The following is a 72,089-nucleotide window of genomic DNA, read 5'->3' as shown; positions in this document are numbered from 1 at the left end:
GAGACTATGATTCCCCCACAAGTCGGGATGAGACTCCGGACGAAAAATAAAAAAGAAAATAAATAAAAGAGGCCATAAAAAAAGAGAAAAAGGACCAAATAAAAAAAATGAGAGAAAAAGAGAGAAGGGGCAATGCTACTATCCTTTTACCACACTTGTGCTTCAAAGTAGCACCATGATCTTCATGATAGAGAGTCTCTTATGTTGTCACTTTCATATACTAGTGGGAATTTTTCATTATAGAACTTGGCTTGTATATTCCAATGATGGGCTTCCTCAAAATGCCCTAGGTCTTCGTGAGCAAGCGAGTTGGATGCACACCCACTTAGTTTCTTTTGTTGAGCTTTCATATACTTATAGCTCTAGTGCATCCGTTGCATGGCAATCCCTACTCATTCACATTGATATCTATTGATGGGCATCTCCATAGCCCGTTGATACACCTAGTTGATGTGAGATTATCTTCTCCTTTTTGTCATCTCCACAACCACCATTCTATTCCACATATAGTGCTATGTCCATGGCTCACGCTCATGTATTGCATGAAGATTGAAAAAGTTTGAGAACGTCAAAAGTATGAAACAATCGTTTGGCTTGTCATCGAGGTTGTGCATGATTTAAATATTTTGTGTGGTGAAGATAGAGCATAGCCAGACTATATGATTTTGTAGGGATGACTTTCTTTGGCCATGTTATTTTGAGAGGACATAATTGCTTAGTTAGTATGCTTGAAGTATTATTATTTTTATGTCAATATGAACTTTTATATTGAATCTTATGGATCTGAATATTCATGCCACAATTAAGAAGAATTACATTGAAATTATGCCAAGTAGCATTCCACATCAAAAATTCTATTTTTATCATTTACCTACTCGAGGACGAGCAGGAATTAAGCTTGGGGATGCTGATACGTCTCCAACGTAACTATAATTTTTGATTGTTCCATGCTATTATATTATCCATCTTGGATGTTTTATGGGCTTTACTATGCACTTTTATATTATTTTTGGGACTAACCTATTGACCCAGAGCCCAGTGTCAGTTCCTGTTTTTTCCCTTGTTTTAGTTCGAATAAAAGGAATATCAAACGGAGTCGAAACGGAATGAAACCTTCTGGAGAAGTTATTTTTGGAAGGAAAGCAACCCGGGGGACTTGGAGTCCACGTCAAGGAAGCAACAAGGAAGGCACGAGGCAGGGGGGCGCGCCCACCCCCCTGGGCGCGCCCTCCACCCTCGTGGGCCCCTCGTGGCTCCCCTGACATACTTCTTCCGCATATATATATATATATATATATCCATATACCCTAAAACGATCGAGGAACAGGATAGATCGGGAGTTTCGCCGCCGCAAGCCTCTGTAGCCACAAAAAACCAATCGGGACCGTGTTTCGGCACCCTGCCGGAGGGGGGAACCCTCACCGGTGGCAATCTTCATCATCCCGGTGCTCTCCATGACGAGGAGGGAGTAGTTCACCCTCGGGGCTGAGGGTATGTACCAGTAGCTATGTGTTTGATCTCTCTCTCTCTCTCGTGTTCTTGATTTGGCACGATCTTGATGTATCGTGAGCTTTGCTATTATAGTTGGATCTTATGTTGCCTCTCCCCCTCTACTCTCTTGTAATGGATTGAGTTTTCCCTTTGAAGTAATCTTATCGGATTGAGTCTTTAATGATCTGAGAACACTTGATGTATGTCTTGCCGTGCGTATCTGTGGTGACAATGGGATATCACGTGACTCACTTGATGTATGTTTTGGTGATCAACTTGCGGGTTCCGCCCATGAACCTATGCATAGGGGTTGGCACACGTTTTTGTCGTGATTCTCCGGTAGAAACTTTGGGGCACTCTTTGAGGTTCTATGTGTTGGTTGAATAGATGAATTTGAGATTGTGTGATGCATATCGTATAATCATACCCACGTATACTTGAGGTGACATTGGAGTATCTAGGTGACATTAGGGTTTTGGTTGATTTGTGTCTTAAGGTGTTATTCTAGTACGAACTCTAGGGCTGTTTGTGACACTTATAGGAATAGCCCAATGGATTGATTGGAAAGAATAACTTTGAGGTGGTTTCGTACCCTACCATAATCTCTTCGTTTGTTCTCCGCTATTAGTGACTTTGGAGTGACTCTTTTTTGCATGTTGAGGGATAGTTATATGATCCAATTATGTTATTATTGTTGAGAGAACTTTCACTAATGAAAGTGTGAACCCTAGGCCTTGTTTCCTAGCATTGCAATACCGTTTGTGCTCACTTTTATCATTAGTTACCTTGCTGTTTTTATATTTTCAGATTACAAAAACCTATATCTACCATCCATATTGCACTTGTATCACCATCTCTTCGCCGAACTAGTGCACCTATACAATTTATCATTGTATTGGGTGTGTTGGAGACACAAGAGACTCTTTGTTATTTGGTTGCAGGGTTGCTTGAGAGAGACCATCTTCATCCTACGCCTCCCACGGATTGATAAACCTTAGGTCATCCACTTGAGGGAAACTTGCTACTGTCCTACAAACCTCTGCACTTGGAGGCCCAACAACGTCTACAAGGAGAAGGTTGCATAGTAGACATCAACGCACAACAAAATGGCAAGATCGTTCGCGCTCGTCCGCCAGCAAGAGGCAAATTGTTACGCCAAGCGCTGCGAGGCGGAGGAGGCGGAGTACTGCCTCCACACTGGGAAGACGCCGCGCACCAGGGAGCTGCTGGCGTGGGGCTGCCGGAATACTGGCCCCAGGAGGGATTATTAGTTTTAGTATTGTTCGTTTTCAATTTTATGCATTGTACCTAGTAGTTAAGTATCATCACGTATATGTGATGATATTATATATATATATTCTTTGATGAACTAATGAACAATTAATATATATATATATTATGAATTTCATTTTCTATATGTTTTTGTACACTAATTTGAATCTAGCTGTTATCATCCACATATACAGAATGGAAAGCGTATACACACACATTGAAACAGAACATATAAGAGCAATAAACAGAGCAATACTATGATTGCTGTGAATACATAGCTATCCACGTCGAAACGACTCAACAAAATAAAATGCGTCCATAAGACCATGACCAGCAGCCCTTGCCTATGGTAGCTCTTGGCTCTGCCTGAACTCGTGTAGGCGTTGTCCAAGCGGTCGACACGCTCGCGGTACATCTGGAGCGCGATCTCGAGCTCCAAGTTGGCTATTTCATCGGAGATCACCAGCTCGAGGATGCGTCGGCCATGTTCCTCTATTGTGCCCAGGTGGACACCTAGGCCAAGGAGGCGGTCGAGCCTATCGACCAGCGCGTTGACATCGAGCGGGCCGCGGACAAGGCAAACGGCGTGACCCATGCGAACGGCACGGCGGGCGTCCGGTGCAAGTACGGCGCGACCTGGCTCTTGTGCAAGTACGCCGCAGAGGGCCTCTGCCCACTCTTGGCGAGGAATGGGGCTACTGACGGGGCGTGTCCCAGCTCCGACCGTGTCGACAGCAGGCAAGCGCCGATGGATCCGCTCTTGCTGTGTGGCGCGCCGCGCCTCTCGCTCTGCGGTGCTCCAATGGTCTTGCTGTGCAGTGAGCCGCACCCTATCGGCGCGGACGCGCCTAGCTTGCTCTGCGGCGCGCCATTGATCATGTTGTGCGGCGAGCTGCAGCCTCTCGGTGCTGACATGCCTATCTTGATCCCGGCGCTCAAGCGCCATGCGCCAAGGGTCTGCTCAACCCTGGTGATGACATGCATCACGGCGTCGTTCATCGCGTTGTCAGGGAGCGCCTCGGCCTCGACGGGCTGTGGCGCCTACTCGTTTTCCTCGTCGACGAGGTTGATGGCAGAGGCGGCGCTTTGGTGGGTTGGCATGCTTGGAAAAGGTGGATGTGTTACAGGCTGCACTTGTCGCCTCCGTGCGTCACGCGCCACCTAGGTTTATGCGCAATATCGCTGGGTGGCGGGAAACAGGTCAGGAAATGGCGGGAAACAGTGGCGTGTTCATAAAACACCATCAATTAATGGAAACCTAGCATATAAGAAACATCGAGCTAGCACAAGAAGTAGATGATGATGAGATGAACACTGACCACACTAGGGAAACCATCGGTGATGAATTCATCAATCACAAAACGGTTGTACACTAGCAAGCGTTTGTCCACAACACACACGGCTTATTCCATCACAAACAAGTCCGATGGATCAACTGTATGCCATGTATCGCACATTGTCAAAAAGTAATGCGGTAGACCTTCTTTAACATGTGTTAAAAATAAAAAAAATAAAAAATAAGGACCTCGAGGTTAAATTAACTCATCGGATGGGTCATATCAGCCATTTAATTTGACAGATATGACCCATCCTATCAGTTAATTTAACATCAATACAACTTCCCATCCAGTCACCCATCTGATGGCTGCTCCAGCCTGAGCACACTTAACTTGAGAGTTCTCTTACATGAGCCACTGGTGGAACAGCTAGTCCTTGCTGATATAGGATGCCTCTTCGCATCCTTATGGCGTATCTGGATGACCGCCCGTGCCCCAATGGCCAATAGATGTTGTGTAGACAGAGCATATCACATACATCTTATTAGAAGCAATCGTTTGTGTTATTATCGGTCTTCGCACACATTTCTGATTACAGACCTGTTTGCCGCGTGTCACACACATCTTGTTATATTGAACCGTTTCTGTTCTCTTGTCTCAACGCAAACAGTTCATCCAAGTGAACCGCATGCCGTATATCGCACACACCTTGATTTGGCTGACCGTTTCTTTTGTGTTGCCTAATCACAAACAGTTCATCCGAGTGAAGCGTATGCTACATATCGCACACACCTTCATCTAGCAGCCCATTTCTTTTGTTCCTCCTCATCGCAAACAGTTAATTTAACTGAACCATATGCCCTGAATCGCACACGCAACCAAAATCTGAACCGTGTTTGATGCATCCGTCATCACAAACGTTTTGCACCTTTTTTACGGGTTTTTTACACCACCGTTTGCAATTATTGCATTGCACACAGTTTCGTCGAAGGGTCTCTCATCGTAGTGTTGCGTTAGCAGCATCCTGCAGTAGTGATCTATGCCAACCCAACAAACACCTTAGGAGATACCTGTAGATCATCTTTATGATCACTCAGTTACGTTGTGACGTTTGATAGCACACAAGGTATTCCTCCGCTATCCGGGAGTTGCATAATCTCATAGTCAAAGGAATATGTATTTGACATGAAGAAAGCAATAGCAATAAAACTGAACGATCAATATGCTAAGCTAACGGGTGGGTCTTGTCCATCACATCATTCTCCTAATGATGTGATCCTGTTCATCAAATGACAACACATGTCTACGGTTAGGAAACTTAACCATCTTTGATGAACGAGCTAGTCCAGTAGAGGCTTACTAGGACATGGTGTTTTTTCTATGTATCCACACATGTATCAAGTTTCTGGTTAATACAATTCTAGCATGAATAATAAACATTTATCATGATATAAGGAAATATATATTAACAACTTTAGTATTGCCTCTAGGGCATATTTCCTTCACTCTCCCACTTGCACTAGAGTCAATAATCTAGTTCACATCGTCATGTGATTTAACATGAATAGTTCACATCACCATGTGATTATCACCCATAGTTCACATCGCCATGTGACCAACACCCAAAGGGTTTACTAGAGTCAATAATCTAGTTCACACCGCCATGTGATTAACACCCAAAGAGTAATAAGGTGTGATCATGTTTTAATTGTGAGAGAAGTTTAGTCAACGGGTCTGCCACATTCAGATCTGTATGTATTTTGCAAATTTCTATGTCTACAATGCTCTCCATGGAGCTACTCTAGCTAATTGCTCCCACGTTCAATATGTATCTAGATTGAGACTTAGAGTCATTTATATCACTGTCAAAGCTTGCATCGAGGTAACTCTTTACGACGAACTCTTTATCACCTCCATAACTGAGAAACATTTCCTTAGTGCTCTTTAGGTACCTAAGGATAATTCTGACCGTTGTCCAGTGATCTACTCCTGGATCACTATTATACCCTCTTGCCAAACTCATGGCAAGGTACACAATAGGTCTGGTATACAGAATGGCATACTTTATTGAACCTATGGCCGAGGCATAGTGAATGACTTTCATTCTCTCTCTATCTTCTACCGTGGTCGGGTTTTGAGCCTTACTCAACTTCATACCTTACAAGTCAGGCAAGAACTCCTTCTTTGACTGATCCATTTTGAACTCCTTCAAAATCTTATCAAGGTATGTACTCATTAAAAGTCTTATCAAGCGTCATGATCTATCTCTATAGATCTTGATGCCCAATATGTAAGCAGCTTCACCGAGGTCTTTCTTTGAAAAACTCCTTTCAAACACTCCTTTATGCTTTCCAAAAAATTCTACACCATTTTCGATCAACAAGATGTCATTCACATATACTTATCAGAAATGTTGTAGCACTCCCACTCACTTTCTTGTAAATACAGGCTTCACCGCAAGTCTGTATAAAATTACATGCTTTGATCAACTCATCAAAGCGTATATTCCAACTCCGAGATGCTTGCACCAGTCCATAGATGGATCGCTGGAGCTTGCACACTTTGTTAGCACCTTTAGGATTGACAAAACCTTCTGGTTGCATCATATACAACTCTTCTTTAATAAATCTATTAAGGAATGGAGTTTTGACATCCATTTGCCAGATTTCATAAAATGCGGCAATTGCTAACATGATTCGGATAGACTTTAAGCATCGATACGAGTGAGAAAATCTCATCATAGTCAACACCTTGAACTTGTCAAAAACCTTTTTCAACAAGTCGAGCTTTGTAGATAGTGACACTACTATCAGCGTCCGTCTTCCTCTTGAAGATCCATTTATTCTCAATGGCTCGCCGATCATCGGGCAAGTCCACCAAAGTCCACACTTTGTTCTCATACATGGATCCTATCTCAGATTTCATGGCCTCAAGCCATCTGTCGGAATCTGGGCTCATCATAGCTTCTTCATAGTTCGTAGGTTCGTCATGGTCTAGTAACATGACCTCCAGAATAGGATTACCGTACCACTCTGGTGTCGAACATGCTCCGGTTGACCTACGAGGTTTGGTAGTAACTTGATCTGAAGTTTCATGATCATCATCATTAGCTTCCTCTCTAGTTCATGTAGGCATCATGGGAATGGACTTCACTGATGTGCCACTTTCCAATTCGAGAGAAGGTACAATTACCTCATCAAGTTCTACTTTCCTCCCACTCACTTCTTTCGAGAGAAACTCCTTCTCTAGAAAGGATCCATTCTTAGCAACAAAGATCTTGCCTTCGGATCTGTGATAGAAGGTGTACCCAACAGTTTCTTTTGGGTATCCTATGAAGACATACTTCTCCGATTTGGGTTAGAGCTTATCAGGCTGAAGCTTTTTCACATAAGCATCGCAACCCCGAACTTTAAGAAACAATAGCTTAGGTTTCTTGCTAAACCACACTTCTTATGGTGTCGTCTCAACGGATTTGGACGATGCCCTATTTAACGTGAATGCAGCTGTCTCTAATGCATAACCCAAAAATGATAGTGGTAGATCGGTAAGAGACCTCATAGATCGCACCATATCTAATAAAGTATGGTTACGACATTCGGACACACCATTACGCTGTGGTGTTCCAGATGGCGTGAGTTGTGAAACTATTCCACATTGTTTTAAATGAAGGCCAAACTCGTAACTCAAATATTCGCCTCTGCGATCAGATCGTAGAAACTTTATTTTCTTGTAATGATGATTATCCACTTCACTCTAAAATTCTTTGAACTTTTCAAATGTTTCAGACTTGTGTTTCATTAAGTAGATATACCCATATCTGCTCAAATCGTCTGTGAAGGTCAGAAAATAATGATACCCGCCGCGTGCCTCAACACTCATTGGACCGCATACATCGGTATGTATTATTTCCAGTAAGTCATTAGCTCGCTCCATTGTTTCGGAGAATGGAGTCTTAGTCATCTTGCCCATGAGGCATGGTTCGCAAGCATCAAATGATTCATTATCAAGTGATTCCAAAAGTCTATCCGCATGGAGTTTCTTCATGCGCTTTACACCAATATGACCTAAACGGCAGTGCCACAAATATGTTGCACTATCATTATCAACTTTGCATCTTTTGGCATCAATATTATGAATATGTGCATCACCACGATCGAGATTCAACAAACCATTCACGTGTATGACAATAGAAGGTTTTATTCATATAAACAGAACAAATATTATTCTCTGACTTTAAATGAATAACCATATTGCAATAAACATGATCTAATCATATTAATGCTCTATGCAAACACCAAATAAATTTTATTTAGGTTTAATTCTAATCCCAAAGGTAGAGGGAGTGTGCAATGGTGATCGTATCAACCTTGGAATTACTTCCAACACACATCGTCACCTCGTCCTTAACTAGTCTCTGTTTATTTTGCAGCTCCTGTTTCTAGTTACTACTCTTAGCAACTGAACCAGTATCAAATACCGAGGGGTTCCTATAAACACTAGTAAAGTACACATCAATAACATGTATATCAAATATAACTTTGTTCACTTTGCCATCCTTCTTATCCACCAAGTATCCAGGGCAGTTCCACTTCTAGTGACCATTTCCTTTGCAGTAGAAGCACTCAGTTTCAGGCTTGGGTCTAGCTTTGGGCTTCTTCATGGGAGTGGAAACTTTCTTGCCATTCCTTTTGAAGTTTCCCTTTCTTTCCCTTGCCCTTTTACTTGAAACTAGTGGTCTTGTTTAACTATCAACACTTGATGCTATTTCTTGATTTCTACCTTCGCTGATTTCAGCATCGCGAAGAGCTTGGGAATCGTTTTCGTCATCCCTTGCATATTATAGTTCATCACGAAGTTCTAGTAACTTGGTGATAGTGACTAGAGGACTATGTCAATCACTATCTTATATGGAAGATTAACTCCCACTTGATTCAAGCGATTGTAGTACCCAGACATTCTGAGCACATGCTCACTAGCTGAGCTATTCTCCTCCATCTTGTAGGCAAAGTACTTGTCAGAGGTCTCGTACATCTTAACATAGGCATGAGTTTGAAATATCATTTTCAGCTTCTTGGAACATCTCATATGCTCCATGGCGTTCAAAACATTTTTGAAGTCCCGGTTCTAAGCCGTAAAGCATGGCGCACTAAACTATCAAATAGTCATCATATCGAGCTTGCCAAACGTTCATAATGTCTGCATCTGCTCCTGCAATAGGTCTGTCACCTAGCGGTGCATCAAGGACATAATTCTTCTGTGCAACAATGAGGATAATCCTCAGATCATGGACCCAGTCCACATCATTGCTACTATCATCTTTCAACTTAGTTTTCTCTAGGAACATATCAAAAGTAAAACAGGGGAGCTATACGCGAGCTATTGATCTACAACATAGATATGCAAATACTATCAGGACTAAGTTCATGATAAATAAGTTCAATTAATCATATTACTTTAGAACTCCCACATAGATAGACATCCCTCGAGTCATCTAAATGATCATGTGATCCAAATCAACTAAACCATGTCCGATCATCACGTGAGATGGAGTAGTCTTCAATGGTGAACATCTCTATGTTGATCAAATCTACTATATGATTCACGTTCGACCTTTCAGTCTCCAGTGTTCCGAGGCCATGTCTGTACATGCTAGGCTCGTCAAGTTTAACCTGAGTATTCCGCATGTGCAAAACTGTCTTGCACCCGTTGTATGTGAACGTACAACCTATCACACCCGATCATCACGTGGTGTATCAGCACGATGAACTGTCGCAATGGTGCATACTCAGGGAGAACACTCATACCTTGAAATTTTAGTAAGGGATCATCTTATAATGCTACCGCCGTACTAAGCAAAATAAGATGCATAAAAGATAAACATCACATGCAATCAAAATATGCGACATGATATGGCCATCATCATCTTGTGCCTTTGATCTGCATCTCCAAAGCACCGTCATGATCTCCATCGTCACTGGCTTGACACCTTGATCTCCATCGTAGCGTCGTGGTCGTCTCGCCAACTATTGCTTCTACAACTATCGCTAATGCATAATGATAAAGTAAAGCAATACATGGTGTTTACATTTCACACAATAAAGAGACAACAATAAGGCTCCTGCCAGTTGCCGATAAATTTTACAAAACATGATCATCTCATACAACAACGTATATCACATCATGTCTTGACCATATCACATCACAACATGCCCTGCAAAAACAAGTTAGACGTCCTCTACTTTGTTGTTGCAAGTTTTACGTGGCTGCTACGGGCTTCTAGTAAGAACCGTTCTTACCTACGCATCAAAACCACAACGGTGTTTCGTCAAGTTTGCTATTTTAACCTTCAATAAGGACCGGCCATAGTCAAATTCGATTCTACTAAAGATGGAGAAACAGGCACCCGCTAGCCACCTTTATGCAAAACAAGTTGCATGTCTGTCGATGGAACCGGTCTCATGAACGTGGTCATGTAAGGTTGGTCCGGGCCGCTTCATCCAACAATGCCGCCGAATCAAAATAAGACGTTGGTGGTAAGCAGTATGACTATCATCGCCCACAACTCTTCGTGTTCTACTCGTGCATATCATCTACGCGTAGACCTGGCTCGGATGCCACTGCTGGGGAACGTAGCATGCAATTTCAAAAAAATCCTACGATCACACAAGATCTATCTAGGAGATGCATAGCAATGAGAGGGGGAGAGTGTGTCCATGTACCCTCATAGACCGAAAGTGGAACCGTTAGTTTAACGCGGTTGATGTAGTCGAACATCTTCGCGATTCAACCTATCAAGTACCGAACATACGGCACCTCCGAGTTCAGCACATGTTCATCTCGATGACGTCCCTCGAACTCTTGATCAAGAAAAGTGTCGAGGGAGAGTTCCGTCAGCACGACGACATGGTGACGGTGATGGTGAAGTGATCCGCGCAGGGCTTCGCCTAAGCACTACGATAATATGACCGGAGGAGTAAACTGTGGAGGGGGGCGCTGCACACGGCTTGGAACAATTGGTGTGTCTTAGAGGCGCCCCCCGCCCCCTTATATAAAGGAGGGAGAGAGGAGGAGGCCGGCCTAGGGGCGCCCCAAGTGGGAGGAGTTCCACTTGGGCTCCTAGTCCAATTCGCCCCCTTCCTTTTATCGGAGAGGGAAAGGGGGAAGGAGAGGGAGAAGGAGAAGGAAAGGGGGGGGCGCCGACCCCTCCCCTAGTCCAATTCGGACTCCTCCCTTAGGAGGGCGCGCGCCACCCCCTGTGGGCTGCCTTGACTCCCTCCTATGGCCCATATCTTCCCCCGGGGGGTTCCGGTAACCCCCCGGTACTCCGATACGTACCCGATACATTCCGAAACACTTCCGGTGTCCGAATACTATCATCCAATATATCAATCTTTACCTCTCGACCATTTTGAGACTCCTCGTAATGTCTGTGATATCATCCGGGACTCCGAACAACATCCGGTCACCAAAACACATAACTCATAATACAAATCGTCATCGAACGTTAAGCGTGCGGACCCTGCGGGTTCGAGAACTATGTGGACATGACCAAGACACATCTCCAGTCAATAACCAACAATGGAACCTATATGCTCATATTGGTTCCTACATATTCTACAAAGATCTTTATCGATCAAACCGTAATGACAACATACGTCATTCCCTTTGTCATCGGTATGTTACTTGCCCGAGATTCGATCGTCGGTATCTTCATACCTAGTTTAATCTTGTTACCATCAAGTCTCTTTACTCGTTCTGTAATACATCATCCTGCAACTAACTCATTAGTCACATTGCTTGCAAGGCTTATCATGATGTGTATTACCGAGAGGGCCCAGAGATACCTCTCCGATACTGGGAGTGACAAATCCTAATCTCGATCTATGCCAACCCAACAAGCACCTTCGGAGATACCTGTAGAGCATCTTTATGATCACCTAGTTAAGTTGTGACGTTTGATAGCACACGGGTATTCCTCCGGTATCTGGGGGTTGCATAATCTCATAGTCAAAGGAATATGTATTTGACATGAAGAAAGCAATAGCAATGAAACTGAACGATCAATATGCTAAGCTAACGGGTGGGTCTTGTCCATCACATCATTCCCCTAATGATATGATCCCGTTCATCAAATGACAACACATGTCTATGGTTAGGAAACTTAACCATCTTTAATAAACGAGCTAGTCTAGTAGAGGCTTACTAGGGACACGGTGTTTTGTCTATGTATCCACACATGTATCAAGTTTCCGGTTAATACAATTCTAGCATGAATAATACACATTTATCATGATACAAGGAAATATATATTAACAACGTTAGTATTGCCTCTAGGGCATATTTCCTTCACTCTCCCACTTGCACTAGAGTCAATAATCTAGTTCACATCGTCATGTGATTTAACATGAATAGTTCACATCACCATGTGATTATCACCCATAGTTCACATCGCCATGTGACCAACACCCAAAGGGTTTACTAGAGTCAATAATCTAGTTCACACCGCCATGTGATTAACACCCAAAGAGTAATAAGGTGTGATCATGTTTTAATTGTGAGAGAAGTTTAGTCAACGGGTCTGCCACATTCAGATCTGTACGTATTTTGCAAATTTCTATGTCTACAATGCTCTCCATGGAGCTACTCTAGCTAATTGCTCCCATGTTCAATATGTATCTAGATTGAGACTTAGAGTCATTTATATCACTGTCAAAGCTTGCATCGAGGTAACTCTTTACGACGAACTCTTTATCACCTCCATAACTAAGAAACATTTCCTTAGTGCTCTTTAGGTACCTAAGGATAATTCTGACCGTTGTTCAGTGATCTACTCCTGGATCACTATTGTACCCTCTTGCCAAACTCATGGCAAGGTACACAATAGGTCTGGTATACAGAATGGCATACTTTATTGAACCTATGGCTGAGGCATAGTGAATGACTTTCATGCTCTCTCTATCTTCTGCCGTGGTCGGGTTTTGAGCCTTACTCAACTTCAATGATAGTCATTCTATGGGAGGCTTTTAAGAAAATATTAGGACAATCCAATGGCCATACCATGCACTTTGACTTAAATGACTTGTATGAGCACAGAGTGGATCCTCAACTATTTAAAGATCTTGAGAAACCTTTTTTAGGAGGAAATTGATGAGGTGGTTAAGAACTTACCCACAGAAAAATCACCAGGTCCTGATGGATTTAATAATGAGTTTCTTAAAGCCTATTGGGATATTATCAAAGAGGACATTTCTGATCTTATTATGGCCTTTCATGCTGGTAATGTAAACCTTGAGAGTATAAACACTTCATTTATCACTCTGATACCAAAAAGGAAGTGCCAGTATCTCCTAATGATTTTAGACCAATCTCACTTCTAAATGGAGTGCTCAAAATCATTACAAAGCTGCTGGCTAATAGACTGCAAAAAGTGATTCTCAAGATGGTGCACATTAATCAATATGGATTTCTAAAGAGCAGAGTGATTCAAGATTGTGTTGGTTGGGCTTATGAATATATTCATCAGTGTCACAAATCAAAGGAAGAAATGCTAGTAATCAAACTAGATTTTGAAAAGGCATTTGACACTATATATTGAGCACCAAGCTATTATTGACATTCTCAGAGCAAAGGGATTTGGAGAGAAGTGGATTTCATGGATGCAATTAATTTTCACATCTGCTTCATCATCTATGATGTTAAATGGAGTTCCTGGGAAAAAAATCTACTGCAGGAGAGGAGTCAGACAGGGTGACTGTTGGGGATATAACTACTGGGTATGAACCGCCCAAGAGGGGCCGGGTCATACCACTGGAGACTTAACGATGAAGATGGCGGGTCATAGCAAGCCTATTAACGGCCCGAGACCCAGAGGTGACTTGAGGCCCAAGAGGATGAACCGCCATATGTATGACTTGTATTGTAAGGCAAGCTTAGTTAGTCACTGAGCCGGACACGTTGTGTATGAGCCAGCTGGGACTCTGTAAGCCGCCGGGCATCAACCTGTGTATATAAAGGGGTGACCCGGCGACGAGTTAAGGACAAGAAACAAGAGATCGAGAACTAGGCCAAGCGTATTCGCTCCCTGGTAATCAAAACCCAAGCAATGCAACCCCAAACTGGAGTAGGCCTTTACCTCCACCGCGAGGGGCCGAACCAGTATAAACTCTCTGTGTCCTTTGTCCCGGTTAACCCCTTTAAGCTAACCTAGTTGCGATGGCTCCACGACTAAGTCCTTCCGCTAGGACATCTGCCGTGTTAAGTCCACGACAGTTGGCACCCACCATGGGGCTAGCGCACGGTGGTTTCGAGTTCTTGAAGGGCAGCTTTGAAGGGATGAAGGGATATGTTGTGGGCCGGATGACCAAGAGTCATCGCAGCAAGCTCTACATCGACGACGCAGGCTGGGGCCCCGAGGCCGGCTCAATCGAGTACGGGTACCGGGCCCCCTTCGGCGGAATCCACGTCTTCATCGGCAAGATTGGCGAACCAGGCCCTGAGCCGGACACCTGCACCATCATCATCGAGACGGCTCAGTGTGCACGACCCACTAAGTAGACATATTGACTCGCTAGCAGTTTCAAGCAGTGAGCAGCACCATAACCAGCCTCGTAGGCATGACCCGGCGCGCGGTGGTATCGATGCTCAGACTTTGGTGGATCAGGGCAGGGCGCCTCGGGAGGCTGAGATGGCGGCTCAACAGCAATCTCTGGTTTATCCATTAGCATCGGTGGAGGTGGGAGTGACGTATAGGACCTTGGGTGTGCCATGTTTAGTACCGGCCCTATGTAACGAGCATTTGCCTAAGGATTTCAAGGGTCCTTGTAAGGTGCCTAATTACACGGCGGATCAGCCCCCGAGGCTTGGATTGAGAGCTATGAGATGGCTATGGAGATGTTGGATGTTAGTGATGCTGCATGTGCTAAGTATTTCACCATGATGTTGGATGGCCCGGCTCGTACTTGGTTGAAAGGGCTGCATGCTAACTCCCTTAGATCATGGGCAGAGTTGAAAGCTCGGTTTATCCAAAATTTAAAAGACACATGCAAGTAGCCTATGTCGATCCTGGATTTGGATTCTTGTGTCCAAGGTGAGGGCCAGTTAACAACCAATTGGGTGCGCCGAATTTCAGCTGTTATACACTCATCGAATAGTATCAATGCCGGTTTAGCAGTCCTGATGTTGGAGAAGAATTGTCGTTTTCTCCCCCTTAAGCAGAAGTTGGGTGGCTTAAACGCCACTGCAATGACATGGGGGAGCTCATTGCGGGTCTCGTCAAATATGCCGACTCTGATAGTACCAAAGACCCCGACTATGATGAGGAGAAGGCGGGTAAGGGGAAGAAGAGTGGTAGTGCGAAGGGACAACAACATAACACGGCGGGTCACGATGGCAACGGTAAGCGCAAAGCTGAGGGTGGTTTAGACTTTGTGGCCAACACCAATACGCAAAACAATAATCAACGTAAGAAGGGAAAGCCGCCCTGGCTTGGTGGGCCAAAGTTCAACCTGGAGGGGATGATGAATCAGCTTTGCCCAAAGCATGGTACGCATGAGAAGCCGACCAATCATCTATGGAAGGATTGCTTCATCATGAGGGAGTACAGAAATTCCAATTTTTTCCAGAACAATCATGGCCCGAATGGCGGCTCAGGATCCGGCTCTCACGGGCCTGGCTTTGGTGGCGGCGGCTCAAATTCTGGTTTCCAGGGCCAAGGCAATCAAGGTGGTTTCAATCAACAGTCTGGTCAAGGGAATCAACAGCAGCAATCTGGTTATCAGAGTAATCTGAAGCAGTTAAATAGTGGACAGTATCATGTATTCACTACGAGTTTGTGTAAACATGACTAGAAGATTCATAAAAGGGCGGTGAACGCAGTTGAGCCGGCGATTCCCCGTTACTTGCGATGGTCTGAACATCCTATCATCTGGAGCCGTGAGGATTACCCACCCTGGGTTGATAACCCGGGTCATTTAGCTTTGGTGGTTGCGCCTCAGGTTGGGGGTTACAGGTTCACTAAGGTGCTCATGGATGGAGGCAACAACATCAATATCCTTTACTACGAAACTTTTCGTCGTATGAGTTTGACTGACAAGGATCTTAAGCCGTCTAACACTGTTTTTCATGGTGTGGTGCCTGGTAAGTCGGCGTACCCAGTGGGCAAGATAGCTTTGGAAGTGGCCTTTGGTGATGATCACGATTCCAGAGTTGAGACTTTGACCTTTGAGGTGGTTAAGATTAAGAGCCCTTATCACTCTTTGTTTGGGTGGCTGGCTTATGCTAAGTTCATGGCAAGGCCTTGTTATGTTTATCTACAGCTTAAGATGCCAAGTTATAAGGGTACTATCACTATACATGGGAACAAAAAGATAGCCTTGGAGTGTGAAGAGGGCGATGCTGCTTATGCTGAGTCTGTTTGTGCAACTGAGGAGTTGAAGTTTTATAAAGATAATGTTGACCCAGCAGATATGACACCTTTGAAGAAGCCAGCCACAGAGCATGACCCCTTGTTGAAGTTTAAGTCGGCAGATGACACTAAGCTGGTTGATTTTGTTCCTGGCGATTTATCCAAGCAGTTCAGTATCAGTTCTAATCTGGATCCAAAATAGGAAAGCGTGCTCATCGAGTTCATCCGTGAGAACCGGGACATTTTTGCATGGAAGCCTTGAGACATGCCAGGTGTACCAAGGGAACTCGCTGAGCACACTCTTAATATTGATCCAAAGTTTAAGCCGGTCAAGCAATTCCTTCGTCGCTTCAATGAAGAAAGACGTAAGGCCATTGGTGAAGAAGTGGCCCGGCTCTTGGCCGCAGGGTTTATTGTTGAATTTTTTCATCCTGAATGGTTGGCTAACCCGGTGCTAGTACTTAAGAAGAATGGCACTTAGCGCATGTGTGTGGATTATACAGACCTTAATAAGGCCTGCCCGACTGATCCTTTTGCTCTCCCTCATATTGATCAGATTATTGACGCTACGGCGGGTTGTGAGCGTTTGAGTTTTTTGGATGCTTATCCTGGGTATCATCAGATCAAGATGGCAGTTAAGGACCAGTAGAAGACAACCTTTATCACTCCTTTTGGAGCCTTCTGTTATGTGTCTATGCCTTTTGGGCTCAAGAGTGCCCAGGCGACTTATGAGCGGTGTGTGCAAAATTGCCTTCATGATCAGATTGGGCGCAATGTTCATGCTTATGTGGATGATATTGTGGTGAAATCAAGGAAGAAAGAGACCTTGATAGATGATTTGAAAGATACCTTTGACAATCTACGGGTCTACAAGATGATGCTTAACCCGGCCAAATGTGTCTTTGGTGTACCCGCAGGCAAGCTCTTGGGTTTTTTGGTTTCTGAAAGAGGCATTGAGGCTAACCCGGAAAAGATCAAGGCTATTACTTCCTTGGCTAAACCAGCGTGTATCAATGATGTTCAGCGTCTGGCGGGTCGTATTGCGGCCTTAAGCCAGTTCGTAAGCCGGTTGGGAGAAAAAGCTATCCCTCTATACCAGATGATGAAGAAAAGAGATCACTTTGTTTGGAGTGATGCTGCTGATCAGGCGTTTGAAGCCTTGAAGAAACAGTTAGCTGAGCTGCCGATCCTTGCTGCTCCCATTGAGAAAGAGCCCTTGTTGTTGTATGTGGCTGCCAATAGCCGAGCTGTCAGCGTGGCAATTGTTGTGGAAAGGAAGGAATCAGGCAAGGAATATCCGGTTTAGCGGGCGGTTTATTACATCAGTGAGGTGCTCATTGAATCCAAGCAGAGATACCCGCATTGGCAGAAGCTTGTATATGGGGTGTTCATGGCTAGTCGAAAGCTCAAGCAATATTTCCTTGGTCATCCCATCACTGTGGTTAGTTCTGCTCCTTTAGGGGATATTATTCAGAACAGAGAGGCCACAGGTCGAGTAGCCAAATGGGCCATTGAGCTTGGACCCCATGGTTTGAAGTACATGCCTCGGACAGCTATCAAGTCTCAAGCACTTGTGGATTTTATCAATGACTGGACTGAGCTACAGATGCCCGAGGAGAAGCCAGATAGCACACATTGGACTATTCACTTCGATGGATCCAGGCAGTTGGAGGGCTCGGGGGCTGGAGTTGTTTTGACTTCCCCATGAGGTGATAAATTTTGTTATGTTTTAAGGTTGATGTTCCCTTGTACTAACAATGCAGTTGAGTATGAAGCCTTACTCCATGGTCTTCGGATGGCTAAGGAGATGAATCTAAGACGAGTGAGGTGTTTTGGCGACTCAGATTTGGTGGCTCAGCAAGTTTCAGGCACTTGGAATTCTAAGGACCCACTCATGGCGGCTTACCGCCGCGAGGTTGATGCTATTGCTGGACATTTCAAGGGTATCAAGTGGAACATGTTGATCGCAGGAAAAATGAGGCGGCTGATGCTTTGAGCAGGTTAGGGTCCCAGCATAAGCCGATGCCACCTAACGTTTTCCTTGATATTCTGCATAACCCTTCAACCAAATTGCCTATGGAGGAAGATCTTGCTATTCTTGACCCGGAGGCACAATCAGTGGGGGCTCTTCATGTTATTCCTGATTGGACAGTTCCGTATTTGGCTTATATGACCCGGGGCAAGTTACCTGAAGATGAAACTTTAGCCAGGCAGATAACCTGGCGGTCTAATTCAATGACTATTGTCAATGGAGAGTTGCATCATTGCAGTATCACAGGTGTGTTTCAATGTTGTGTTTCTCCCGAAGAAGGCCATGAGATCCTACGAGAGATTCGTGAAGGAGATTGTGGTCATCATGCCGGCTCTAAGTCTCTCGTAGCCAAGGCTTTCCGTCATGGATTTTATTGGCTGACGGCTCATGTTGATGTAGAGGATTTGGTCAGTGAATGCGATGGCTGTCAGAAATTTTCAAGACGAGCTCATGTGCCGGCTCAAGAATTGCAGATGATTCCAATTACTTGGCTATTTGCAGTCTGTGGGCTGGTTATGGTTGGACCTTTCAAAAGGTCCAAAGACAAAAAGATCCACCTTTTGGTGGCGGTTGACAAGTTCACAAAGTGGGTTGAAGTAGAGCCGGTCAGTAAGTGTGACGCGACAACAACGGTTTAGTTCATCAAAAAGGTGATTTTCCATTTTGGCTTTCCTCACGGCATAATAACTGATAATGGCACTAACCTGTCCAAAGGTGCTATGAAAGAATTTTGTCAACGAGAGCATATTTGTCTTGATGTGTCATCCGTGGCTCACCCCCAGTCCAATGGCCAAGCTGAAAGAGCTAATCAAGAAATTTTGAGAGGCATCAAGCCCCGGCTTATGGTCTCTTTGCAGAGGGATGCCGGGTTCTTGGGTGGAGGAATTGCCTTCAGTGTTATGGAGCATCAATACTACCCCAACAGATCTATGGGATACACGTCTTTCTTCATGGTTTACGTAGCAGAGGCGGTTCTCCCTAGTGACATCCATCACGACTCGCCCCGCGTGGCGGCTTATGTTGAAGCTGATAATGAAAAGGCACGCCAGGATGCTCTTGACCTGTTGGATGAGGAGCATGACCGTGCGGCGACTCGTTCGGCGATTTACCAGCAAGATCTGCGTCGTTATCATAGCCTCCGGGTTAAAACCAGAACCTTTCAAGAAGGAGATTTGGTGCTTCGGCTCATCCAAGATCAAACCGACATGCATAAGCTATCCCCACCTTGGGAAGGACCCTTTGTGGTCAGCAAAAATCTAAACAACATGTCATACTACCTTATCGATGTTCGAGGCCACACGGACTCACACACGTCGGAGGAGGAGACTCGCCGACCGTGGAATATTACTCATCTTCGGCCTTATTATACCTGAGCCACTGGCTCTTGTGATGTACATACTTCTATCAATGTATATATTATGATGAATATAACATATGAAAATATGAGTCTTTATTGTCACTTCATACAATCACTTGGGGGATTCTTGCTTATTGAGCATAGCTATGACTACCCTCTTGATCCGGCTTGTATGCCATGATTATAAATACTTGGGGGCTTCCTGCTCATTGAGCATAGCTATGACTACCCTACTATTCCGGCTTATACGTCTGGAATAAAATATTACTTGGGGGCTCGTTGTTAATGAACAAGAGTTTTGTTGTCCCTTGTAGTAGGCTTGGACGCCAGGTGTATTCACCAAAAATCCGGGTTATCCTGCCTTTGTTTGCCTGTCACTCCGACCAGGTAATCCTGGAATGACTCACCATACTCTTGACAATCAATCTTATACAGACCCTGAATTTGTCAAAGTTAAAATGGTGATTGGTCATGTGAGGTCCGGCTTACGGGTTTGAATTAAGGTTTCACTCAGTGGCTGTGCGGCCCTTGAATAACACTTGATATTGAGGCTTGGCGGCCTATGAACGCCTTGTTTTTTATTATTTATGTTTTCTTTGAACATTGTTTGAGGTTCACATTTTGTTGCCATATTGCCATATGGTTGGAAATTGATTAGGGCCATGTTGCCTTACGGTTCATATATGAATCTATTCAGAGTTTTATTAACCCAGACTGGCTTTGGACTTTAAGTCGCTAGTATCTGATGATTTTGTGCTTGGAGTTCTGGCTCTAAGCTTTTGATGTTACCCCTTGCTGCATATGGCGTGATAAGCCGGCGGTATGAATAAATTGAAGAGGGCGTTGTGCTCTCATCTTTGGGCTATGACCCTTACTGCACGATGCATGATTAAGCTGGCAGTGTGAACAAATATCACAGGTATGATGTTTATTCTGTTTTGATTATATGAGGTTTTCATAAACCGGCCCTAGTTATGGACTATTTAGTCATCAGTGGTTTATATATGGGGTCTTGTGACCCGCCCTAGAGTACACCGGCAGGGCACCTATTATCTATTTATGTGCAGGAAAATTGATAAATATGGTTTGCATAATGGATGATATTAATCGGCATAAGTGGCAGATCTTCAAATGTTGGATCGGTAGTGTTATGCAAATAAACATGCACAATGGCACGACAGATCATTGTTGTTGACTAGCCTATTACAAGACATCTGACAGCCCAAAAGGATAAGTGTTTTTTGACGACATGGCATCCATATGCTATAGCTGGTAAACCGACTCACGAGTTAAGACTTCTACTCTTGGTGGGTTGAAGCCTCCGGATCATCCTGCATTTCTTCTTCTTCAGCTCCTTGGTTATCCATTGGCTGGAAGTCAGGCGTAACCTAGTTGATACCAGTCAAAGCTCTGAACACAGCCTCATCATCAATAAGATTTGATGGATCAATGTCAGGAGCGAAGGTGTGCTTACGCGTTGGAGGGATGAGGTCCACCTCTTGATGAACCGGCGCTTTCACCTTCTTATTCTCAGCATCATAAGCCGCCTGGTATTGGGATAGATTTGTCTCTTCGGCTAGCTTGCTCGCTAATGGACACATTGCTCTTGCTATTTCTGCAAAGTCATCAACGCTGAAGAGAGACCCGTCTTCTTTTACACTCGGGAAACCATTGGCCAAGTCTTCTGGATCAAGATCCGCTTGCCACGCCTTTGCCCGGCTTAAGGCAATCAAGGCGTCGGCTCTGGCAGATGCTCGCTTTAAATCGTCGATCCTTTTGGGCAGCACTGATAACTTCTCCAATGTTTCCTTGATGAGGGTGGGCGGATGTTTCTTATGAATAGCAGCAACAATGGTCCGTTGAGCGCCAGTGTATAGTTGTTCTACAATAGTACAGATAGCCTTAAGCTTGATGCGCATGTCTGAGCCCAACTTGATGCTCCGGGAGCCTGTATTAGTAAAGTTATTGATAAACCAACAGATGATTATGATATGCCTGCTGGTGTAAAGGAGTTGTTTTTACTACTTACCGAAGATGGCTGACGCCATGCTATTGATCTGATGCTTTAAACCGGACAACTTGTCAGTCACCGGTTTAAGGGCTGCCTCGGCATCCTCTGCCCTCTTTAATAGAGCCGCCTTCTTGGTCTCCCAGCCAGTTTTATCAGCGCTAAAGCTCTGTTTCAACTGCTCAATGTTTCCAATGCAGTCTTCAATTCTGATTTGGCCTTGGACGTCTCAGATTGCTAAGTTTTTATATTGGCCCTCAGATCGTTGATTTGTGAATCCTTCTCAGTTAGTTCAGCCTGCGACATGAACAAACATGGAAGGTATTATGATCATGATTATTTTTGAAGTCCCAAGCACAATACAAGTATTTTCCTTGGCACTTGGGGGCTAATGCATATTGCTCTTTTCAAGACAAATTTGTCTGATGACCCGGGCAAAATGATATGATCAGGTTTATAAAGGCTACATATTGGGTATTGGTTTCAGCCATGGTGATAAGTCCCGGTTTATTCATACTGATTAAACCGGCCCTTGGGGGCTACAGATGCAAAGTTGATCACTGCTAACTGAAGGCTACGATTTAACTTGATAGTTTAAGCCGGCCCTTGGGGGCAACTAGTGATGATGTTAATCTATTTTTGGCTATCTAAAAGTCTATAGTATATTCGATTCTATCATATTCTATAGACTTGGCGGCTGATAGTGATATATTTATGAAGAGGGTTGTGCTGGATTACCTCGAAGCGCTCCTTCATCAAGTTGACCAAGCCGGCTTCGAAATCATGGCCGGTGTGAAGGCGGTTTAGATAACAAGAGTGAATCTCTTGAGCGCTAAATTGAGAATAACCTTCCAAATCAATCTTCCATTTGCCTTTGTCAATAATAGAGAACTCCTCCTTGGCGCTGTGTTTGGACAGGGCGATGGGATTGCTTGGGGCTTGATAAGCCGGCCCAGTGATCATTATATCATCAGATTCATGAGCCGGCTGAGCAGGGCTGGGCGGCTTATCATTTTTGGATTAGTGTCCATGGCGTCTTGAGTGACGGGGTGATTCTCTGGAGGGGGATCTTCCATAACAGCTTCTGATTCTTGATGCAAGGTCTCAGTGGTGGCATATTGTTCCGGTTCAGCAGTCTTGGGCTCTTCAGCCGGTTTGTTGATTTTCTGCTTCTTGCTGGGCTTAGCCATAGCACTGAAAAGGAAGCATGAGACAGAGTTAATATAACAATTAAGTGCATAATTCAAAAGTGGGTAAGATTTAATGTTCTCACCCAGGCACAGTTTTGAAGGTCGGGATTTGAGTCCCAGTTGAGTCACCGGAGGAGGAATGAGACGTTCCCTGATAGTTTGAATCAGACGGGTTAAGAGGTTGTTGAAAAAGACATGCCTTTGGATAAGATAAGTCAGAAATAGTTGAAACCTCCGGTCGACGTTTGCGAGGTGCTAGGGTGTTCGGTAAGCCGGAGAATAAAACTCCACCGCCACTGTTTCGGGTTGTGCGGCAAGCTTCATGTTGCTGCTTCTTCAAAAGAAAGTTGGGATCCAAGTAAGCTAAAGGGTGAGAAAATCTTACTTTCCGGCTTGCTTGTCAGGTTTTCTGTGTTGGCAGAGGTTCTGAGCCGGAGGAAAGAGTAATTACCTCTTCATCATCTACACAGCTGGCCTCCGCATCATCCTGATAATAGTCATTGTCAATAAGATGTACAAAAAAGAGCCAAGGGAATCAAGTTCTACCTCTGACTCGTCATCGTCATCTTTATCATCCAAATTGAATAATTCGGCAGGATTGGTCTTCTTCTTAGCAGGCTTTCTGATAGCCTTGCTCTTCATCCGGGTTTTCTTGGCCGGCTTATCCTGTAGCTTTCTAGTCCAAAAAGGTGAATCGTCCTGCAAAGATTAAATGGGTATGAAAATTCAATTTAATAGAAGGTATAATTCAATTGTGCAGTTGGTTAAAAGCTTACAACTAGCGGTTTGTTAAGGACGCAGAAAGGATTCAATCCGATTTTGCTGCAGTCTTCCAAGCCCTCATTCAACAGAGTTTTGGTCATATTATTGATGTCCTTGTCAGTCATTTCAATCTGACAGTGGCGTTGAGGATCTTTTAACTCGCTGGTGTACTCGCACATTAAGCCGGGCCGGCGGCTTAGAGGCAAGACTCTCCAGGCGACCCAACATCGAACTAGATCAATTTCGGTCAAGCCGTTGGCCATCAAGGCCCGGATCTTTGAAAAAACCACCATGTAATTCTTCCGCTCTACTGTGCTGATGCGGTCTGGAAGATGATGTCTGTTACTAAGCTGGCTAGCGTGATAACCCAGCAAGGGATTTTCCCCTTCTGGAGAAGTATCTTTGCAATAAAACCAAGTTTGGTTCCAGTCTTTGGGATGACTGGGAAGAGTGGCAGCTGGGAAGGTGGCTTCTTTTCGGCGCTCTATAGAAATGCCGCCTAACTCTAGGCTGGGTCCGTCTGTGAATTTGTTCTGCCAGTTTAAGTAATAGAACTCTCTGAATAGTTCTACGGTGGGCTCCTGTTGAAGGTACACCTCGCAGAATACTTGGAAGTTGCAGATGTTCGAAACAGAGTTGGGTCCTATATCTTGTGGATGGAGCTTGAAAAAATGCAGCACATCGCGGAAGAATTTTGAGCCGGGAGGGCTGAAGCCCCGGTTCATATGATCAACGAAGACAACTACTTCACCATCCTTGGGCTCAGGAGGAGTTTTAGTGCCTGGGACCCTCCAATGGATGACGTCCTTTTTGGCCAGGACACCTATCTGAACATATTCGTTCAAACCTTCCTCGGTGACCCGGGAAACGACCCAATTACGAACAGTGATAGTTTTGCCCATTTGGAGATTGAAAGCCTAAAAGGAAGAAACATTACCGGTTTAAAAACTATACTATTAAACCGGATCATGGATTAAAGGGTAAAGTGCTATAAACGGCTGACAGGTTAAGCCGGAGGATGAACATTGAAGTACGCAGATATTCATATTGGCGGCTTAAAAGGGGACTAATGGTACCTACCGGGTTAAGGATTCTACTGTTAAGCCGGACAGAGTTTAAAAGTCAAGTGTATTATGCAGAACCAATTTATGAGGATGAATAAGCAAGCATGGTTAAACCGGAGAGTATTGCCGGGTTATGCAGGCTATGAAGCATATGGTGGCGGTTTAAACAGGGCTTAATGTTATATGGTGGATCACGGTTTACGGTATAAGCCGCCATGGCAGTTATGGTACTTCAAATCTATCAGTGAAAATTTTGCTAAGTGATGGACAAACAGATTTCGCAAACTAGAGCTATGATTGTGGATCTACAACAATGCAGAAAAGACAGTAAATTCTAAACCTAAGGTGGCGGCAGCAGAAAAGTTCATGTGCTCCGATGGGATTTTCTATTAAAAAGAAGTGTTCTGATGTTAAAAACAAATGCTAGACTGCTACTGCATAAGTTTCATATTATGCTCAGATCAAAGGCTGCTTGAACTAAAGGAGAAGACGAAGAACGGTGAAGAACATCAATGAACAAGGCTAACCCTAATGCAGATATGAGGTTGAAGGAGATGAACACTTACGGTTGCAGATGGACTGTGATGGAGCGCCGGCGTTTTCTGGTCTGGTCAGGTCGATGCAGCAGCCTGAGTTGGTGCAGCGGTCGGAGGTCGTGGCGGCGGAGCTCGGGCGACAGAGGAAGACGAAGGCGATGAGGCAAGGGGGGGAAATTGAAAAGGACACTGTCCCTATTTATAAGAGGATGGATGCAAGGCATGCACGGGAATCGAGGAGGCCGAAATCATCATGTGGCTATATGGACGCCTCGATTTTCTAGATGGTCATTAAGATAAGTACCAGTTAAAGATATTCTGGGCCTCATGCGAAATTAATGCGAAATGACATCGTGGCGGTTTAAGAAGATTCTCTGAGCTGATGTCATGGCGGGTTACAACAAGTTTATCAAACAAGCGATGCAAGATTTTGACAAGTCAGGTATTGAAGATTGATATGAACAAGTTCAAATCAACCTGGGGCCTAATGTTGGGGATATAACTGCTGGGTATGAACCGCCCAGGAGGGGCCGGGTCATACCACTGGCGACTTAACGATGAAGATGGCGGGTCATAGCAAGCCTATTAACGGCCCGAGACCCAGAGGCGACTTGAGGCCCAAGAGGATGAACCGCCATATGTATGACTTGTATTGTAAGGCAAGCTTAGTTAGTCACCGAGCCGGACATGTTGTGTATGAGCCGGCTGGGACTCTGTAAGCCGCCGGGCATCAACCTGTGTATATAAAGGGGTGACCCGGTGGTGAGTTAAGGACAAGAAACAGAGATTGAGAACTAGGTCAAGCGTATTCGCTCCCTGGTAATCGAAACCCAAGCAATACAACCCCAAACTAGAGTATACCTTTACCTCCACCGCGAGGGGCTGAACCAGTATAAACTCTCTGTGTCCTTTGTCTCGATTAACCCCTTTAAGCTAACCTAGTTGCGATGGCTCCATGACTAAGTCCTTTCGCTAGGACATCTGCCGTGTTAAGTCCACGACAGTGACCCTCTGTCCCCTTTAATTTTTGTTCTAGCTGCTCATCTACTTCAATCAATTTTGAACAAAGCCATGAGAAGGAATCTTATTACTCCACCACTTCAAGTTAACTCTTGCCCAGACTTCCCAATAGTGCAATATACAGATGATACACTGATTCTTATGCAAGCAAATGCTAGACAGCTAATATGCCTCAGAGCTCTATTAAACATCTTTGCATCAGCTACTGGATTAAAGGTAAATTATGGGGAATCAATCATGGTGCCCATAAATATTGCAGAAGATAGAGTAAGCATTTTCACTAGCACTCTACAGTGTGCCAGGGGACAATTTCCTTTTACTTATCTGGGCCTTCCTCTGGGGATTTATAAACCAACTGTGGAGCAGTGTTTGCCTCTAGCCAACAGAATTGCTAAGAGACTAGCTGGTATCTCTACTTTTATGACTCAGGCAGGGAAGTTGCTGTTAGTCAAATCTGTGCTGGCATCCTTACCAGTCTTCTTCATGTGTTGTTTGGACATCCCTATTACTATTAAAAAGCAGATCATTAAGTATTTGAGACATTGCCTATGGAGGATCCCTGACATGGAGGATCGCAGACCAACACTGGTGGCCTGGCATACAGTTTGCAGACCCAAAAACTAGGGTGGCTTGGGAGTAAACACAAGCACAAAGTATTCTTCTGGATGCTACTACACGATAGAGTAAACACAAGGAATCTCTTAAGAAGGAAAAGCTTTGAATTGGAAGTTTATAACTGTGCAGTGAGGGATTGCCAGCAAGAAGAATCATTACATCATCTCTTTTGGGGGTGTCCCTTTGCTATTAGATGTTGGGATTATATATGTCCTACTAGAACTCCTAATCTATCTATATTAGAAGCGTATCAAGACCTCAAGGACAAGCTCAACTACCCTTTTTTTCGTGGAGATCATCATCTTGGGATCATGGGCTATATGGATATCCAGAAACAACAAAATCTTTGAGAATATCACACCCTCATTTCAAGGCTGGAAATTCATCTTCATGGAGGAGCTCAAACTACTCAAATATAGGATGAAGAAGAAATATGAATTGCAATTCACTGCTTGGTTGGAGGACTTGTTGTAATTGTAGCTTTAGTTGTACATTCTTAGATTATTAGCTCTTTTTTAGTTTCTTTCTTTCTTCTTTCTTAGTTTTTTTAGTTTTTATTTTTTCTCTTTAGGCTTATCTCAAGCCTATCAGACATTTTCTTTGTTTCTGCCTTTTATAATTAATAAAAGTTGCAGTGGGGTTTTTACCCTACAGTTTATAGTAAAAAAAAGGTTTGTGATTCCATTCATGAAAGTGCCGGTTTTGGCATAGCTAGGAAGTTGAGCATGATTTATCCTTGATTAATATCCTTTGTGTTGCTCGAATCGGGCACGCGCGATGGTTAACTCCTCCCAACCTCCTCCCTAGGGGCATGCGAGTTGTGCTTTGCTTCGAGGGCTAATAGGCTTTGATAATAAGTATTTGAGTTTTTATGACTAATGTGATTTTTTGGACTATAAGCACTTCCACATATCCATATTTTGCTAGCCTCTTCGGTACCGTACATTGTCCATTCTCACCTCGACACTTGGTGCAAATTTCGCCAGTGCATCCAAACCCCGTGAAATGATATGTTCTTTCACACATAAGCCTTATTATATCCTTCTTCAAAACAACCACCATACCTACCTATCATGTCATTTCCATAGATGTTCTGAGATATATTGCCATGCAACTTTCACTGTCACTATTTACATGACTTGAGCATTCATTGTCATATTGCTTTGCATGATCATATAGAGCTAACGTGATATTTTGTGGCTAAGCCACAGTTCATCATTGTTACACATGTTACGCTAGATCATTGCACATCCTGGTACACTTTCAGAGGCATTCATTTGTACTCATATTTTTTCAGTTTTGAGATATAAGTAAATTAAAATGTGATGATCATCATTATTAGAGTGTTGCCCCTACTAGTGAGGAAATGAATTGGAGGAGACTTATGAGTCCTCGAAAAAGTTGGGATGAGATCCATGAGGCCGTTCAAAAAATGAGAGAAAAAGAGAGAGGGAGCGCACTACTATCATTTTTCCACATTTGTGCTTCAGAGTAGTACCATTCATTTCATATAGAGAGTCTCCGTGATTTTTCACTTTCATATACTAGTGTGAATTTTATATTATTAGAACTCGACTTGCATATTCCGATGATGAGCTTCCTCAAAATGCTCGCGTCTTCATGAGCAAGTAAGTTGGATGCACACCAACTTAGTTGTATTTAGAGAGCTTTCGTACACTTACAGCTCCATTGCATCTGTTGCATGGCAATCCCTTTACTCCTCGCATCAACATTGATAGTAAGGCCTCTCCATTGCCTAACGATTAAGCCTCGTTGACGTGATATTTTCTTATACCTTTTGTCTTCTTTTATAAACCCGCATCATAATTCTTTTTGCCATCAAAAGTGTTAAGGACCTTGTGTCACGCTCATGTATTGCATGGAAGTTTACTTGTATGTTTATGTATTACTAGGTCATTTTTTATAGACTATTGCCTTGAATCATTCGTATCCCAATATTCATACCAAGATTATATCATTTGACCAGGAACATGTTAGGTAGCATTCAACATCAAAAATACTTTTGTTATCATTTACCTACTCGAGGACGAGTAGGAGTTAAGGTTGGGGATGTTGATACGTCTCAAATGTATCTATAATTCTTCATTGTTAAATGCTATTATGTTATCAATTTTACATGCTTTATATGTCATTTTATATTAATTTTCTAGACTAGCCTATTAATTTTGTGCCCAGTGCCAGTTCCTGTTTTCTTGCATGTTTTTGGTTTCATACACAATCCATGCCTACAGAAGTCCAAACACGATGAAAAAAATTGCCGATTTTTTTGGACAATTAGAGACCCTAGAAGTTTAGGCGGAGGACGAGAAGACCCACAAAGGCCCCACAAAGCAGGGGCGCTTTGGGGGTAGGGCGGCCCATCTTGGCTTGTGGGCCCCTCGTAGTTTCATTTGTCTTAATTCTTGGCCTATAAATTCCCACATATTTGGAAACCCTTAAAGTGAGAGCCGACACAATTTTATCGCCTCTGCATGCCTCTTTTCTGACATGATCCCATCTGGAGCCCTGTTTCGGTACTCTGTCGGAGGGAGGAATCATTGGGGAGGCCATCTTCATCAACCTTTCTGCCTCCATGATGATGGTGAGTAGTTCTTTCAGGACCTATGGGTCCATAGTAGTAGCTAGATGGCTCTCTCTCTCTATCTATCTATCTATCTATCTATCTATCTTCAATACAATGATCTCTTTGGAGATCTATTTGATGTAATCCTTGTGGCATGTTTGTTGAGATCTGATGAGTTGTGGGTTTATGATCGAATTATTCACTGATTTATATTGATTCTCTTGAAGTTTTCTCTCTTGTGTAATTTTATAGCTATGTATGCTTTCCAATCTATGAGTCTTCTACGGCTAATTAGACGAGTAGGTCTTCAGAGGAAGTGGTGCATAGTACTGGGTTCAATCTTGTGGTGATCTTCTCCTATGGCAGGAGGGACGAAGGCACATATTTTTTTGTTGCCACTAAGGGTAAAATGACGGGGTTTGGTCATATTGATTATCTTCCTGTCTACATTATGTCATCTTTCTTAATGTGTTACTCTGTTTATCATGAACTTAATACTTTGAGATGCATGCTGAATAGCGGTCTTGGGGTGGAGTAATAGTAGTAGACATGGTTGGATTAACGGTCGACTTGTCACGAATGTAATGCCTATGTGAGATTATGTCATGAATGATCATAGTTATAATTTACGCTATTCTGTCAATTGCCCAATAGCAATTTGTCTACCATGCCACTACATGCTTTTGAGAGAGATGCCACTAGTGAACCTATGGTCCCCGTGTCTATGCTCCATTAATACAAAAGCTCCTGCAATTTCTCTTTATTTGCTTTTTCCTACTCTTGTTACTTTGCATATCATTGTCTGCTTTTAATCTTGTAACTAGCAAGAACAAGGGGAGTGACGACCCCCTTGCCTTTGTTGGGCGCAAGCAATTGTTGTGTTTGTGTGTATGTATTGCAAATGTTGCTAGTGTGGTGCCTCCTACTGGTTCAATAAACCTTGGTTCTTAACTGAGGGAAATACTTTCTGCTGATGTGCTACATCACCGTTGCACTTCAGGGAAATGTAACAACTCCTACAGGAGTAGTAGTTGTCATCCTCGGGCATATCAAGAATAATAAAGTCCATTAAGATCATAACTAATGTTCGGGATATCACTTATTCTTATTGTCTCTATCGGCTGGGGATTAGTAATTAATCGAAATCCGACTGATTAATCGATTTTATCGGTCGACTATTAATCAGCAAGTTTTTTTTTGCAAGACCTACATTTTCAAGCACTAATAAGGAAACATTGGAAACAATCAACAAGTGTGCACTCTAAGCCTTTAACACATTACATCAATAATAACAACAACATGATACGTCTCCAACGTATCTATAATTTTTTACTATTCCATGCTATCATAGTACCAATCTTGAATGTTTTATATGCAATATATATCATTTTTTGGGACTAACCTATTAACTTAGTGCCAAGTGTCAGTTGCTGTTTTTTACCTGTTTTTGGTTTTCTAGGAAATCAGTACCAAATGAAGTCCAAATGCCACAGTTGGCGATTTTTTCTAGACATAAGAGACCCTAGAAGCTTTGGGAGGAGGCCAGAAGGCGAAGGTGTAGGCCACAAGGCACATGGGCGCGCCTAGGGGGTGGTGGCGCCCATGTGGCTTGTGGGCCCCTCATTCCTCCATTTGACCTAATTCCAACTCTATAAATTCTCTAAAACCGAAAAACCAACAGAGAGCCACCCAAAATACTTTTTTTACCGCCACAAGCTTTTGTTCTTGCGAGATCCCATCTAGAGGCCTTTCCCGGTACTTTGCCGGAGGGGGAATCAATCAAGGAGGGCCTCTACATCAACCTTGTTGCCCTTCTGATGATGTGTGAGTAGTTTAGCACAGACCTACAGGTCCATAGCTACTAGCCAGATGGCTTCTTCTCTCTCTTTGATCTTCTATATAATGTTCTCCTCGATGTTCTTGGAGATCTATTCAATGTAATCCTTTTTTGTGGTGTGTTTGTTGGGACCTGATGAATTATGGGTGTCGGAATCAGGGCTCCACAGACCCTAGTGTCGGTGTACAAAAGTAGGGGCTCTCCTTTTGATCCCTTTACTTGTGCACGGGTAGTCAGAGCCGCGCGCCGCGGCCGCACATAGCGGGGCAGAGTAGGGAAGCCAGAGGGAAACTAAAGCGCAAGGAAAACAAAGCAACGCCAAGACCAGAAGCATAAAAGAGCAAGGGGGCGAGGTGGACTCCCCCGGCAAGACCCTTGCCGGGGCGGCCTCCGCGGCCCCGGCAAGGCGCTTGCCGGGGCAAATTGCCCGACCCCGGCAGAGCGAGCCACCCTGGAGCCCAAGGGTTCCAAACATCACCAACAACTACATTGGACCCAGGGCTCGGGAGGCACCTCTATGGTGGCATGCAGATCTTTGTCAAGATCATAGATACATGAGATCAGATGAGGACTAGAAGACGACAATCCTCGGCGGGATTCTAGCCGAGGAAACCCACAAGACCCCTGGCAAGAGCCTTGCCGGGGACGACCGCAGCACCACGGCAAGACCCTTGCCGAGGGCATCAGCAGGGCCACAGCCAGGCCCGCACCAGCCAAGACTCCACCGCCGTTCCCAAGCAGCTGCTAGCTCAACCAGCTGGGCAGGCACCTGCGTGGTGACGGGCGGCCTCTACACCGACTCAGCAAGCACCTGCGTGGTGGCATCCAGATCTTCGTGAAGGCTCCACCACCGCGCCACCTCAGCAGCATGCCTGCCTACATGGCACCGCACGCTTCGCTGGCCCGGGCGCGTGTCGATGCGAGGCGGGGCGGCGACGGACGGGACGAGCCTTGTTCCCGTCCCCGATAAAGCTAATGGACACCTAAGTAGCGCATTTAATGCGCTTTGTCCTATAACGCCGGGCGATAAGCTCGCGCACTGTAGACCTTTCCACCTCCTGTGTGCCACTGTGGCGACCCCTTTTGCCTATAAAAGGAGGCCCGAGGTGACCAGGAGAGGGATTCGGCTCTTTTGGGCAAGTTACACCCCGTAGCTAGCTCAAGAACACAAGAACGCTCAATACATCCACCAAAGCAGGACTAGGGTATTACGCATCTTCGCGGCCCGAACCTGGGTAAACGAACTGTGTGCTTCCTGTCAGACCTGCTCTTCTCACAACCCCACGCCCGCCAACCGTAGAAGGGATTCCAGTGATCCCATAGGTGTCGTTTCCCCGACATCTTTGGCGCGCTAGGTAGGGGGCACAGTTGTGAGAATCTGGTCTAGTAGGTAGCCTAGCAGTTCTTCATCGCCATGGCTCCCAAGAAGAAGACGATCACGGCGATCGGCTCGTTGGGAGCCGAACGGCCCGTGCCAGTGCGGGCGAGCAGCGGGCCGGTCGCGGACAGAACCCGAGCCGCGGCCCGCGAGGACCAGCATTGCCCTGGCAGTCAGAGCCTGGCGAGCGGTGTCGTTCGTGCGCCGGACGGGGGGACGCACATCGCCAAATCCAAAGACGGGGCTGGGTCCCCCGCAAGCGGCACGGGGCCCTCCAGGGGTGTCGCTATGCCACCTACGGGCGGCGCAGCAGCCTCCAAGATGCCTACGCCGGCGCCCATGGCGCGCTCTTCCTAGGGTGCGCGCGATGAGCAGCGCCACCACGCTGGAGACCCCGGACGACGCCGTGGGAAGAGTCCTATGCATCATCTACGGGACGAAGGAGACCAGCATGCCCGCCGAAGTGCTGGCGAAAATGGCACGCAGCCGCTGGGCCGTGGTAGAGCTCCTTCTAACGTGGTTAGAAGTCGAAGCACGCCACGGTCCATGCAGCTCTTGCCGCCACCCACGCCAGCGGAAGCTTTGGCGCGCGCAGCTACTCCTCGACTTCCCTCCTACTGCGGAAAAGCTCGATGAGTGGAGGGCCACCATCCGGAGCCTTGTCGGCGTCGCCAACCAAGACGAGCCACGGCCAGCGGGGCCCTCAGGCCGGCGCTCCGTCGAACCACCGCATGCCAGCGGTGGAGGGGCCGGAGATGCTGCGGCCACGGTGCACTCTCCTCCTCCACGCCAGCCACCGCGGGTGTCGATCTGTCGTGATGACGCTTGTGATAACATTTCCATAGCGTCGTCCGACCCACGGACCCACCGCGACCAGCGCCAAGTTCTTCGGGAGCGAGCCCATGAAGACACTCGAACCACCATCGAGCGCCGGCGCGATACACGCCACCAGTCAGATAGGCGGGCGGGGCCCGCTATGGACCACCCAGCCCCGGGAGGCTCCGGCGGCCTACCTTACGAGGTGGGTTGCCCAGTCTTTACCTGTGAGCTGCGGCAGTTCCAGTGGCCGTCCCACCGCACGTTCTAGCCTGACGTCAGTGAGAAGTACAATGGCAAGACCCATCCATCAGAGTTCCTCAGCATCTACACCATCGCGATGCAGGCCGCTGGAGCTCGTGACGACAAGGTGCTCGCCAACTACTTCCCGTTGGCCTTGAAGCCCAATGTCATGTCTTGGTTGATGCACTTGCCGGCGGATTCCATTTCTTCTTGGTCGGACCTGTGTCATGAGTTCGTTGGTGCCTTCACTGGAGGCCACCAAGCTCATGGCCAGGCGAGTGATTTACATATCATTCCCCAGAAGGAAGGTGAAAACCTGCAAAAGTACATACAGAGGTTCAGTCGAGTGCAATACAACATCCCAGATGTTCATCCCGCCGCCGTGATCAGCGCATTCCATCAGAATGTGCATAACCGCAAGATGCGCGAAGTGCTGGCGATGAACAATGTCAAGGATGTGGCCGAACTTTACGTTCTGGCCGATAGATGCGCTCGGGCTGAAGAGGGGAGGAAGTACCCCGGCGAGGACGCCGGCGCGGAAACCGACTCTACGGATGAAGACACCACCGCCCCGACAAAGAAGGGCCGGCGCCGCAACAGGAAAAGCAAGGTTAAGACCATGCTTGCCATCGAGGGATCCGAGGGCACCAGCGCCGCCAAGAAGGCCAAGGAAGACGACCCCGGCAAGGAGATTGCCGGGTGCGCCGCTTGCCGGGCCTTGGCGGCTGCCGACAAGCCAGGAGGCTCCGACAAGCAATACTGCAAGATCCATCGCACCAAGGGCCACGACCTCCAGAACTGTCGGCAAGTCGAGCTGCTTGCTGAGAAGCAAAAAGCTGAGTATGAGAGGCGGGACAAGGAGAAGGGCCAGGATGGTGCCGAGGGATCTGGCAAAAAGCGTGGCGGCCAAGGAGGTCGCCGCGGTAAGGATAACCAGCAAGAGAGGTCCGCTTGGGGCCGCGACAAGAAGCAGGAAGACGATGATCATGACGAAGACGACAAGTCCGGCGAGCACGAGTTCCAGAAGGCTACAGAGGCCATGTGCGTCGATGGTGGGGCCTCGCTGCATACCTCTCACCGCCAGCTCAAGCAGTGGGCGCGTGAGATCACAGCAGCGGAGCCATCATTCGACGCTCAGAAGCCACTGAAGTGGTCCAGCATGGCTATCATCTTTGACGCCGAGGACCACCCTGATCGCACAACTGCGGTCGGGTGCTTGCCGTTGTTGGTTTCACCAACGATACGCAACCTCAAGGTGAACAAGATCTTAGTCGATGGCGGGGCCGGTCTGAACTTGATCTCGCCTGTTGTGATCAAGAGGCTCCAAATTCCTGATGGAGACCTCGAGGAAACGGGCACGTTTCAAGGGGTCAATCCGGGAAGGAGTCAGCCGAAGGGGAAGGTCACGCTGCCCGTGGCGTTTGGGGGCGAGTTGAACTACAGGACGGAGAGGATCGTGTGATGCCTGGATAATTAAGCTACAGTAATCCCTTGCTAATGGTGCCACGTTACTTCGATTACTGTTGCTAATCTCGCGTTAGTTTGAAACTGATTCAAAGTCAAATCCAAAATCAGGCAAACATCAAAAGTTTTCAAACCATAGAACTAAAATGTTCGGATTATGCCAAATAATGCATAGGTAATTATGATAGAGAACCCACACTTTTATAAAATATTTAAATAATAAAAGATGAATAAAACATCAACAAAACTATTATTTAAATGCTTTTAAATATTAAGCCGTTACAAAACTATTTCTAGTTTGGGTAGAAAATTGATGTGGCATTGCATAACTGGTAACCCCAATTTAGGTGCCACTTTGGTATATTATTGAAACTATAATAGATGGGAACAAAAAAACCAGAAAAGTTTAAATAAAAGGAAAAGCCAAGGGAAAAGGAAAAGGGCCCCCTGGCCCAACTGGCCCAGCTGGCGGATGAACCGGCCGGCCCAGCCGACGCCTCCTTATCCTCCCCTGCCCACTACCAAACCCTAACCGCACCCACTTCCTCCCCCACGAACCCCACTCACTCCTCCCTCTGCCCCCGATCTGGATCGGGAAAATGGCGCCCCGACCCCCATCGCCTCGACGTGCATCACCGCCCCACCGCGCCTCGGTCCTCCACCGCGGCGCCACCTCGCTAGCGCCGCACCTCCCGGCCTCCTTCCTCTCCCTCGTGCACCGCATCGTCTTCCCCGAGCTCCGCGCGCACTCCATCCATGGCCGCCTCGACCTCCCGCCGCACGTCGTTGTCGTCGGTCTACTCGCCTCCGGCCACCTCTCCGACCTACCGGCCTCCCCGAGCGCTTCCCCGACTCCTCCCCGAGCACGCTGCCTAACCCCTACAACCATGATGTGAGCCACAATCCGTTCCGCCCTTCTCCCCTGCTTTCGTCGTCGTAGGCCGAGCCCCTGGCCGCGCCCACTGCCGCCCTGTCGCCGCACACCTTGGCCAGTGTCCACGCCCGGACACGCCCCTGCACCGCGGTCGCCGCTTCCGACCGCGTGCGCCGCGCGCCCCTGGCGCATCCATGCCACGCGCCCGCCGCGCCTCTTCTCCCCCCGCTGCTCTGCTGCTGCCGCTCCCTCTGGCCGCTACTGCCGCGCCGCCCTGCCTCAACCGCTGCGTGCCGCCGCCTCCCTGCCGCCGGCCCCACCCGACTGGCCGAGCTCCGCAGCCTGGCCGCGCGCCCGCGCCTGGGGCCAGCACCGTGCGCCCGCATCGTTCGGGCGATGCCCGAAACCCGCATGCCCAGCGTCTGTGAGCCTCCCCCAGAGCCACTGACTAGGAGGCCCCACCCCAGAACGAATTTAAAAAAAGAAGTTAAAATAAATAAATTAGTAATTAATTAATTAATAAGTTAATTAATCCTAATTCACTAATCTAATCAAAATGAATTAACCTAATCATTTAGTTAACTATTTAACCATGTTTAATTAACCTATGACTATGACGAACGAGCCCCACGTGCCAGGGTTGACCTAGTCAACCTATAGACCTGCTGACATCATGCTGATGTCACGCTGACCCAATAATTACCTTTTCTAATTAATTAAAATCTGTTAATTCCAAAATTGAATTAAAACTTTAAAAATTAATATAAAATAAACCGTAGCTCGGATGGAAAAACTTTGTACATGAAAGTTGCTCAGAACGACGAGACGAATCCGAATACGCAGCCCGTTCGTCCGCCACACATCCCTAGCATAGCAAACACGCAACTTTCGCCCTCTGGTTCATCTATCCGAAAACGCGAAACACCGGGAATACTTTCCCGGATGTTTCCCCCCTTCGCCGGTATCACCTCCTACCACGTTAGGGCACACCTAGCACTGCGCATTGTCATGTCTTCCATCGTCATGCTTATGTTTGCATTATATTTATTGTTTCTTCCCCCTCTTTTGTCGTTAGACACCGAGACCGACGCTGCTGCTACCCAGTACGACTACGGTGTTGACGACCCCTTCTTGCCAGAGCAACCAGGCAAGCCCCCCCTTGATCACCAGATATCGCCTATTCTTCAGTATACTGCTTGCATTAGAGTAGTGTGGCCTGTTACTGCTTTCCGTTTATCCTATCCTGATGCATAGCCTGTCCTTGCTACTACTGTTGTTACCTGTACCTGCAATCCTAAATGCTTAGTATAGGATGCTAGTATTCCATCAGTGGCCCTACATTCTTGTCCGTCTGCCATGGTATACTATCGGGCCGTGATCACTCGGGAGGTGATCACGGGTTTATACTATATACTTTATACATGATTCATGTGGTGACTAAAGTCGGGTCGGCTCGTGGAGCACTCACGAGTGATTCACGGATTGGGGGCTGAAAGGACCTTTGTCCCAATGGCCCTCTGTGTGGATCTTTGTGGCGGAGCGACAGAGCAGGTTGAGACTACCTAGGTGAGAGGTGGGCCTGGCCCTGGTCGGTGTCCGCGGTTACTTCAAAATAACACGCTTAACGAGTTCTTGGTATTTGATCTGAGTCTGGCCATTTGGTATATACGCACTAACCAACTACGTGGGAAAGTTATGGGCACTCGACGTCGTGGTATCAGCCGAAGCCTTCGTGACGTCAGCGACTGAGCGGCGCGCACCGCATTGGACCGTAAGCTCGCGCTTGTATTAAGGGGGCTAGGTCTGCTTCCGGCCGCGTTCGCAATGTGCAGGTGTGCAATGGGCGATGGGCCCAGACCCCTGCGCCATAGGATTTAGACCGGCGTGCTGACCTCTCTATTGTGCCTAGGTGGGGCTGCGATGTGTTGATCTTCTGAGGCTGGGCATGACCCAGGAAAGTGTGTCCGGCCAAACGGGATCGAGCGTGTTGGGTTATGTGGTGCACCCCTGCAGGGAAGTTTATCTATTCGAATAGCCGTGATCTTCGGTAACAGGACGACTTGGAGTTGTACCTTGACCTTATGACAACTATAACCGGATACTTAATAAAACACACCCTTCCAAGTGCCAGATACAACCCGGTGATTGCTCTCTCACAGGTTGACGAGGAGAGGATCGTCGGGTAGGATTATGCTATGCGATGCTACTTGGAGAACTTCAATCTACTCTCTTCTACATGCTGCAAGATGGAGGCTGCCAGAAGCTTTGTCTTCGATAGGACTAGCTATCCCCCTCTTATTCTGGCATTCTGCAGTTCAGTCCACCGATATTGCCTCTTTACACATATACCCATGCATATGTAGTGTAGATCCTTGCTTGCGAGTACTTTGGATGAGTACTCATGGTTGCTTTTCTCCCTCTTTCCCCCTTTCCCTTCTACCTGGTTGTCGCAACCAGATCCTAGAGCCCAGGAGCCAGACGCCACCGTCGACGATGACTCCTACTACGCGGGAGGTGCCTACTACCACGTTCAGGCCGCTGACGATGACCAGGAGTAGTTTAGGAGGATCCCAGGCAGGAGGCCTGCACCTCTTTCGATCTGTATCCCAGTTTGTGCTAGCCTTCTTAAGGCAAACTTGTTTACTTATGTCTGTACTTAGATATTGTTGCTTCCGCTGACTCGTCTATGATCAAGAACTGGAGGCCCCTGGCATGTATTATGATGCTTGTATGACTTATTTATGTTTTTAGAGTTGTGTTGTGATATCTTCCCGTGAGTCCCTGATCTTGATCGTACATGTTTGCGTGCATGATTCGTGTATGATTGAATCGGGGGTGTCACAAGTTGGTATCAGAGCCGACTACCTGTAGGAATCCCCCTTCCACACTCCTTGGCCGAAGTCGAGTCTAGACATTGTAAAAACTTTTACTAACATGGCTGTGTGTCTTACAGGCCCACGTCGCCATTGGGTGGTACTAGGATCTTTTACTCCTCGATCTTTACTCCGGGAATCTGAGCTCTCTTCTATTCGGGTTAAATGATTTTGCTAAAAACAAAACTAACTTTAGGTTCTCGATAATACTTTCTCCCGGAGAGCCCCTCACTTCAGATGATCGCCTGATGCACTAGAAGATTCTGAAGTTACTCTACGATGTGCTCGCGAGTCTTTGTGACATCGCATTTGCGATTTCCTTCCACCGTCAACCCCTATGAAAACTGCATACACTTGCCATTCATACAATCATTCCCCGTTGATCTTGTTATTACAAGATGTCCCGAAGTACTCTCTGTTGTTTCGAGAATCCTTTGAGCTTAGCGCCTTGCTGTTCTTTGTCACCTGAATACCCCTACGGATAATTCTCGCACTTACCGAGTATCCGCTCATCCCCAGTTGATTCAGGTATTTCACAAAAGTCTTCGTAATACCGTTCGTTCTTCTGAAAATCCTCAACAACCTAATGCTCTTGAAATTCTTGCTTGCTAGCATTATGATTAATCCAATAAGTCTGGTAATCTTATTGGCATCCTTTGTCATTATCATTTAGAGTCTATTGATTCGATATGTTGCGGATGCTTGTAATCCTCAGGATTTATCCTTCCGGCTCAGACATCATTTTAAACATGAGCTGGTTCTCGACCAATCGGATTGCCATCGATTGTACCCCTAAGCATACGCAACCTATCCATCCTTAATCAGAGTGTTTGCTTCTGACCCCTTGATCGGAAATCATAATTCTTTTGCATTTGAGCTTTGAATTAGTCAGTGTTTCTATAGTCTGATCTCCTTGCATTGTTTCTTCCTCTGGTTGAGTACCGATGCTCACATCAGATCCTTTGAGGACCACCGGATCCTTTGTTGGATTTTATCCGATAGCGTCCTTCATATTCAATCACTTTGGAAGTTCTTTCTGCTTTGGTAAATCCCATCCTCTGATTGACCAACCATGCTCTGCTTCCGAGCTTGTGGTATTTACTATTGAAGCTTGTGGTATATGTTTCCACGATACCCTGACGGGTTGAACCTATGCCTTCCTTAATATGTGTGAACTCGAAAGTTTTCACGAGTCATACTCTTCTGGTGTTTTGCTAGATAAAATTTCAACACTACAACTTCTTCGAAAGTGAGAGGTGAATGGAAGGTTATACATTGAAGAAGTGGGAGTCGACCTTGAACTTTGTGTTCATGCCCATGGACACGATGTAGATCCTACCATAGAAGCTTCTTGTAATAATAACTATTTCGTTGATATAATATCATCTGGTATCTGTGAACTGATCCTATGCAATCGTGGTTTCGACCATATTTTTTCTTTGATCCCATTTCTCGGACAAGTTAAAGCACTTGTCTTTTGCAAGTCAATACACCAGTCCAACCTCTACCTTGATCTACAATCGAGTATTACCCTCTGGTATCTCGAGTATATCTAAGAATTGTGTTGCATCTTATGAGTCTCCATCAGCTATTATTTCTCACTGATTCCAATTTTTTCATGGGTTCTGAGTTGTTAGTCGCTCAAGAACACCGGTAAGTGAACCAATTCCGCACTCTGGTTCGATAACTCTAAGTAATCTTCGTTGCTTATGAGTTTAATAATCCTTCAAGTCATTCCAAGCCTGATCTGCCATATCATTATCGTGCTGTTTTTAACTGTGCTACCTGGTCCTTAATCTTGAAGCACAACTTTCGATGGTGAGCTAAGCTTACGTCGATCTTCCTCGTCATATCATTTCACCTTGAACTACAAGCTTGATTTCGAGTTTGTGTCATACCCATGGTTTCAATAACTTTTCGCTTCACCATTCCGTTGACTTGATGTCATCGCCGATCGGTTACATCTTCTTGAAACCTCTCGCCAAATGTGTCGTGATCATCATCAACATTCTGAGGTCTTCCAAGATATCTATCGAATTCTTGATGAGAAATACCATCCTTGCCCTCGATGATTGTGTTTGTCATCGACCACTTTATGGCCTTCCCTCCAACACAAACTTGTTCGTGTTCTGTGTTATACCTTGAGTTCCTTGCTATCCAGCATTTGTTCTTCTTTACCTTGGAGTATTACCATCTTTTATGTCAAGAATGTCATGAGGATTACTCCACCTCTTAAGAATTCTTGGTATAAGTGATACTTATCACCATCACCATTCTTTCTTGGTCCCCGTGTTGATTCCAACAAGTGAACGATGTTGTTTGGATTCTTTCCTTCTGGCAACCCTATTGCTTTGAAGTTAATTGTCGACATTTCATTCTTAGACCATTGGTTACTGAATCACCATTATAACATCGGTCATGCTACCTAAGCCCATATTTCGGGTGCACCTTTCAACCAATGTTTAAATTGGGTATGTTTTCCTCGAGCATATCCCCTTATATCAATTGATCTGACAAATGTTATCTCTTTGTTCACATGATTGTGGAAATCCATCTTTTGGAAATCTCAATGAATTGTCGTTTAGTTCATCAGCCACCCTCTCATCCTATCCTTAGTTTACTGATGAACTCTTGTTTCGAAACTCGCTTCCGTGGTTCATTTTCGAGAATCTTATAATGTTTTCTCCTCAAATTGTCGCACCTTTTCTTCTCAGGCATCCTGAGTCTGACATATCCTGACACCAATCATATCTGAATCTCGAGCAGATATGATGGTTGGAACTCTGTCCAAGAGTCATAACATTGGTCTTTAAATGACCCGATAAGGTGATGTCATGTCTAGCACACCTGACCAGAGGACCTAGTGTTATAGTTTCCTTTTTAACAAGGTTAACCATTTTTCCATGAGGAAATTGAATGCCTTGTTTAATAAGTTTATCCTTATGGATCCTTTGTGTATCCGAAGTTTGACCTTTGCTTGTAGACCATGTCAATGCTATCTCGAAGCATGTATGTGGTACTCCTATCATCAATAAGAACACTTGAAGCACAATGCTAATTTTTCTTAATCAAATTATCCAAACATCGTTGTATGGGTAATGTCATGAAATTTCTTCCCCCTTTCCTAAAGAGTTTTCTACATTATATCCTGTCATGGTTATCATGCTCTGCTGTCCTTGGGAAGGATATACCCTTGAAATATGTGTTTAAACACATTTTCCTTTCCATTGTTCTGCTTAAACCTGATAATCATATTTTCCTTTCCATTGTTCTGCTTAAACCTGATAATCATATTTTCCTTTCCATTGTTTGGTTTAATCTTTCTTGTGATGTATATGATCTAAGCAGTAATATTCTCCTACTTTTGTAAACACCTTGGTGTACAATTCTGTCAGAAAGACCCTGTTACTTTTGTTGATGACATTCCGGTAACCACTGATGGACGAGAACTTTGCCTACTGGTCCGCCTCGTTCAACGAGCAGGAAAATGGTTCTCTTCGTCCCTCGCCCCTGGTACCGACGTTGTTGCCGACATAATTGACAGGCTACCCTCTGACATGCCTTGCTTGCATGATCACGCAAGACGTCTCCGCCTTCCTACTTTTAACCCACATGGTGGGCCCATAACTCACAGTTCCACGGGATCGAAACCTGACTCTCCTGTACACCTTGTTACCAAAGTTATTCCTAGAGCTTGAATTTGTATGTAGTTCACGGGCCACCTGCCTAGTGATCTATTCTGGTATCAGACGCAATACTTATTCCCATTGCTCTAAGCCCCTTTCACATTTTCGTATCAGGCAACGAACGATTGCCTATGCACATGAAACTTCTACATTGGACCTTCTTACTTTGCTCTCGATAATTTCTTAAGTTTCAATTCGAGAGTTACTTTTCGCCACCTTCCCTAATGTTATCTACCGGATAAGCAACCGTGGAGAGTTCCATTCTTTAGAGTTACCCCTTATCATTTTACGTAAGTACGATGGAGTTCCCGAAGAAAGGATGTCGACTTCATCATGATGACCTGAAGCAGAGAAATAAAGACATCAACGTAATGGATCGACCTCTTCGAGAAGAGCATCCAAGACCGAGAAGACTCGTTAGAATTTCGTAACCAGAACTTCCCCCCTACACAACCTCTTAAATCTCGGGACGAGATTTCTTGTAGTGGAGGAGAATTGTGACGCCCGGATAATTAAGCTACAGTAATCCCTTGCTAATGGTGCCACGTCACTTCGATTACTGTTGCTAATCTCGCGTTAGTTCGAAACCGATTCAAAGTCAAATTCAAAATCAGGCAAACATCAAAAGTTTTCAAACCATAGAACTAAAATGTTCGGATTGTGCCAAATAATGCATAGGTAATTATGATAGAGAACCCACACTTTTATAAAATATGTAAATAATAAAAGATGAATAAAACATCAACAAAACTATTATTTAAATGCTTTTAAATATTAAACCGTTACAAAACTATTTCTAGTTTGGGTAGAAAATTGATGTGGCATTGCATAATTGGTAACCCCAATTTAGGTGCCACTTTGGTATATTATTGAAACTATAATAGATGGGAACAAAAAAAAAACAGAAAAGTATAAATAAAAGGAAAAGCCAAGGGAAAAGGAAAAGGCCCCCCTGGCCCAACTGGCCCAGCTGGCCGATGAACCTGCCGGCCCAGCCGACGCCTCTTTATCCTCCCCTGCCCACTACCAAACCCTAACCGCACCCACTTCCTCCCCCACGAACCCCACTCACTCCTCCCTCTGCCCCCGATCTGGATCGGGAAAACGGCGCCCCGACCCCCATCGCCTCGACGTGCATCGCCGCCCCACCGCGCCTCGGTCCTCCACCGCGGCGCCACCTCACCGGCGCTGCACCTCCCGGCCTCCTTCCTCTCCCTCGTGCACCGCGTCGTCTTCCCCGAGCTCCGCGCGCACTCCGGTTATGGCCGCCTCGACCTCCCGCCGCACATCATCGTCGTCGGTCTACTCGCCTCCGGCCACCTCTCCGACCTACCGGCCTCCCCATGCGCTTCCCCGACTCCTCCCCAGCACGCTGCCTAACCCCTACAACCATGATGTGAGCCACAATCCGTTCCGCCCTTCTCCCCTGCTTTCGTCGCCGTAGGCCGAGCCCCTGGTCGCGCCCACTGCCGCCCTGTGGCCGCACACCTTGGCCAGTGTCCGCGCCCGGACACGCCACTGCACCGCGGTCGCCGCTTCCGACTGCGTGCGCCGCGCGCCCCTGGCGCATCCATGCCACGCGCCCCGCCGCGCCTCTTCTCCCCCCGCTGCTCTGCTGCTACCGCCGCTCCCTCTGGCCGCTACTGCCGCGCCGCCCCGCCTCAACCGCTGCGTGCCGCCGCCTCCCTGCCGCCGGCCCCGCCCGACTGGCCGAGCTCCGCCGCCTGGCCGCGCGCCCGCGCCTGGGGCCAGCACCGTGCGCCCGCGTCGTTCGGGCGATGCCCGAAACCCGCATGCCCAGCGCCTGTGAGCCTCCCCTAGAGCCACTGACTAGGAGGCCCCACCCCAGAACGAATTTAAAAAAGAGTTAAAATAAATAAATTAGTAATTAATTAATTAATAAGTTAATTAATCCTAATTCACTAATCTAATCAAAATGAATTAACCTAATCATTTAGTTAACTATTTAACCATGTTTAATTAACCTGTGACTATGACGAACGGGCCCCACATGCCAGGGTTGACCTAGTCAACCTATAGACCTGCTGACACCATGCTGATGTCACGCTGACCCAATAATTACCTTTTCTAATTAATTAAAATCTGTTAATTCCAAAATTGAATTAAAACATTAAAAATTAATATAAAATAAACTGTATCTCGGATGGAAAAACTTTGTACATGAAAATTGCTTAGAACGACGAGTCGAATCCGAATACGCAGCCCGTTCGGCCGCCACACATCCCTAGCATAGCAAACACGCAACTTTCCCCCTCTGGTTCATCTATCCGAAAACGTGAAATACCGGGAGTACTTTCCCGGATGTTTCCCCCCTTCGCCGGTATCACCTCCTACCGCATTAGGGCACACCTAGCACCGCGCATTGTCATGTCTTCCATCGTCATGCTTATGTTTGCATTATATTTATTGTTTCTTCCTCCTCTTCTGTCGTTAGACACCTAGACCGACGCCGCTGCTACCCAGTACGACTACGGTGTTGACGACCCCTTCTTGCCAGAGCAACCAGGCAAGCCCCCCCCCCTTGATCACCAGATATCGCCTATTCTTCTCTATACTGCTTGCATTAGATTAGTGTAGCCTGTTACTGCTTTTCGTTTATCCTATCCTGATGCATAGTCTGTCCTTGCTACTACTGTTGTTACCTGTAGCTGCAATCCTAAATGCTTAGTATAGGATGCTAGTATTCCATCAGTGGCCCTACATTCTTGTCCGTCTGCCATGCTATACTATCGGGCCGTGATCACTCGGGAGGTGATCACGGGTTTATACTATATACATTATACATGATTCATGTGGTGACTAAAGTCGGGTCGGCTCGTGGAGCACCCGCGAGTGATTCACGGATTGGGGGCTGAAAGGACCTTTGTCCCAACGGCCCTCTGTGTGGATCTTTGTGGCGGAGTGACAGGGCAGGTTGAGACTACCTAGGTGAGAGGTGGGCCTGGCCCTGGTCGGCGTCCGCGGTTACTTCAAAATAACACGCTTAACGAGTTCTTGGTATTTGATCTGAGTCTGGCCATTTAGTCTATACGCACTAACCAACTACGTGGGAAAGTTATGGGCGCTCGACGTCGTGGTATCAGCCGAAGCCTTCGTGACGTCAGCGACTGGGCGGCGCGCGCCGCATTGGACCGTAAGCTCGCGCTTGTATTAAAGGGGCTAGGTCTGCTTCCGGCCGCGTTCGCAACATGCAGGTGTGCAATGGGCGATGGGCCCAGACCCCTGCGCTATAGGATTTAGACCGGCGTGCTGACCTCTCTGTTGTGCCTAGGTGGGGCTGCAACGTGTTGATCTTCCGAGGCCGGGCATGACCCAGGAAAGTGTGTCCGGCCAAATGGGATCGAGCATGTTGGGTTATGTGGTGCACCCCTGCAGGGAAGTTTATCTATTCGAATAGCCGTGATCTTCGGTAATAGGACGACTTGGAGTTGTACCTTGACCTTATGACAACTATAACCGGATACTTAAAAACACACCCTTCCAAGTGCCAGATACAACCCGGTGATCGCTCTCTCACAGGTCGACGAGGAGAGGATCGTCGGGTAGGATTATGCTATGCGATGCTACTTGGAGAACTTCAATCTACTCTCTTCTACATGCTGCAAGATGGAGGCTGCCAGAAGCTTAGTCTTCGATAGGACTAGCTATCCCCCTCTTATTCTGGCATTCTGCAGTTCAGTCCACCGATATTGCCTCTTTACACATATACCCATGCATATGTAGTGTAGACCCTTGCTTGCGAGTACTTTGGATGAGTACTCACGGTTGCTTTTCTCCCTCTTTTCCCCCTTTCCCTTCTACCTGGTTGTCGCAGCCAGATGCTGGAGCCCAAGAGCCAGACGCCACCGTCGACGACGACTCCTACTACGCCGGAGGTGCCTACTACTATGTTCAGGCCGCTGACGACGACCAGGAGTAGTTTAGGAGGATCCCAGGCAGGAGGCCTGCGCCTCTTTCGATCTGTATCCCAGTTTGTGCTAGCCTTCTTAAGGCAAACTTGTTTACTTATGTCTGTACTCAGATATTGTTGCTTCCGCTGACTCGTCTATGATCGAGCACTCGAGGCCCCTGGCTTGTATTATGATGCTTGTATGACTTATTTATGTTTTTAGAGTTTTGTTGTGATATCTTCCCGTGAGTCCCTGATCTTGATCGTACACGTTTGCGTGCATGATTAGTGTACGATTGAATCGGGGGCGTCACAGATCGTCTTCGACGTAGCCGAGATCCCCTTGCCCTACAACGGGATTCTCGGCCGCTCGGCACTACCCAAGTTCATGGCGGCGTCACAATACGCCTACAACACGCTGAAGATGCCTGGGCCGATGACCATCACCGTTCCTTGTGCCAAAAAGGATGCGCTGATCTGCGCCGACCTACTCTACCGGGAAGCAGTTGTAGCAACTGCCGCCAAAGCACTTGCTCCTGCCGCTGAAGCCCCGGGAGGGAAGAAGAAGACTAGCAGGACCTCTCGCACCCACTCCGGCAAGCGCACCTCTTCGGAGTGTTGTGCTATCGTCGAGGACGTGCTAGAGAGCTCCACCGGCAAGAGCAAGAAATCCAGAGCTGCACCACCAGAGACCTAGAATGTGTCCGTCAAGGAGGATGGCACGGGAGCGGCTTTCACCATAAGCTCCACCCTTGACAGCAAATAGGAAAGCGCGCTCGTCACTTTCCTGCGGGCGAATGTCGATGTGTTTGCATGGCAAGCATCTGACATCCCTGGCGTTCCCAGGGAAGTGATTGAGCACCATCTTGCTGTCTGCCCCCACGCGTGACCCGTTAAGCAGAAGGTCAGGAAGCAAGCTTTGGAACGGCAGGAGTTCATCATAGAGGAGATCAGGAAGTTGGAAGCAGCATGCTTGGTGAGGGGAGTGCTCCATCCGATGTGGTTGGCCAATCCGGTGGTGGTGCGCAAGGCAAACGGGAAGTGGAGGCTGTGTATTGACTACACAGATATCAATAAGGCTTGTCCTAAGGACCCCTTCCCGTTGCCACGCATCGACCAGATTGTTGACTCCACGGCCGGATGTGATCTGTTATCATTCCTCGACGCCTACTCGGGCTACCACCAGATCTTCATGACAAGAGAAGATGAAGAGAAGACAACATTCATCACCCCATGTGGTACGTACTGCTTTTTACGGATGCCTTTTGGGTTGAAGAGTGCTGGCTTGACGTTTGCAAAGGCAGTCCAAATTGGTTTTGAGCCTCAGCTACATAGAAATATGGAAGCTTATATGGATGACATAGTGGTCAAAACCAAGGACATGGCAACTCTTGTACAAGACTTGGAAGAGACGTTTGCCAAACTGTGCAAGATCAACCTCAAGCTGAACCCTGAGAAGTGTGTCCTCGGCGTTCCGTCCGGCAAACTTCTCGGGTTCTTTGTGTCGCAACGTGGGATTGAGGCAAACCCATACAAGATCAAGGCTATCGAGCAGATTGAGGCGCCCAAGTGGATCAAGGATGTGCGTCGGCTCACTGGCTGCGTTGCCGCCATGAGCCGATTCATCTCAAAGTCTGCCGAGCGTGCCCTCCCCTTTTTCAAGATTTTGAAAAAGGCGGGCCCAATGGAGTGGACCCCGGAGGCCGAAGCAGCACTGCAGGATCTGAAGAAATACCTCTCTTCTACACCGGTACTGGTGGCGCCTAAACCACAAGAGTAGTTGCTACTGTATCTTGCGGCGACGAATCAAGTGGTCAGCGCCGCGCTGGTGGCACAGAGGGAGGTCGACAAAGAGGCAGTGGCGACGGCAGGACAGGCGGATGGCAAGTCAGAGATTTCCCCGGCAGGGCCTGGTGCCGGCAAGGCAAGGCCCCCGGCAGAGTCTGACGCCATCGGGACAGAGGCCGTGCAGCCAAGTGAGGTGGTGCAGAAGAATAAGTTGATGCAACACCCGGTTTACTTTGTCAGCTCCCTCTTGCAGGGGGCTAGGTCGAGGTACTCCGGTGTGTAGAAATTGTGCTTCGGCCTCCTTATGGCCTCGAGGAAGCTGTGTCACTACTTCCAAGCCCACGAGATCACTATCTTCACCCGCCTCCCGTTGCAACGGATACTGCACAACCCAGACGCAACCGGAAGGATTGTGGAGTGGGCCTTGGAGTTATCAAGCTTTGGTTTGAAGTTTGAGAGTACTTCGACAATCCAGAGCAGAGTCTTGGCGGTGTTCATTGCAGAATGGACCTCAACGCCTGACGAGGAGAACCAGGAGACCACTCTCCCCGGCCAGGAAACAGCTCGCAACTGGATTATGTACTTTGACAGGGCTTTCTCGCTGCAAGGCGCCAGTGCTGGTGTGCTGCTCGTCACACCCACCGGAGAGCACCTGAAGTATGTAATCCAGATGCACTTTCCCAGGGAGATGTCCACCAACAACACTGTTGAGTACGAGGGGTTGCTTGCCGGTCTCAGGATCACGGCAGACCTCGGGGTTAAGAAGCTCATTGTCAGGGGTGATTCGCAGCTTGTCGTCAGACAAGTTAACAAAGATTATGAGAGCCCGTTGATGGAGGCCTACGTAGATGAGGTGAGGAAGCTGGAGGAGCGCTTTGACGGTATACAAGCGGAGCACGTTCCCCGAGCGGAGAATGACATCGCCGATAACCTATCAAAGCGTGCTGCATTCAAGCTACCTGTGGAACCAGGTACTTTTTTGCTTCGGTTAACTCAACCATCCGTCGAACCATCAACGTAGTAGAACAAACGGAGGAAATCAGGCCCCGGCAAGTACTTTCCCGCTGAGCCCCCAGGAGCCGCTAGCAAGGGTGTTGCCGTGGATCCTGAGCCTGCCGAGGGGCGACTGACTCCGACAGGCTGTCAAGCCCTGGCCGTAGAGACGGCCGCTCCCACGGCAGAAGAAATGCCTTTGGTCCTTGCCGTCGAGCCCCAGGCTCCGGCATGGGCACATCATACTGTCCAATTCCTCCAAACAGGGGAGCTTCCTGAGGAGCAGGAAGAAGCAGAGAAAGTAGCCCGTCGGTCTGCTATGTACCAGTTCGTCGATGACGTCCTGTACAGGAAGAGACCGAACGGTGTGAAATTGAAGTGCATTCCCCGGGAGGAAGGACTGGAGCTGTTGGCGGAGATACACGGGGGCATATGTGGCTCCCACATAGGGTCGAGGGCCCTTGCCGGCAAGGCGTTCCAGCAGGGTTTCTTCTGGCCCACTGCCCTCCAGGATGCAATGGCACTAGTAACCAAGTGTGAAGCGTGTCAGTTCCATTCGAAGAAGCTTCATCAACCAGCTCAAGCCCTTCAAACCATTCCTCTCTCCTGGCCATTCTCGGTCTGGGGGCTCGACATACTGGGCCCTTTCCCCCGCGCTGTCGGGGGCTTTGAGTACTTGTACGTTGCGATCGACAAGTTCACAAAGTGGCCGGAGGTGGAAGCAGTGAGGAAGGTGACAGCACAGTCAGCCATCAAGTTCTTCAAGGGGCTAGTGTGCCGTTTTGGTGTGCCAAACAAAGTCATCACCGACAATGGCACGCAGTTCACGAGCCACACCTTCATGCAATACATCCAAGACCTCGGCAGCAAGGTCTGTTTCGCTTCTGTGGCGCACCCACGGAGCAACGGCCAGGCAGAGAGGGCAAATGTTGAAGTGTTGCGAGGCCTGAGGACAAAGACTTTTGACAGGCTGCACAAGAGCAGAAGGCGCTGGATTGATGAGTTGCCTGCGATTCTTTGGTCGATCAGGACAACGCCAAATCAGGCCACCGGCCAGACACCCTTTGCCCTGGTATACGGGGCAGAAGCAGTTCTCCCCACAGAACTCATATACGGGTCACCTCGAGTGCTCGCTTATGACGAACTTGAGCAAGAGCAATTGCGGCAAGATGACGCAACGCTCCTTGAGGAAGATCGTCTTCGGGCGGCTGTGAGAGTAGCACGCTACCAGCAAACCTTGTGCCGCTACCATAGCCGCAAGGTTCATGCCCGAAGATTTGAGGAAGGTGACCTTTCTCTTCGGCGCGTTCAGTCGGCCAAGAATTCCAACAAGTTGATGCCGAAGTGGGAAGGCCCTTATCGGGTAATACGAGTCACCAGGCCTGGCGCAGTCCGCCTGGAGACCAAACATGGTATTCCAGTGAGAAATTCCTGGAACATCGAACATCTTCGCAAGTTTTACCCATAAGGCGCGGTTGCCGGGCCTCCCGGCAAGCCACCCTTTTGTACAAGCTTTGCCGGCAAGGCATGTAACCCTCTGTACAAAGCCAGGCGCAGACCCTGAGCATAAATAAATGAAGCGCTGGTGCCCTAAGTTAAAGCATGCATGCTAGGTTAAGTCTCTCCCTCGGGTAGCGTTGATAGTGCTTAGCGGCGACTAACCCCTAGCCTAGAGGTCGAGTATGTGTCTTTCTGTCCTCTTTGGTTCGCAGGGCACATGGACACTTCTGCTGAGCCACTTGGACGAAAGAGAACGAACCGGCGCTCCGGCCCCTGCAAGCCAAGACTGCTGGGGGCTGAAGACACAAGGATCCAACCATGGCAAGCCAAGGTTGCCGGGGGCTGCGGATTCAGATAAGTCTTTCATCCCCTGTTATGCATTTCCGTATGGAACTGGGACATGTGAAACCTCGTTTATATTCTTAAACCAATGTGCTCCCCTTTCCCTGTACCCAAGAGCCATCCCCTGGGTCGGAACTTGGTCGTAGCCGCGGTGGCAAGAAAATGAACGAGGGGCCTAACTCTACTTCGCTCCTGCGTCCGCCAAGAGTGTGAGAATGGTTAACTGAAGTGGGGGGGGGGGACGGCAAGGCCTGTTGCCGGGCGACAACGTTTCTCTTAAAAATAACAAGGATCCGTTCCTTGGCATGGGCCTCGCTCACGCACAAAGAACCCGACAATCACCCTTTTTCATTAAAAACGTCCCATACAGGTACAGTTCGTACGGAATAAAAAACATGAGCAAGGGGATTATAAGTTTTAAATCTAACAAGTGCCCGCAGGCTTACAAACTAAAAAAAGATAAGATGCCCGTAATCCCTTTCTTGTCCCTCTGCTTAGGAGATGGAACAAGGTAGCAGGAGGGCGAAAGGTGCGCCTAGGCGAGGTGCGAGAAGCAGAAGGCGCCAAGAGAGCATCCTGGTGCCGGAGCTGGAAGATGAGGCAGCGGCCCGACGATACGCGACGAAGGCATCGGTGCCCGCGTACTCCGACTTGACGGCCGCCGCCCGCCTTCTTCGCCTTCTCCGGCCCTCCTACGCCAACCACCCAAGGAGGCGATGGGGAAGGCGCCGATGGAGAGCTTGACGAGGAAGGCCCTCGGCAGGGCGCGTGGCCGAGGGAGGGGTGTAACGCCCACGATGCGACTATATCTCCCACGTGTCGAGGCACGACTTAGAGGCATAACCGCATTGTGGTTTTGTCGCAAGAAGGGTCATCTTCACACAATCCCATGTAGTGAACAAGAATGGGATAACGAGAGTTGGCTTACAATCGCCACTTCACACAATACATAAATATAATTCATACATCATCCAAAATATACACATAGACCGACTACGGTCATGATCCAAATGAAAATATGATAACCCCAAATGCTAGATCCCCGATCGTCCCAACTGGGCTCCACTACTGATCATCAGGAAAAGACACATAGTAACGACCACATTCCTCATCGAACTCCCACTTGAGGTCGATCCCATCATCTGCACTGGCATCGTCGGCACCTGCAACTGTTTTGGTAGAATATGTGAGTCACGAGGACTCAGCAATCTCACACCCGCGAGATCAAGACTATTTAAGCTTATAGGAAAGGATGGTGTAATGAGGTAGAGCTACAGCAGGCACTAAGCATATATAGTGGCTAACATACGCAAAAGAGAGCGAGAAGAGAAGCAACGGAACGGTCGTCATCTAGCAATGACCAAGAAGTGATCCTGAACTCCTACTTACGTCATTCATAACTCAAACCGTGTTCACCTCCCGGACTCCGCCGAGAAGAGACCATCACGGCTACACACACGGTTGATGTATTTTAATTAAGTCAAGTGACAAGTTCTCTACAACCGGACATTAACAAATTCCCATCTGCCTCATAACCGCGGGCACGGCTTTCGAAAGATATTACCCTGCAGGGGTGTCCCAACTTAGCCCATCATAAGCTCTCACAGTCAACGAAGGATAAACCTTCTCCCGGAAAGACCCGATCAGTCTCGGAATCCCGGTCTACAAGACATTTCGACAATGGTAAAACAAGACCAGCAAAGCCGCCCGATGCGCCGACAAATCCCGATAGGAGCTGCACATATCTCGTTCTCAGGGCACACCGGATGAGACATCCTACGAGTAAAACCAGACCTCGAGTTTCCACGAGGGGCCCCCGCAGTCTACTCAGTTCGGACCAACACTCGAAGGAGCACTGGCCCGGGGGGGGGGGGGTTCAAATAAGATGACCCTCGGGCTCGCGAAAACCCGGGGGGAAAGGCTTAGGTGGCAAATGGTAAAACCAAGGTTGGGCCTTGCTGGAGGAGTTTAATTCAAGGCGAACTGTCAAGGGGGTCCCATAAATCACCCAACCGCGTAAGGAACGCAAACTCAAGGAACATAATACCGGTATAACAAAAACTAGGGCGACAAGAGTGGAACAAAACACCAGGCATAAGGCCGAGCCTTCCACCCTTTACCAAATATATAGATGCATTAATTAAATAAGAGATAATGTGATATCCCAAAATATCCATGTTCCAACATGGAACAACTTCAACTTCACCTGCAACTAGCAACGCTATAAGAAGGGCTGAGCAAAAGCGGTAACTTAGCCAAACAACAGTTTGCTAGGAAAGGATGGTTAGAGGCTTTCATGGCAACATGGGAGGCATGATATAGTAAGTGGTAGGTAGCGCAGCATGGCAATAGAACGAACAACTAGACAACCAAAGATAGAAGTGATTTCGAGGGGTGGTCATCTTGCCTGCAAGGTTCTCAGAGTTGTCGAAAGCTTGATCCTTGTAAGCATACTCAACAGGTTCCTCATTCACGAACTCTTCTCCCGGCTCTACCCAAGACAAGAACACAAGCAACGGAACCACAATCAATCACGGGAAATGCACAAGCAACATGATGCAAAACATGAATGATATGCAAGATATGATATGCGATGCATATGCGGGCTCCGGAAGGAAAAAGATGAACAAGGAAGTAACTTGACAAACCAAGCATGCCACTGGAAAGATGAGATGATTTTGGTTGAAATCGATGTAAAGATCACCGGAAACGGATGCACGGTTTGCAAATGGCAAGCAAAACAATAATGACACGAATCTGCGATTAACAGCATGATAGCACTTAAAATGCAACAAGTAACAATGCTACAGCACTCCAACATAGCAACGAAGCATATGGCAGCAATCTAAAGGAGAAGCTTGACAAAAGATGAACACTGAGCTACGGCTAGATCACAACCTAACAAGCTCAAACAAGCATGGCAAAAGTGCAAAAGATATTAGGTTCACAGACTTGGTGAAATTACTGGACATGCCTGAAACAGCATCAGGTAGCAATGTTCAGAGCACGAAATCAACATCCTAAAGGAACTTAACATGGCAAAACAAGGCATGGAAGTGTTCTACTAAATGCATATGACAAAAGTCCCTTATTGACCATAAGCCAAAAAGGGCCAGAAGATATGATGGCAACCATGTAAACATAGCAAGTTTCGTTAACAGGTTTCAGACAGCAGAAAACAGAGCATGGCAGAAACAATAATATGAAGGCATCTTGGTGAGCTTGATGCACTCACTACAGAGCTATGAATGACAAAACAAGCATACCTACAGCAAGATGGCCTGATTATAAAGCTATCCATGGCAAGAGCAAGTACATAGCATGTATGTATCAACTACAACAAGCTTGGCAAGATTGAATAACACGTAACCAATCTGCCAGAAATATTTTATAGCAAAAGTAGAGCAAGATTGAGTCATGCTATGCCACTCCATAATTGCAAACAAGGGCAGAAATGGATCAACTACAATAATATCTACAAAACATCCTTAATGAACATCTCCAAAATATGCATGGATCTCTCTGTAGCATCAAGTTTACATGGCAAAAAAATAACAGCAGACAGAGACACGGAGAAAATACTAAGTCCCTGAAATCAAAACATTACGGGGCCTAGTTTGCATGCTTGTGCTAGTCACCACAGAGATCACAAAAATACATGGTATACACCCCTCGAAATATGGCATGACCGGAGGAGGGCACCGGAGCGGCGGCGGACGGCGGCTGGGCGCGCTCGGCCGCGGGGTGGCGCACGGCAGCGGGGCGGCGCGGCGCACGGCGGACGGAGGGCGGCGGCGCGGTGGAGAGGCAAGGCGGCGGCGCGGCGCACGGGAGCGGGGGAGGCGCACGGCGGCGTACGGGCCGGGAGGGCCCGCGGCGGGCCTGGCGGGCCGGCGCGGTGGAGGCGGCCGGGGCGCTGACGTGGCGTCCTCCGGTTCGCCGGGCGCGGCGGCGGGGAGGTGTCCGGTGGCGGCGGACACGTCCGGCCGCGGAGAGGGCGAAACTTAGGGTTTGGACTGCGAATGTTTTCCGGAGGGGATGCATATATATAGCTAGAGGGAGCTAGGAGAGTCCAAATGAGGTGCGGTTTTCGCCCACACGATCGTGATCGAACGACCTAGAGCATGGGAGAGAGTTTGGTGGGTATTGGGCTGTTTAGAGAGGGGGTTTTGCTGCAATACACAGAAGGCATCTGCGGTTACCCGGTTAACCGTTGGGGTACCAAACGACCTCCAAATGGAACGAAACTTGATCGGTGGTCTACCGGTGGTATACCAAGGCCACTTGACAAGCCTCAGTCCATTCCGAGAATGCTTGACACCCGCTCACGAAACGAAAACAAAAGGGGTGCGCCGGAGGAGGTGGGAGCGCCGGATTGCAAAACGGACATCGGGGAAAATGCTCGGACGCATGAGACGAACACGTATGCACATGCAATGCACATGATGACATGATATGAGATGCATGACATGAGCAAAAGCAAAACGAAAAACAAAAACCCGACCACAGAGGGAATATCATAACACATAGCCAAAAATGGCAAGAGTTGGAGTTACAAATATGGAAAGTTACATCCGGGGTGTTACAACACTCCACCACTATGAGAGGATCTCGTCCCGAGATCTAGGACTGAAAGAACTCCGGATATTCGGAACGGAGATGGTCCTCGCGTTCCCAAGTGGCTTCTCAGTCGGAATGGTGCGACCACTTCAGTTTCAGGAATTTGATTGACATGTTGCGAGTCTTGCGCTCAGTTTCCTCAAGAATAGCAACGGGGTGCTCATGATAAGACATATCTTCTTGGAGGTCAATCTCTTCGAAGTTGATAGTGCGCTCAGGCGTCTTGAAGCACTTGCGAAGCTGTGACACGTGGAACACATCGTGCACGTTCGCGAAGTTGGAAGGAAGCTCAAGTTGATAGGCGAGGTCGCATCTTTTGCCAAAGATCTTGAAAGGACCCACGTATCTAGGGCAAGCTTCCCTTTGATTCCGAAGCGACGAGTGCCTTTCATTGGAGAGACGCGGAGGTAGACATGGTCTCCGATCTCGAAAGCCACATCACGGTGCTTACTATCATAGTAACTCTTCTGGCGCGATTGCGCGGCTTTGAGATTATCACGGATGACTTTACACATTTCCTCAGCTTCAGTGATTAAGTCATTGCCAAGAAGTTAGCGTTCACCAGTCTCTGACCAATTGAGAGGAGTACGACACTTTCTGCCATAGAGAATCTCGAATGGGGCCTTGCCCGAACTCGTTTGGAAGCTGTTGTTGTAGGAGAATTCGGCATATGGAAGACAATCTTCCCATTTCATGCCAAAGGAAATGACACAAGCCCTGAGCATATCTTCAAGAATTTGATTGACTCGCTCGACTTGGCCACTAGTTTGAGGATGGAAAGCTGTGCTGAAGCGAATGTTGGTGCCCATGGCCTTCTTGAAGGAGTCCCAGAACTTAGAAGTGAAGATGCTTCCACGATCTGAAGAAATCAATTGTGGAATGCCGTGCAAGGAGACAATTCTGGAGGTGTATAGCTCTGCCAACTGAGCTGCTGTGATAGACTCTTTGATTGGAAGGAAATGAGCCACTTTAGAAAGCTTGTCGATGACAACGAAGATAGCATCATTTCCACGCTTGGACTTTGGAAATCCAGTCACGAAGTCCATTTCGATATGATCAAACTTCCACTCTGGCATAGCAAGAGGTTGGAGGAGACCAGCTGGTCGTTGGTGTTCTGCTTTCACCCTTCGACAGACATCACATTCATTCACGAATTGAGCAATTTCTCGCTTCATTCGAGTCCACCAATATGACTGCTTGAGGTCATGGTACATCTTCGTACTCCCAGGATGAATGGAAAGGAGAGAATTGTGCGCCTCGTTCATTATGACTTTCCTTAGATCACCTTTAGGAACCACAATCCGGTCCTCGAAGAATAAAGTGTCTCTGTCATCAATGCGATAGCACTTGTATTTGGCAAGACCCTTGTCGATACCACGTTTCACCTTCTTCACCATGGCATCAAGAAGTTGTGCCTCACGAATTTGATCTTCCAAAGTAGGAGAGACTATGAGGTTGGCAAGAAAGCCTTGAGTAACAACTTGGAGATTCAGCTTGCGGAAAGCTTCACAAAGATCCGGTTGGAATGGCTTGAGGATTAAGCTGTTGCAATAAGCCTTCCTGCTCAAAGCATCTGCAATGACATTGGCCTTGCCTGGAGTATATTCAATACTCGGATTGTACTCTTGAATCATTTCGACCCATCGAGTTTGCCTGAGGTTGAGGTTGGGCTGAGTGAAGATGTACTTGAGACTCTTGTGATCGGTGAATATGTCCACTTTTCTTCCCAACAAGAGATGTCTCCACGTTATTAATGCATGGACAACTGCCGCCAACTCAAGATCGTGAGTGGGGTTGTTCTTCTCATTGGGCTTCAACTGACGAGAGGTATAGGCCACAACTTTCTTCTCTTGCATTAACACAACACCGAGACCTTGGAGAGAAGCATCACAGAAAACTTCAAATGGCTTGGATTCATCAGGAGGAGTCAAGACATGAGCTGTGACTAGTTTCTCTTTGAGAGTGTTGAACCAACGTCACACTCAGGAGACCAGACATACTTCACATGCTTCTGGAGGAGGTTGGAAAGAGGCTTTGCAATCTTAGAGAAATTCTCAACGAATCTTCGGCAATAGCTTGCAAGACCAAGAAAACTGCGAAGCTGCTTGACATTCTGAAGAGGTTCCCAATTCACAATTGCAGACACCTTCTCGGGGTTAACAGCGATGCCCTTGGCAGAGATGATGTGACCAAGGTAAAGAACTTCATCAAGCCAAAACTCACATTTGGAAAACTTCGCATAAAATTGATACTCTCTGAGCTTGTCGAGCACCAATCGCAAATGTTTGGCATGATCCTTCTTATTCTTGGAGAAGACCAATATATCATCGAGATACACCAGGACGAATTCATTGGTATAGGGGTTGAAGATGAAATTCATCATCCGAGAGAATGTTGGAGGAGCATTGACAAGGCCGAAAGACATGACAGTATATTCATAAGAACCAAAGCTTGTTCTGAATGCTGTCTTGGGAATATCTTCTTCACGAATGCGAATCTGATGATAACCCATACGAAGGTCAAGCTTGGAGAATAACTTAGCACCTTTGAGTTGCTCGAATAGCTCATTGATGTTGGGAAGTGGATACTTGTTCTTGATAGTCTTCTTGTTCAATGGACGGTAGTCGACACAAAGTCGGTCCATGCCATCCTTCTTCTGGACAAAAAGAATACCACAACCCCATGGAGATGAACTCGGTCTGATCAAACCCAGACGCTCTTGTTCATCGAGCTGTTTCTTCAATTCCTTCAGCTCCTTGGGTCCAAGCTTGTAAGGACACTTGCAAACGGGTTCAGTGCCCGGCTCAAGATCGATAACGAACTCAACTGGCCGGTGAGGAGGCATACCCGGAAGCTCTTCTGGAAAGACATCTTGGTACTCACAAACGACTGGAATCTGAGAGATGGCATTCAATTCGCCCTTCTCATTGAGAGAAAATAACCGAATGGTTTCATCACGAGCGGCATAGACAATAACATCCTCAGAAGAGTGTGTCAATTGAATTTCCCTGGCAGCACAATCAAGTTGAGCCTTGTGCTTAGAAAGCCAGTCCATCCCGAGAATAAGATCAATATCCGAGTCACCAAGAACAACTGGAGAAGACAGAAATTTATAGTTCCCCATCTTGATGGAAACATCCGGAGCAACCAAACTAGAAGTCAAAAGCTTTCCCGGAGAAACAACTTGCATAACTTTGGATAAAATCTCTGTGTCAACATTGTGCTTCGATGCAAATGGGTATGACAAGAAAGAATGCGATGCACCAGTATCAAATAAGACTTTTGCAGGAATATCATTAACTGAGAGATTACCCATTATCACATCAGTAGATTCCTCCGCTTGAGCTGCATTCATCATGTTCACCTTTGCAGAGTTTGGATTATGCTTGACCACTGCATTGCTGGAAGATCTGACAGGAGGAGGAGGCGGAAGGCGCCTTTGGTTGAAGCACTTGTTAGCATAGTGACCTTTCTGCTGACACTTGTTGCAAGTCACCTCTGAGAGTGGACGATGATAAGGAGCATTGGACTTTGGAGCTTGATTCTGAGACTTTTTCTGATAGCCAGAGTTGGAAGAGTGGGAAGATCCATGGCCACCTTTGTTCTTCTGCTGGTAAGGCTGACGAAACGGAGGAGGAGGAGGCAACCAGAACTTCTGTTGCTTAGCAACCACTAGTGAGGAAGAAGAAGACTGAACTGCGTCCCTGACTCTCTTCTTAGAAGCCTCACACTTGAGCTGAGCAGCCTCTTGCTTCAGTGCCATGTTATAGAATTGATCAAACTGAGTAGGCTCAACAAGAACGAGAGATAACTGCAGATCCTTTCTAAGGCCACCTCTGAAGTGATAGATCATGCTCTTTTCATCAGGAACGTCTTGTTTAGCGAAGCGAGCAAGTTTCTGAAACTGGAAGTTGAATTGATACACAGACATGTTGCCTTGCTTGAGATTGTGGAACTCCTCACGCTTGCTCTCAACAACACCTTGTGGAATGTGGTGCGCTTTGAAGTCCCGACAGAAGTCAGTCCAAGTGATCACACGACCTCCTCTGGAATCTTTGTATTGTTGATACCAATCAGCAGCTTGGTCCTTGAGCTTAAAAGAAGCGAACTTGACAAAATCCTCAGGCCTGACATTGCTACATTCCAAATGCTTGTTGATGTCCACGAGCCAATCATCGGCATCCGTGGCCTCGGCACAGTAGCTGAAAGACTTGGGCTGATTTGCGAGAAACTGGTTGAGTGTAGCGAAGTGAGACTGATTGTTGCCTTGACCTTGATTTCCTTGATTGCCTTACCCTTGGGTGCGTTCTTGCAAGAGTTGCAGAATCATCTGAGCATTGGCGTTGGTGGCTGCCATGATAGCTTGCCATGCCTCCGGAGGCGGACGTGGTGGCGGAGGGTTCGCTTGACTCCCTTCATTGCGATCCGGATTCTGACGCGTTGGCAGAGCCATCCTGAAGAGGGTGACATCCGTTAGCATCTTGATAGACAAATAGACAAGTAGAATCAACGGATAGAAATTGCAACATATAGTCTTCACAATAAACATTCGAACGAGGATGAACGAATGAATTCCATAGTAAATCATCGCACTTCCATAAATTGAGAAGCCACTTAGAAAAAGATATGGAATCAACATTTGATTTCGAAGCAACTCGAATACCACAATTGAAAACAAAACAAAGTATTGGCTTGCAGAATAAGCCGGAGCAAACATATGATAGAGATTTCGTCCGAAGTTTTCGTGGTGGGGCCCACACGGGCTCGATCGTACAACACCATCATGTACAAGGCTGTGCACATGACATACGAAGCGTCCCCGAGTCGGCATAGCCAAGGACTCTTTAAGACACTATGAGACCACTGTAAAACCAACCGTGGAAAGGCGGACCACTAGACGTCGAACCCCAATCTCATATCATGCGTCTGTCGGAAAGATATCCTAAGAGCTACTTGAATTCCCACTTATAAACTTCCGAAAATTTCTGGTTATGCAATCTGATGTTTGGGATACAGGGGACACAAAATATATCACCCAAACTAGCAATCCCTAGATCCAGCTGTATCCATCCGTCAACACATAACCAAGAAACCTTCGAAAATCGTGTACCTCAACCTTCGAAAAGCATTCGTTATACGAGTTATGGCAATACTCCCGAACTCCCGCCCCAGTACTGGGTGGCGTCGAGGTGATCTCACCAACAACTGCATAAAAGAGATTTCGATGTCGGCGAAACTCAGGTATTCCAGAACTGCAACGATAAAATTGTGACGACAACACCTCGGAGCTTAACTCCCCGGGACACTGCCACAACCCCTAAATGCCAGGAGGCACCAAGAACAATGTTCTCGTCACAAAACCATCGGAAAGATTCCAAGATACCCGTGTGATCCTAAATTTTTTTAGTGAAATTTGAGGAGAGAAGAGTCAAAACTTCTACGTCAGGAGGCCTCACTAGAGCGACGAAGGGACTGAGGAGTAAAAAGAATCCTACTCTCCGATATATATAATCCTAAGACTCAAAACATTTTTGTTCTAGACTCAACAACGCCAGCGATTCGATCAAGCAAGGGGCTCCTAAGTCGGGGATGGCTCTGATTACCAACTTGTAACGCCCATGATGCGGCTATATCTCCCACGTGTCGAGGCACGACTTAGAGGCATAACCGCATTGTGGTTTTGTCACAAGAAGGGTCATCTTCACACAATCCCATGTAGTGAACAAGAATGGGATAACGAGAGTTGGCTTACAATCGCCACTTCACACAATACATAAATATAATTCATACATCATCCAAAATACACACATAGACCGACTACGGTCAAGATCTAAATGAAAATAAGATAACCCCAAGTGCTAGATCCCCGATCGTCCCAATTGGGCTCCACTACTGATCATCAGGAAAAGACACATAGTAACGACCACGTTCCTCATCAAACTCCCACTTGAGGTTGATCCCATCATCTGCACTGGCATCGTTGGCACCTGCAACTGTTTTGGTAGAATCTGTGAGTCACGAGGACTCAGCAATCTCACACCCGCGAGATCAAGACTATTTAAGCTTATAGGAAATGATGGTGTAATGAGGTGGAGCTGCAGTGGGCACTAAGTATATATAGTGGCTAACATACGCAAAAGAGAGCGAGAAGAGAAGCAACGGAACGGTCGTCATCTAGCAATGACCAAGAAGTGATCCTGAACTCCTACTTACGTCATTCATAACTCAAACCGTGTTCACCTCCCGGACTCCGCCGAGAAGAGACCATCACGGCTACACACACGGTTGATGTATTTTAATTAAGTCAAGTGACAAGTTCTCTACAACCGGACATAAACAAATTCCCATCTGCCTCATAACCGCGGGCACGGCTTTCGAAAGATATTACCCTGCAGGGGTGTCCCAACTTAGCCCATCATAAGCTCTCACGGTCAACGAAGGATAAACCTTCTCCTGGAAAGACCCGATCAGTCTCGGAATCCCGGTCTACAAGACATTTCGACAATGGTAAAACAAGACCAGCAAAGCCGCCCGATGCGCCGACAAATCCCGATAGGAGCTGCACATATCTCGTTCTCAGGGCACACCGGATGAGACATCCTACGAGTAAAACCAGACCTCGAGTTTCCACGAGGGGCCCCCGCAGTCTACTCAGTTCGGACCAACACTCGAAGGAGCACTGGCCCGGGGGGGTTAAAATAAGATGACCCTCGGGCTCGCGAAAACCCGGGGGGGAAGGCTTAGGTGGCAAATGGTAAAACCATGGTTGGGCCTTGCTGGAGGAGTTTAATTCAAGGCGAACTGTCAAGGGGGTCCCATAAATCACCCAACCGCGTAAGGAACGCAAACTCAAGGAACATAATACCGGTATAACAGAAACTAGGGCGGCAAGAGTGGAACAAAGCACCAGGCATAAGGCCGAGCCTTCCACCCTTTACCAAATATATAGATGCATTAATTAAATAAGAGATAATGTGATATCCCAAAATATCCATGTTCCAACATGGAACAACTTCAACTTCACCTGCAACTAGCAACGCTATAAGAAGGGCTGGGCAAAAGCGGTAACTTAGCCAAACAACGGTTTGCTAGGAAAGGATGGTTAGAGGCTTTCATGGCAATATGGGAGGCATGATATAGTAAGTGGTAGGTAGCGCAGCATGGCAATAGAACGAACAACTAGCAAAACAAAGATAGAAGTGATTTCGAGGGGTGGTCATCTTGCCTGCAAGGTTCTCAGAGTTGTCGAAAGCTTGATCCTCGTAAGCATACTCAACAAGTTCCTCGTTCACGAACTTTTCTCCCGGCTCTACCCAAGACAAGAACACAAGCAACGGGACCACAATCAATCACGGGAAATGCACAAGCAACATGATGCAAAACATGAATGATATGCAAGATATGATATGCGATGCATATGCGGGCTCCGGAAGGAAAAAGATGAACAAGGCAGTAACTTGACAAACCAAGCATGCCACTGGAAAGATGAGATGATTTCGGTTGAAATCGATATAAAGATCACCGGAAATGGATGCACGGTTTGCAAATGGCAAGCAAAACAAGAATGACACGAATCTGCGATTAACAGCATGATAGCACTTAAAATGCAACAAGTAACAATGCTACAGCACTCCAACATAGCAACAAAGCATATGGCAGCAATCTACAGGAGAAGCTTAACAAAAGATGAACACTGAGCTACGGCTAGATCACAACTTAACAAGCTCAAAGAAGCATGGCAAAAGTGCAAAAGATATTAGGTTCACAGACTTAGTGAAATTACTGGACATGCCTGAAACAGCATCAGGTAGCAATGTTCAGTCCCTGAAATAAGAAACATTACGGGGTCTAGTTTGCATGCTTGTGCTAGTCACCACAGAGATCACAAAAATACATGGTATACACCCCTGGAAAGATGGCATGGCATACAACAAAACACATGTAGAGCTCATGCCCATAAGATGCACAGATTAAATGCAACAAAAATAACAAATCCACAAGTTCTGCTAAGTAACAGCAGACAACAGCAAATAGCACTCTTGCACCAGAGATTTGGGCATCAAGATGCCCTCTAATGAACATGGTGCAATTGAACAAAATGATGAGCATCACGAGGCGAACAATTCTATATATTACACGCGCGAAATGGAGCTATATGCAGAGAGTTATGATGCGATGAACATTGCAATATACTGTGAAGATAAAAGACTTGGAGAAAAACGGGAGGAGGAAGAAAGTCAACCCTAGGGTTTCTCTGGATCGGATCTGGAGCACGGGCTTGGGCCACCGGAGTTGGAGCTGCTCAAGCTCGCCGGAGCTTCGACCGGAGGGAGAGGGACGGTGAGGGAGACCGGAGCGGCGGCGGACGGCGGCGCCGGCGGCTGGGCGCGCTCGGCCGCGGGGTGGCGCACGGCGGCGGGGCGGCGCGGCACACGGCGGCGGTCGGCGGACGGAGGGCGGCGGCGCGATGGAGAGGCGAGGCGGCGGCACGGCGCACGGGAGCGGGAGAGGCGCACGGCGGCGTACGGGCCGGGAGGGCCCGCGGCAGGCCTGGCGGGCCGGCGCGGTGGAGGCGGCCGGGGCGCTGACGTGGTGGCCTCCGGTTCGCCGGGCGCGGCGGCAGGGAGGTGTCCGGTGGCGGGGGACACGTCCGGCCGCAGAGAGGGCGAAACTTAGGGTTTGGACTGCGGATGTTTTCGGGAGGGGATGCATATATATAGCTAGAGGGAGCTAGGAGAGTCCAAATGAGGTGCGGTTTTCGCCCACACGATCGTGATCGAACGACCTAGAGCATGGGAGAGAGTTTGGTGGGTATTGGACTGTTTAGAGAGGGGTTTTTGCTGCAACACACAAAAGGCATCTGCGGTTACCCGGTTAACCGTTGGGGTACCAAACGACCTCCAAATGGAACGAAACTTGACCGGTGGTCTACCGGTGGTATACCAAGGCCAGTTGACAAGCCTCGGTCCATTCCGAGAATGCTTGACACACGCTCACGAAACAAAAACAAAAGGGGTGTGCCGGAGGAGGTGGGAGCGCCGGATTGCAAAACGGACAACGGGGAAAATGCTCGGACGCATGAGACGAACACGTATGCACATGCAATGCACATGATGACATGATATGAGATGCATGACATGAGCAAAAGCAAAACGAAAAACAAAAACCCGACCGCAGAGGGAATATCATAACACATAGCCGAAAATGGCAAGAGTTGGAGTTACAAATATGGAAAGTTACATCCGGGGTGTTACAAGGGGCGACGCGGTTAGTCAGAGTCTGGGTCGGCGCCTCGCCGCTCGACGCCCTCGTCGTCGCTGTCACTGTCCTCCTCGTCACTCCCGCTCGAGGAAGAATCTTCATCGTCAAAGGAGCTCTCCACGCAGCACTTCAGACGAGTTCCAAGATCTCCGAAGACCTTGACAGAGAGCAGGCCGTCCTCCATTAACTTGAAGTAGAGGACGAGCCCCGCCGTCAGGCTGTGGATGCGTGCGAACGTCTTCCATCCGCGACAAAGGTACATGACATGGGGAGCGGGGAAGTCGACATCGACCCGCGTGCCGCCGTTCCCGCAGCCCCTCATGTGCAACCTGAGGGTCTGGGGTGGATCGAGCTCCATCTCCCGAGCGAATGGGGTAGGGAGACGGAGGCGGCGACGCGGTGGCCGGCGCAGCCTGATGAAGAACTCGCGGGGCTGGTCACCGAGATGGCCCTCCATCGGGGGAGGCATTGCTAGCGGGGGCGAAGCTGGAGCGCCGCCCCGTCCCCCTCTTCCCCGAGCGCCATGGCGACCTCGGCCTCGCCCCCTCCCCCTTCCTCTCGTGGATGGCTCCGCCGCCACGAGTTCTTGGGAAGGAGGGACGCGCTGTTGAGCAGCAACCCTCGCCGCCACCGTGGAAGGGCCGACGCCTCCTCTCTCCATGGCAGACGGAAGAAAGGAGCCGAAGTGAATGGGGATGGATGATGAAAGGATGTGGGACGCCGTCCCCCTCCCCCTTCTTATAAAGGGGCGGGGTCGGGGTTTGGCCGCCCCGCTCGGCCAATCCGGCCATCGGGGGCGCAGGGAATCGAGACCGACCCGCTGCCCCAATCAGCGACGGCCCGGTTTCCCGCCTCCACCGCCTGCCACCTGCATGGGGGACATGTGGCGAGTGAGCAGAATTGAGGGGACGGGTGAGGTGACCGTTCCCCACCCCATGATCGTGGGGCACGAACGCCTTGAAGGCCGTGACCCGAGTCCACCCGAGTAAATGAGCCGCGCCTCTGCGCCTCCCTCTTTTTTGGGAAGGCGCGAGCCACCTCTTTACCATGATGTGACGCATGCGTGCAGAATCCGCCCCACGCATGACCCCCACGTCACACACAACCCTCCATGTCGCGGGTTCAACACTGGTCATGGGGAAGCGCAGCGGACGAAAATTTACTGCAGTAAAAATCCCGCCCGTCGTGGAATCGTCACGGCAGATGTCCTCAAGCTAGGACTTAGTCGTGGAGCCATCGCCGCTAGGAAGCTTGAAGGGGTTAAACGGGACAAGGAACACGAGGGTTTATACTGGTTCGGCCCCTTACGGTGAAGGTAAAAGCCTGCGTCCAGTTGAGGTGGTATTGATTAGGGTTTCGATGACCAGGGAGCTTAACTGCTATGCCTGGCTCTCGATCAGATCTTTCTTGCCCTTAAACCGCTGCCGGGTCGTCCCTTTATATAGAGAGGTTGACGCCCAGCAGCTTCTGAGAATCCCGGCCGGCTCATAAGAGTGTCTGGCTCGGACTCTCAACTATCCTTGCCTTATACTACAAGTTCTACCATAATGACGGTTGTAACTATGGGCTTTAAGCCATCTCCGGGTCTTAAGCCCATCTTTGGCCCACCGTCTTCAAGCTTGTCGCCGGGCTTCAAGTGACAACCCTTATGAGTAACCCGGCCCCGCCGGGCGGGTGACTCTAAGGGTTATATCCTCAACATTAGGCCCCAGATTGATTTGAGCCGACTCATGTCAATCTTCAAATTCTTTTGACAGAAAATCTCCGGCTTACAATCGTGTGAAGGCCATAACCCGGCGTGACGTCATCCTCTGGATCCCGGGTAATCTGCCGTGACGTCATCTTCCATTAAATCCATTCTTTACTCCACTATATCCGCAACGGATCTTTATCTTTACTGCCATCCCGAGAATCGAGGCGCCTCTTGGGCGAGATAATCGCGCCGTGACCTCCTCGTTCCTCGTGCCCACTTATGAGTCTGGCCTTATAAATAACCCGACGCTCAGGTCCTTCCTATTCTCCCTCTTTGGTCGTCTCCTTCCCCTCGCTCTCCTGTGCTACTCGAGTTCCGCCGCCGCCGCCGCAACAGAGCTCCGCGTCCTCGTCGACCTTGGCCGCTGCATCACCCTGAACCGTCCAGAGAACCGCGGCGAACCCTCGCAGCACACCTGCATCTATAAGTTCCTTCCTCTTCGTAGAATAGATCTGCATTAAGATTTTCGAGTTCGCCGATGTTCTTCGCTGTTCGTCACGAACTCCTCATAGATTTCACCACCGCCGCCCTTCCTTGATCTTTAGACAGCATAAAACCAATGCGGTAGCTGTTTGGCACCCATTTCAAATGCAAGCAGATCTCTTTTCACTGCATAAAGGCCCCGTTCATCCCCAAGAACTTCTTTTGCGTCTGCTTTAGGTCTAGAAATTTTTCTTTTCAGTCGACCGTTTTGATCCAAATTAGTTACTGCAATGTGTGAAACCTGTTTTCACCACACTTAGTAAAAAACTGCACCTGCTGAGTCATGGTGGTTTACATTTCCGGCTTAAAGAAGCCACGCGCCGTAAAACCTTCCGGCTCAAAAGAAGCCACGCGCCGTAAAATTTTCCGGCTCATCTGCAACAAGGTCGTAGATAATCAAATTACTCTCAATGCCGCCAGCGGCTTAGATAACCCGATGCGTTTAGCCATATGTCATTAGGCCCCTCCATAAGCCGCCACTTTACTCATTGAATTGTAATTTCCTCCGGCTTATAATTAAACCGGACACCTTTCCTTTTATCATAGGCTTCCGACTTTCACCATGCCTCCCAAAGCTCCCAAAGCTTCCATCACATGCAATTGGATGAGGTCCAATGCCACCGACGAGACCTTAGCGGATTTTGTAAAGTCGGGTTACCTGCCTAAGAAGGACGTCATGTCCTACCGTGCCCCTGACCCGTCAGAGGAGAGACCACAGCCAAAGGACGGGGAGGTGGTGATTTTTGCGGATCACATGAGCCGGGGCTTCGCACCGCCCGGCTCAAAGTTTTTTAGAGATGTGCTGAACTTCTTTGATCTGCGGCCACAAGACATAGGACCCAATTCTGTGTCCAATATATGCAACTTCCAAGTGTTCTGCGAAGTCTACCTTGGAGAAGAGCCCAACCTGCTGCTTTTCAGAGAGCTCTTCTACCTGAACCGCCAGAACGAGTGCGCCAACGGGCCAAGTTTGGAACTCGGCGGAATCTCCATTCAGCGACGGAGAGACTGCCTCTTCCCTTACGCCGAGCCGCCAAGCCACCCAAAGGACTGGAACCAGACGTGGTTCTACTGCCAAGACACGTCGCCGGCTGACGAGAGCCCGCTGCCCGGCTTTCGCCCCTCGCGTCTGGAACCAACACACCCTTTGTCAGACAAGCTAACTCAAGCGGAGCGCCAACCTCTGCTCCCCACCATTAACAAGATCAAGGCTCTCCTGGGCAATGGTCTCAATGGAATTGACCTGGTCTGAGTCTGGATCTCCTGGCGGGTGATCCCATTGAGCCGCCGCCCCGGCTTAATGTGTGAGTACACGGGCCGAAAGGACGACCCCCTGAGACACAGCCGCAACGATCTTCCTGAAGACGTTGCTGAGGACATGACCAAGGCTCTCTTGAACGAGAGCTTGGCAGACTGCGGGAGGACCGGCTTAAGCCCCTTCTGCAAGACCAACCCGGCCCCGGCGGTAAACCGCTGACCTGAACATCTTATTTTCTTCTGTAAATAACTTTCATCCGAACCTTAAGAAATCGTCGTTGTATTTTTCAGGCGGATGACAAATTCTGGAAGGTCAAATACGACCATGAGGCGGCCAAGAAGGCCAGGAAGGCGAAGAAAGCCACCAAGAGAGCCACTCCCCGTAAGAAGGGAAGTAGGCCTACTGCTTCAGAGCTGCTGCAACTAAGCGACAGCTCCGAGTCAGAGGTAACCCCTGAACCTGTAAGCTCTTGTTGTATTTGTTGTTTATTTCTGTCCACCTTATCAATACTGTTCATTAACAGGATGACACCGGAGCAAGTAACCCGGTGGTTGAAGAGGTAATGTCACTTTCCTCCGACTCGGAGCCCTTGCCAAGGCTGAAAGTCCGAAGGGTAACCCGGAAAGTAAGATTTTCACATCCCTTAGCTTATCAAGATCCTCAATTTCTTTTGAAGCGACAGACTCATGAGAGCCGGCGACACACCCGGACCAACAAGGACGCTGACCTCTCCTCCGGTTTACCTGATGCGTCGAGGAAACGCCGGACCGAGGTTATCTCCCTCTTGTACCCTTTTCATCCTTTGGCGGGTGTTATTCGTCAACCGCTCAATTCTTCTGATTCAAACTATCAGGAAACCTCACCCTCCTCTGGTGACTCGATGCAATCAAACTTGCCGGCCTTCAATACTGTACCCGGGTAATGATGATCATCTCTTGTTGTGCTTATCTTTACTCATACCTTTGTACTAACCTTTTTATCCTTTCAGTGCCCAGGCAAAGCTCAGCAAGAGGGTGAAAAAGAACAAGCCGGTCGAAGAGCCGGACTTGCCTGAGCCGGAGGCTGTAGCTCAAGAACCGCCAGTTGCCTCTGCTCCTGCAGCCACCGCTCCAACCGGCAAGCCAATCGCAGAAACTTCTGCTAACCCGGAGACCTCCAGCCTGGCTCACCCGGCCGATGACCCGGACGTGGTAATCACCCGGACGGAGTTTGTTGAGCCGGGGAGACCCACTGCACTGGCCAAGTGCTCCGCCAAAGAAGAGCTGCTAGGGCACCGCCGGGCCAATCTGGACCTCACCGACTATGCCAATCTGAGCATCGGAGAGATCGTCTCCGGCTATGTCAGTCAGGTGCACAAGAGCCGGGACTTAGAGATCGACATGGTGAATCAGATTCAGCAGAAGTCTGAGGTACCCCTCTTCTTGCTTACTGCATAGTTATCTTTACCATACGAGCCCCCAAGTCGACGACTTATGATTGAATATGTTGTAGACTTAAGTTCCGGCTTACTTCCATGAACCGGTAATTTGTAGATAGAAACGTTCGATATGCATTAGCCCCCAAGTGCCAAGTGTCTTTGCTCAGAAAACACTTGGGACTTTAAATTTGCATCGTAACTGTTCATACTATAACCCGGAAATTATGCAGGCTGCTTGCAAGAAGTTCGAGGCTGACATCTCCGATTTAAAGACCCGCCTGAGGACGCAAGAAACTGAGACCCGGAAGGCCAACGCCAAATTTGTGTCCAGTATTGCTGCCCAAGAGAAGCTAAAAAGGACTTTGAAGCCGAACGGAAGGCTTGGGCCGAAGAGAAGGCTACTCTGGTGAGCCGGGCCGAACAGGCGGAGAAGGCTCTCACAGAGAAAACCATCGAGCTCTCCGGTTTAAAGAGCCACGTGTCCCAGATGGTTGCCGCGATCTTCGGTAAGTCACGCCACCGGTTCTCGTCCAGTTTATAACCTTTATGTCTCATAATCCATCATTGCCAGCGGCTTACCTTACTCTGTTAAACAGGTCCCAGAAGCGCCAAACTCAACCAAAGTGTGGTGACCAAGCTGAAGGCCGTGTACACCTTGGTGGAGCAACTCTACACCGGGTCACAGCGCGCCTTGGCCGTGGTGGCCCTATCCAATGAGGTGCCGACTCACCTGGCGGAAGTTCTGCGCCGGCTTGCCGTTCTTCCTTAGCATGTCCAAGAGCTGCGACGGGCCTTCGCAAGAGCCGGAGCCATAGCTGCTCTGAGCCGGGCCAAGGCGTTCCTTCCAGAATTAGACCCGGCGGACATTGCCCTTGGCTATCCCAGCTTGAAGGAAGACGGCACCTCCTTCGACCAAAAGGACTTTGCAGCCTGCGTGAAGATCATACGCCCGGTGGCCACTCTGATTGGAAATGACACGAATCTGACCAAGTACCAGCCGGGTTACGATGCCGAGAATCAGAGGATCCCCACTCCGCGTTATGAAGCCACCAGCTTAGTCCCGCCGACTCGTAAGCACACCTTTGCCCCGGAAATTGACCCGGCCGGGTTAATTGACGAGGAAGCTCAATTTGAAGCTCTGAGCGGCATTGACTGGAAATCGTCAACTTTCCAGGTCTTGGGAACAGCCGGAGGAGCGGAGAGGGATGAGCCGGAAACTTCAACCCAGCAAGCGTCGTAACTCTGTAGGCGGTTTATTTGAAACAATGCTTCACCCTTTTGGAGTCAATGAGTCTTGTAATAGAATAGGATCAACACTTTAACTGTGCCGTGCCATCGTGCACGTGTTGAATGCTGAACTCTATGAAAGTTGCTTCCTTATATTTCTCCGGGTCATAGTTGATCATTCATGTTCTTTAAGCTTTAAATAGTTGTCTTTAACTATCCTGCATAGAAAGACAAATCACAAGTCTTTGGGCGGCTTACCACTCGGAGAATCATAGTATTATGCATATAACCCGGAATATGAATCACAAAGACTGGTCCTCCATTATGTCTTTGATATGACCGTAACAACACACTTACCGGCCTGCAAGCATGGTTAGTACCTCAATTCCGGTTTACCAGTTTTAATAACGCCGATTGTGCTCGACTAGTACTGTAAATCAAAGTTTAATCCGGCAAAGTGAGACCCGTCGTGCATACTTGAAATAATCAGAAGAACTCGCTATAAATCAGAAAAACTTAGGGGCTTCCGGTTCGAATACAACCAGAGACCTGTCCCAAAGGGGTTATGCTAGGATTTGAATGCGATCATATAGCCCCCAGTGGGTGTGGCGATGCCAATCAAGAGGGTACCGACAGCTATGCTCTCTTTGGTTCGAATACGACCCATGTTTGAACAGGAAGCCCCCTAATAACTTTAAGAATTGTTTAACGACGCTGATTCGAATACGATCCACGTCGGTTCCCAACGGGGGTTT

This window comes from Aegilops tauschii, chromosome 2, assembly GCF_002575655.3.
Source record: "Aegilops tauschii subsp. strangulata cultivar AL8/78 chromosome 2, Aet v6.0, whole genome shotgun sequence".
Classification (NCBI taxonomy): Eukaryota; Viridiplantae; Streptophyta; class Magnoliopsida; order Poales; family Poaceae; genus Aegilops; species Aegilops tauschii.
Note: the sequence above shows the minus strand (reverse complement) of the source record.